The 72,089-nt window shown below is 39.4% G+C and overlaps 3 protein-coding genes across 4 annotated transcripts in view; 2 read left to right on the top strand and 1 right to left on the bottom strand.

Annotated features, from left to right (window-relative positions):
* Positions 1-9,278, top strand: part of LOC109920602 (serine/threonine kinase receptor associated protein) — a 17,237-nt gene extending 7,959 nt beyond the window's left edge. For both annotated transcript variants that reach the window (XM_020520642.2, XM_048610248.1), the window contains 5 exons: positions 766-865; positions 3,184-3,321; positions 5,752-5,888; positions 7,782-7,931; positions 8,154-9,278. In XM_020520642.2, the coding sequence (XP_020376231.1) occupies positions 766-865; positions 3,184-3,321; positions 5,752-5,888; positions 7,782-7,931; positions 8,154-8,215 (587 nt within the window). In that variant the 3' untranslated portion in view covers positions 8,216-9,278. The remainder of the gene's footprint in view (positions 1-765; positions 866-3,183; positions 3,322-5,751; positions 5,889-7,781; positions 7,932-8,153) is intronic.
* Positions 9,279-12,096: 2,818 nt separating this feature from the next.
* dera (deoxyribose-phosphate aldolase (putative)) lies at positions 12,097-50,132 on the top strand. The gene is made up of 9 exons (XM_048610247.1): positions 12,097-12,553; positions 17,118-17,215; positions 20,931-21,078; positions 23,219-23,314; positions 24,187-24,321; positions 25,642-25,770; positions 45,973-46,085; positions 49,011-49,160; positions 49,315-50,132. Exons 1-9 carry the CDS (start codon positions 12,523-12,525, stop codon positions 49,369-49,371), a joined length of 957 nt encoding a protein of 318 aa, XP_048466204.1. The 5' UTR covers positions 12,097-12,522; the 3' UTR covers positions 49,372-50,132.
* An 11,508-nt stretch (positions 50,133-61,640) lies between these two features.
* The window catches only part of slc15a5 (solute carrier family 15 member 5), a 15,713-nt gene continuing 5,264 nt past the window's right edge, over positions 61,641-72,089 (bottom strand). Inside the window, exons 3-7 of the mRNA XM_048610567.1 lie at positions 69,620-69,789; positions 66,601-66,789; positions 65,220-65,351; positions 61,909-62,017; positions 61,641-61,829 (exon numbers count right to left, since the gene is read on the bottom strand). Of these exons, the coding sequence (XP_048466524.1) occupies positions 61,685-61,829; positions 61,909-62,017; positions 65,220-65,351; positions 66,601-66,789; positions 69,620-69,789 (745 nt within the window). The 3' untranslated portion in view covers positions 61,641-61,684. The remainder of the gene's footprint in view (positions 61,830-61,908; positions 62,018-65,219; positions 65,352-66,600; positions 66,790-69,619; positions 69,790-72,089) is intronic.

Below are 72,089 nucleotides of genomic sequence, written 5' to 3'. Positions count from 1 at the left end.
GAGCTCTTGTTCTGGACTCTCTAGGCAACAAGGGAACAACATCCTTACTTCCAGCTGTCCGTCCCTATCAGAATTTGTTTCAATGCGATCCCATTTTATTCTTCTAAACTCCACTGAATGCAAACTTAGTTGACCCAATCTCCTTGTGACAAGGTTGCTATCCCAGGAATCGACCTGGTGAACCTTGGCTGCCCTCTTCTATAGCAAGTAGATACTTTAATTAGCCCCAGATGCAGTCTCGCCAAGGCCCTGTTGCTTTTTCAAACAGGGTGGCAGTGGCATCTTTTGCACCCACATGGGAGGATCAGTCGAGCCTTGATTTAATGTCTCAATTCAAAGATGGCACTGCATTTAGCATTGCCAATTTTCCAGTGGATAAGCTATGGTAACAGTTTTTTTCCCTAAATTATTACTTTAAGATCTTTGAGGAGAGATTGAACATAAACTGCAAGAATCTGTTGTACTTGATAAAGCATTGAGAATCTGTCTGACTCCGTGTACACTTAGATTCAAATATTATTGAAGTATTAAGGCCAATGATGAAAAATAAGTGTCAAAGCAAAACTAGAAAGCCTGAAGTCTATTTAAAGGTGAACCTGGGAGAACCAATAAATTGAAAAGCCCCAGTATTTGTATAGGTTATGAGTTTATACACTGACTTGAGGTGTCAGACTATTCACAGGTCATTCTTAGCATGAGAATTGTTTACTTGTCTTTGTTAAATACGGTGGTGGCATGCAAGTTCTGATGTTCTTTCTTTGTCAGAGCCTCTCGAGATCAGTGGTCATAGTTCTGGTATTAAGAAAGCGCTGTGGTGTAATGGAGACAGGCAGATAATTTCAGCAGCTGATGACAAGACTGTAAGGTATGGGGTTTTGCTGAAGAATTCAAGTTTAAAATGAGCAATGTTTATGTGGAATTTACTTATTGTAAAATATTTGATCTTTTTTAAGGAAAGTAGTTATGCTATCAAGCTTGACTGGGGTATTTGAGGGGTAGGGGGCAGACCCCAATATAGATGACACTCAAACTGACTGCCAAACCTAAGTACTTCAAAAGTTCTTTTTATATTTTAGATTTCTAGCATCCATACTATCGTACTATCTAAATTTTGTAAGCAGAAATATGTTGGTATATCTTCTACCCCACCCCGAACACCTTCCCAACATAATCCTCTCTGAATCTTTGATTTTCTTGGGCTGTTCTTTAAGGTTCTGTCCAGTGACCTGCTTAAACTTATATGCACGAGTAACAATTGATCTTGAACAAAAGTCAACCCCAGTGGTTTGCATTCATCGTACTAGGTGTCAAGACTGGGCATCCATGAGGCGCTGTGGACCATCAACAGCAGCAGAATTGCATGGCCCGGCGTATGCCCCACTCAATCATTGCCATCAAGCTAGGGGATCAACCTTGATTCAATGGCAAATGCAGGAGGGCATGCTAGGAGCAGCACCAGGCATATCTAAAAGTGAGATGTCAATCTGGTGAGACTACATGCATGGAAAACAGCTTAAGCAACAAGTGATGGAACTGAGCAACCAATGGATCAGATCTAAGGTCTGCAGTCTTGCCACATTCAGTCGTAAATGGTAGTTAACAATTAAACAACTCACTGAAGGAGGGGGAGGGTCTACAAATAAATATCCCCATCCTCCATGATGAAGAGCCCAACACATTAGTGTAAAGAATAAGGCTGAAGCACTCGCAGCAATGTCCAGACAAGTGGATGATCAATGTCAGCATCCTCCAGCGGTTCCAGCATAACAGATGCCAATCTTCAGCCAATTCACTTCACTCCACGTGATATCAAGAAACAGTTGGAGGCTCTGGATACTACCAAGGCTATGGGCCCTGACAGTGTTCTGGCTACAGAACTGAAGACCTTGCTCGAGAACTTGCTGCTCCCCTAGCCAGCTGTACCAGTACAGTTACACCATAGGCATCTATCCAACAATGTGGAAAATTGCCCAGCTGTGTACACAAAATCAGGACAATTATAACTCCGCCACTCTACTCTTGATTATCAGTAAAGTGATGGGGGTTGTCATCAACAGTACTATCAAGCAGCACATGCTGAATGATGCCCAGTTTGGGTTCCGCCAGGGCCACCTGGCTCTTAACCTCCTTATAGCCTTGGTTCAAACATGGACAAAAGAGCTGAATTCCAGAGGTGATGTGAAGGTGACAGCCCTTGACATCAAGGCTGCATTTGACTGAGTGTTACATCTGAGACCTTTGGCAAACTGTAATCAAAGGATATTGGGGGCCAGCTCTCTGCTGGTTGGAGTCAAACTCAAAACCATTTCCGTCCAGAAGGACAAGAGCAGCAGATAAATGGGAACATCAACACCTGCAAATTTCCCTCCAAGCCACTCACCAACCTGACTTGGAAATATTGGCATTGTTTCTTCACTGTCACTGGGTCAAAATCCCAGAATCCCCCCTCTAATGGCATTGTGGGTCAACCTATAGCTTATGGACTGCAGCAGTTCAAGAAGGCAGATCATCACCACCACCTTCTCAAGGGCAGCTAGTGATGGACAATAGATGCTGGCCAGCAAGCAAGACTCATGTCCCATGAGTGAATAAATTTAATAAAAAAGTCTTGTGTATAGGTCAACCCTGACCGTTAACTAAAAGACCCAAACGCTTTATGACTTCATCAGCGAATGGGTAATATGCACAGAGTCTTACGATTCTACAACTCTGTGCATATTACCTATTTGCTGATGAAGTCATATTTGCCCTGATACAAACCTACTTGACAGAATCATTGAACACAGTGCTATTGAATGCAGTGGTTCAGCTCCTTGTATAGATACCCATAATTTTGACTCCATTTGTACTGGTTTTGGCAGCAAGGATTACAGTTTCTGATCTGGCAGTTGTGATTGCTAGACAATGGATGATAATGCATTTCAACCTCCAGTGTTATACATGTAAAAGCCAACACCGTATTCTGGCATAAGAATTAGTCTTAAAATCTTGTACTTGTGTAAAGGTAATATTGTAATTAAAATCAGACTGTACATCTGACTTTAGGCTGTGGTTGAAAGTCAGCTCTGGTAGAGTTAGAGTTTATATTTAATGTAATATGAATGAAGGGAAAGTATTCTGCAAACCTCTTTAAACTTTGGCTGAAGTTTTATTGAAGTATTTTAATACTTGGTATTTTAACAGGCTCTGGGACAGGTCTAGTATGATTGAAGTGCAAACGATTCATGTTGGATCATCTGTAAGCAGTGTTGAGTATATACCTGATGGAGAGATTCTGGTTTTAACTTATGGAAAAACTATTGCTTTTTATAATGCACTAAGGTAAGTTGAATCATTTCAGGTTTATTTTCTTTTAGCTTAGTGTGAGAAATATGTTTTCTTTATTAGAACTTAAATAGTTATGATTCAGGCACTTTGCAGTGAATTCTCTGAATTTGTCAGTTTAATTTTTACCTGCAAAAAAGATTTAATGAAAATCTTTAATACCCACAAGCTATTAGAGAATGTTTCATTCTTTTTTATAGTGCCGATTAAAGGACAAATAGTCCACAAAGATGTTGATGTTGAATACAGGTACCTTCCATCAGTATTCATTGGAGGATACAAGAAACATCTTGGATATAGCTGTAAATCAGGAATTAAGAGAGGCAAAAACTCAAGAAATTTACAATTAACAGTAGTACTGAGTAAATTGTTGGAACTGCAAATTGACAAGTCTCTAGGACTGGGTGGATTTCATCCTAGGGTTGTAAAAGAAATAGCTCAAGAAATAGTTGATGCACTGGTTTTAATTTACCAAAACACATTAGATTCAGAGAAGGATGCTTTAGGTTGGCAAATAACGAAGGTAATTTTTCCGTTCAAAAAGGAACAGAGGCAGGAAACTTTATAACATTTGAGTTGAATATCTTTGGAATTCCCTTCCTCAAAAAGCAGTGTATGTAGGATCTTCAAATATTTTTACAGCAGAGCTAAATAGATTCTTGATTACCAGGGAATCAAAGATTATAAGGGGTATGCAGGAATGTAGAATTGAAGTTAAAATCAGATCATGAATTGGGCACGGTAACAAAGGAGATCTGTACTACAGTATCAATTGAAGGCTGAATGAAGTTTAGTCAAAGTAGGCCTTCAAATGAGAAGAGATGTTTGAGTATTTTAGGAAGGGATATCCTTTGTTAATAGCTGAAGGTGGTGTATATGAAGATGAATAATGGGCAGCTGGGGGAGAAGTGTGATAGCATTGGACTGGATGGGATTGGAGATTGGGAAGAGAAGGCCCAGGTTTGGTTGCAGGTTTGGTTTTAACAGTTAGAGAATTAATTATACAATAGAAATGAAGACAAAATAGAACATACTAAGCTATTTACATATAGCACAAACATTTTCTACAAACTGCCCCAAAAGCGCTCCAATCTGTGGGTTTATCCTTGGCAAAATTCAGTTCATCATTCTTCTAAACACAAAAGCAATCTAATATATTTTAATGTTTGTACTTTCTGATTGTAATACCCTTGCAATACAAAAAAAAATCACGTGATTTCCTTTAGGGGTGTCCCAGTCAAGTGCTGTCTGACTCATTCCAGCATTTTGTTTACCTACAATAAATTGACTGCAGTGTTTCAAGAAGACGGCTTACTACCACCTTTTCAAGGGTGATTAGGGATAAGGTAATAAATGTTGACCCAGCCAGTGATGCCCACATTCCTTGAATTAATAATTTAAAAATCGTGAATCCAGAAATGTTGAAATTAATTATTATCCCTTCATAGGTACAGACCAAAACCCTTGAGATTAGAGATTACTCTCTAGTGAACTGTGCTGAAAACTGTAGCTATTGTTGTTGGTTGAGAATAGGGTTAAGTTTTTTTTTGTGTTGATGCAAGTAGTCAAGTTTCTCACATTAAATGTAGCTGCTGAAATGAGGCACATGATTTTGTGTGGAATCAATGCCCAGTAGTGGTGTTTTGATTCAAAGTTGAGTTTAAATCATCTTGTTGACTGCTATTTGAAGTTTCCCAGGCCACGAGGGATGTGGGGGAAGAAGTTTACAATCAATATTTCTTCTGTTCCTTCATTGAAAACCAGTATTGCTTTTTTCTTATCATCCTCTTAAGTAGGACCTAGCAATTTGTAGATAGTACTGAAAGTAAGCAAAAATCATTTAAGATTGTATACAATGCAGATAATATAAGCCTAGTAGTTTAGTTTCTAGTTAGTTTCTTCCATTGTATCATCACTGAAGCGTAGCAGAAAAATGTCAAGACTGTGAATTGCATATTCAAAGTTATATAGTCTATAGCAGTGGTTCACAGACACTGTAATCCTATTCAGATTTACTGGGTTTTTTGTGTACCCTTCTGTCTGACGCCATGTCATATGAACATGAGAGACTGTGCATGTAATTTTTTTCTGTATTTGCTGTATTCTCATTGAAATGTTTGAAAGAATTGAAGTCCTCATTTAATTTTACCTTGCTTTCCTCCTCTCATCCCTCCCCCAATCTTTTCTGCTTTTTTTAAAACACATTATTTCTTTGCCTCCGTTCCACATGAAGTTTGTGGATTCCTGAGTAGAGTGCATCATTATACCTTATTACAGTCATGTTTAAGAATTGTTTTTCATACCACAGTACCAGAATAATTTTCATGCATGCAAAGTACATACTTTGTATATAAAAGTATTTCCATTTGCAGAAAATAATTAAGATTTGGGTGCATTCTGAGAAGTTTTGTGCTTGTGTTTTTACAGTCTTGAATTGATCAAATCTTTTGACGCACCAGCATCAATCAACTCTGCTTCTCTTCACCCTGAGAAAGACGTTTTTGTTGCAGGAGGTGATGATTTCAAACTGTACAAGTTTGATTACAATACAGGCGAGGATTTAGGTAAGTAGTTTATTTTTTTCATGTGGGTTAGTTCTTTTCTTTTGTGAAAATTATATTTCAAATCACAGTTCTTTGCACATAGGATTACTCCTGTTCGCTTAATTCCGCTATATAGAATGATCTTATAACAAATGTATTAGCTTTTAGGAGTACTATATGCTTATACAAATCAATAATCATGTTAATTTTTATTAAATGTTGAATTAGTACAATATTCAGTTGTGCATTTGCTTTCTATTTTTGGTTAAGAGAGATCCAAGATGTTTTATAATCAGCTGGTGTGTGTTTGGATACCTTCTGGATCATTATAAAGTTTCGAGATGATCAGTGAAAAGCTTCATGGCATTTTGCAGTTTTGTGAATGTAGTTGCCCCAGATTTGATTTCAATTACTCCATTTAAGTGGTTGCATCAATTTTTCAAAGTGAAGGTATTGACATTTGAGGAGAGAGCACCAGCAGGAGTTCAATGTGAGCAAGCCAAGTAGAATTCATGAAAGCACAATAAATATCATGTGGCCTTTTGTGACCAGTCTGGCTTTTATCTTGGAATTTGGGTACATCAAGACCCTTACATGTTTTAGTGAATTAACTATAGTTGCTTGTCAGTCAGTGCAGTATGAACTTTGAAATTAGGGGAGGTGAACCCATACTACTCTTAAACATTGGTAGGTGCAGGTTGAATATCACTTCTAGATAACATTGCCTCTTCTACTAAGGCTAACATCAATACTGTAGGAAAAGCATTGGTTTTCGGTTGGATTTGTAGCTACAGTAATTTGAGAAATCTTTGTAGTTTTACAAATTAAATCTCAAATGTCCCATCAGTAATGAGATTTTATTTAATCTGATTACACAATCAAGAATAAAACATAGTAGAATTTTAACTCCTACTGAAAATAACTTATTTAAGTCTGTGTGTATTTGGTATGCAAACTTTTCGTGAGCATCTGCCTTGTAATTCTTTGAGTTAATTTTCCTGGATTAAACAACTGGGCTGTGTGCAATTATTTCAAGGATTGTAGCCTTGGATATATTTGACTTCTTCCAACTTGAGTCAGTAAACAAAGGCTGTTGGAAAAAGGCAGGTTAGTGATGAGAACGTTGTGATTCCTGACTGTTCACATGTAAAAACCTGCAGTGTTGCTTGCAGTTAGTTGGAGAAAATGGGAATGTTGGTTGAAGTTTGTTGAGATTGGAAGCAAATAAAAAATAAGATGCTCTAGTAACATGTTTGTAAACTTTGCAAAGTCATGTCTGGAGAAAGCAAGAGCAGGTGTTAGCCTTGTTTATGACAGTGTCATCAACTCAAAAGTTTAAAAATTACAGATGTACTTTTAATCTGCTTGCCTAATTTATTTTGTTCAAAAATGTTGGGTTTAGATAACTTCCATGATCACAGGCTGTCACAAAGTGCTTTACAGCAGTCAGTTCAAACACTGCAAGATCCTACAGTAACAGTGTGATAATGACCAGATAATGTTATTCTGATGATGAGGCCTTGGTTTAATATCTGATTTGAAACACTGCATCTCTGAAATTAGAGCATGCACTGACTACTGTGTTGGAGATTTTTGTGTTTTACATCTTTTGGATGAGACTTGAACATACCATCCTCTGCTTTTGCTGGAAGTGCTACGAGGCTGTACTTGGCTGCACATTTCTGCAATTTTGAATTAGCAAACACAGCAAGAATTTAATGTGTTTAAAATTTGAATATAACACCTAGAAAAAGGGCCTTGACCCGAAATGTAAGCTTTCCTGCTCCTCTGCTACCTGGCCTGCCGTGTTCCTCCAGCTCCACACTGTGTTATCTATTTATAAGAGAAATTAGTCTTAATTTTTAATATCTGTTGCTTTTGTTCTGTTCTGAGTCAAATTAAATCTTTTTGTAGAGTCATACAAAGGTCACTTTGGTCCAGTCCATTGTGTAAGATTTAGCCCTGATGGAGAATTATATGCGAGTGGTTCTGAAGATGGAACTCTTCGTCTCTGGCAGACAACAGTTGGCAAAACATATGGGTTGTGGAAATGCGTGCTTCCTGGTAAGTACATTTTCACTTATTCTATTTAACCAATATGAGTCTTATTTCAGACTTTAAATCTTTAGCACTGTGCCTTTGTTCTATAGAATCTCTTAATTTTTTTGAGGGAACAGTTTAACTCGTGCTGAATGTGCAGGTCAGTCATCCTTGGGTGAAATACTTGCAATTAAACTGTCATTGTGGGGAACTGTCTGTATTTACACTTGTTTATTTGAATTACAGAGGAGCTCGCATCTGAAAACTCTGATTCAATCTATGGCACCCCTCCAGAGGTAAAAGCCTGAGATGTCAACTTGAGAAAAACAAACGAGCAACAATATGTGATGAACTGAATAAAAAGGAAGCTTCCAGTTTTATATGGTTACGGAAAATGCAGACCTGATAAATGAAACCATATCATTCATTTAAAAAGTTTCTAATTGTTTATAAGACAAGCACCTGGTGTCCTCAAGGAAGGAAAGTAGTAGACCTATGTATGTTCATTGCAGCTGCCTCCCATCTTGTAATGGTTTAATTGGGCCTGACTTGTAACATCTGTATATATTGTATCTTGACAGAAGTTTCTCATTGAGGAAGTGTGGTCGAGTTACAGCTATACTATAATAGATTCAAGTCTGTTTCCCTTAGAAAATAATCCATTTTTTCTTTTCCACTCCTAAGTTCAGTGATACTTCTATGGTTTAACAATAAAACCTTATTCAATATGTGTTGTCATTCTTTTCATTTTAAATGGTTTTCAATATGTCACAATTTCTTGGTGATTTATTTGTGCAAATGGCCCCTTGAGCAGTATTAAGCTGTCCCCCACACACACGTGTAAACATTAACAAACAGAAAATGCTTTACATTGTATTTATTACTCTTCAAATTTTGCATGTTTACAGCCTTTTTTTGCTGCTTTGTAACTCGATGCATGTTTGTTCAGAATTACATTGATCTGGATATGAGTGCTTATTGAAATAGATCTATTAATTATTTTTGCCATCAGTGGAAGAAATAGGCTGTGGTTGCAGCAATTATGTTAGGACTTTTATCTGCTCAGGAGCTATGTTATATTTTATGTATTAAACTGAACGTTGGCAATGTGGAATGATTCACTTTTGCAGCCAACTGTTTTGATTATATACAGCATTATAGGATCAATGAGTGTTTTATTAAGCTCTGGATATGTTTAATGCTGTAGCCCAATCGTGGGCTCACTGGAAACCTTTTTAAGTTACTGCCTGATCCTGATATACCTATTTCTTTCTTTTCCCAATTACAGCATTGGGTTATTATGCTCTTTTGAAAAATGTCTTGTGACACTTGTCTCCTGATTTAAAAAAAAATAAAAAATGGGTCAGGCTATGATGTATGCTTTTGTTTTGATCGAGCATATTGAAAAAATACACTTTAACGCAGACTTACAAGAAGCTGGTTTCTTAATTTAATAGCACGAGTACAAGTTGTTTAATTGTTTGAATTGCTAATCTTGGTGCAAATTCCTTGCTCACAGTCACATTGGCAGTCCTGAAAACTGTGACTTTAAGTGAATCATTGATTCCCATGAGAATCAATTTTAAAGTCAAGTTGGGGGTCCTTTTAACATTTATCACTCTAAAAACACTTACAAACTTATCATCTGCACAGCTTTGCATTCCCAACTGAAGTAACTTACAAGATAAAATACACCACAGATAAGATGAAAATGGTGTATAATGGATGGAAACTGTTTTTAAAAAAACTTTGTGGAGCAGTAGTTTTAGATTGGCTAGTCTCCACCTAGTGGCAAAGGTTAGTTGGTGCATGGAGAGCTGATGTTCCATGTGACAATACTATGTCTTTGAGGTGTATTTTGTCCTCCTGTTTTTTATGGAGAGGTTAAGACAGAGGTGAAAAGTGGTCTGTTAAAGCCAATAAAGTAAACAGCTTGTGAGGCCTTGGATTTTTTTTTTTCAAGTTGGAGCAATAGAAGCAGCCTGAATGAGTGAGGTCAAACTCCCACGGAACCAGGATTTTTAGTTCAGCTCTCAGTCGCAGTTGCTGAGATCTTCAAGTTGGACGTGGAAGTCGGTATTCCTCTTTCTATTACGGCTAAAAGCTGGGGTTCTCTTCCTCCTATTAGAATTGCATGTGAGACAATTATTTTACTGACTTTGCCTTTGTCAAGGGTGTGTTTATGGGATATTACTATATTGGAACAGTTCATTAATATTTTAAGGATTTTGATAGTTATAGTTAATCCAATTTTATGTTGTCTGTATTTTAACTATAATGTATGAATAAAGCATGTTTTGCTTCAAGCCTGATAGTTTGACCAATCAAATTGCACCTGGAATGCAATGACTGGTACTTGCCTTTAAAGTAAGATAAAGTTAAGATCTGGGCTCGCTCCTTGATCTGTTTCGAGGGGGTTTGGTCTGGTCCATAACATCCAAAACCACCTTTACTCTTACCATCTTCTAATAGATGGAGCCCAGGATTTCAGTATGAGTTTAGAAAAGGGAACAGACCCAAAGGACTAAAGTAAGAAATTGGGCTGGGATGCAAGGGTGTGGGGATTAGGAAGAAGAACCAGAGAAAATAGGACCAGGAGTAGGCCGTTTGGCTCATCAAGCCTGCTCCACCATTTGGTATGATCATGGCTGAACATTCAACTCCCTATTCCCACTGTCCCCGTACCCTTTGATCCCTTAGGGGTGCCTCTGGTCAGGACTGCTGTCTTTCAGCACCAGGGACCCAGGTTTAATTCCAGCCTCCGGTGACTGCGTGGGTTTGCTCAGGGTGCTCCAGTTTCCCCTCAAAATGTGCAGGTTAGGTGGATTGGCTGTGCTAAATTGCCGATAGTGTCGATAAGGATATATAGGATTACAGGGATTGCGGGGGTGGTGGGGCTGGGGTGTGAGTCTTGAGTCTGGGTGGGATGCTTTTCGGAGAGTCAATGTGGGCTTGTTGGGCCAAATGACCTGTTTCCACACTAGGAATTCTATTTATCAATGATCTACACTACTGCGCTTGAGGGTGCAGGTGGTGGGGGAAAGATGTATGTATGTAGGCCGCTGAAGAGGAAGTTTGTTCAATAATAGTGAAGCTGATTAAATGGATATATTGCCATACTTTGTTTCATTTTTACTCAGTAACATTAGGGGTGTTAATATAATGTGTTAACTGATTTATAAGTTCATTAGAAATCAGTATTTTGGCATGCCAGTAAGGGGGAGGGGTGTCCTCATATTGCTGACTTATTGATGCAACAGTTTCCAATTTCCCCTTCTCCTGTTTCCAAATCTCATTCGTGCAGGGAGATTGAGTGAAGCCTTGATTATCTACGTGAAAAAAAAATCTGTATCTCTAACTCTATTTAAAAAGAAAGTCTAATCCTGTTCCTTTTTACAAAGTTATCTTCGTTTTGGCCTTACCATAAACTAGAGAGAAAAAAAAATTGAGGGGAGAGATGACTAGCTTTGTGTCTGGAAATTCAAGATAACGTAACCCTCAAAAGATAGATTTCTTACAGCTTTGATGGTGCATGAGAGGAGATCATATGGCTGACTTTATTCTGTATTATATACAATTTAGTTTCAAGCTATTTGAGTGTTTTTAGTGCCAGAGCCTCGATCGGATGTGGGTTAATGAGCCGCTGCAGATGAAAATGAGTTCACTACATGACTGATTCCAGATAAGGCAATTAAATGGTCTGACACAAGAATAGTAACGTTTCAATACAGCTAAAATTTCCTATGGATAACTGACATCAATTGAGCATTAATTCCAAGGGTTTCATCTTTTGACACAAATGGTAGTTGAATTGCTTTTAAAAATTAGCCATCTGTAGATAGGGCAACAATATGGAGCGTTAGAGATTTGATGAGTAGTTTTGATAGGTTTTAAGATGTGATAAATAATACGTGGCTATATTGTTCCCAAACTAAGGAATTGAGCATGGATTATGTAACTCTTGAATTAAAATGGACTCAAATTTTTACAACTTTCTTTGAAACAAGGCAAGGTCATTATAGACTTATTGTCTTGCATACGTTGTTAGCAAACTGCTAGAATTGATTACTTTGATGTTTGAAACTATGTGTAAGTTGTCATATCTTGTTAAGTTGAACATTAGAATCTGCTCATTTTTTTGCCACTTATAAAAAAGTTTGGGAAGTGATGCAAAGAAAGACTGCATGAACACTTGCTGGTGTTAACTATGTGGAAGGACTGATTTAACTTTTCTATGTATCCAGACCCTGGTTTGTATGATGTGTCATTGCACCTGGTGAGTGAGTTCTAAAGTATGCACTCTATCCACACTGGATGTGATGGGCTCTACTCTAGTCCTGTTTGATGTGGGCACTTCCACAAAGGGAATCATCCAGACTGATTTTTCTGAAGGACAGAGCTAATTAGATGGCCTCTATTGTAATGGATAATCTGCCTGTAGCTAATAAGATGGGTTCAGGACTGAACAAATGAATAATGGATGTTGACCCATTGCTACTGAGGCTCCCAATGAGGAATAGTCCACTTGTGATTGGCTGGGCTGAGCACCTGAAGTTGATTGGCTGCATTCTGCCGGAAGTGACGACCAGACCGGAAGCTTTGTGTGTTGGACGGTATGGCGGCCCGGAATTGCGGTTGTTCCCTGGGTAAGGAATGGCCGTTGGTGGGAGCTGGGAAAGGGAGAGAGTGGAATGGTGAAGTGAAAGGGGGTGAGTTAGGGTCGTGTGTGTGTGACAGTGAACATGAAGCGGTGATGGTGAGCTCTCACTGATCCAGTAGCTGGTCTATTCCCAGGAAACTGAGCTCTGGATTTCGCCCTCACCTTGGGGTCAGAGTCTCTATTCGATCAGATTGGGGGCATAAGTGCAGCTCGGTCCAGAAATGGTCACCAGGGCCAAAGAGTAACGTTCGTCAAACTGTCAGATGCACAAACAAGAGATACTCAGCAAGTCTGGCAGCATCAGTGGGGAAACCATTACCTGTATTGGGCTGACCTTTTGAACGTTATGCCTTTTTTTTTCTCACCGCACATGTTGCCAAAGCTGCTGAGTGTTGCCGGCACCTCCTCATTTTATTTAAGTCGTCCAGTTTGTCTCTCACTTTGCCTTTTGTATTCTTGAAGCTGAAAAGGGGTATATAGCAAACCCGTGTCTTAAATAATATAAAAAAAACTTCTGCACAGTGTTTTGAGCTTTCATCTACAAATGGTTCAAATAGCGTGAATGGAAATCAATTGACTCCATTTGCAGCTCTTGGGCTTTGTTGATATTACTTCTTTATTGGTATTGGTTTAAAACAAACACTGTTATGACCAAATAATGTTTGCATATTGGCTGCTTTAATTCCTGTGTAACACTAGTGATTATAATTAGCTGTGTTCACGAAACATGCTGTGTAAATGCAAGTTTTTCTATCTTGCTTTCTGTTAATTATGTAAAATGGTGTGTGTGTAGTACTGTTGCACTGTAAATACACATTTGATCAAATCTCTGTTTAGAAGCTTAATAATGGGGAAGTAGCACAGCCATTTCATCATGAGCAGTGAGGTAATTCTGATCCGTTAAAAACTGATACATAATGTCCGAATAGAATGGGAAATCCTTTGCTGTGTGCAAATTATTAATTATAAATTGTGCTCTTTTCAAAGAGTCAAACTGAACATATGATCTATAGAACATGTAAATGTTACCATGAGATATAGAAGTAGGCCATTTGGTCAATTGAGTCTGTTCTGTCATTTGATGAGATCATGGCTGATTTGATAAATTTTCATTTTCAATTTCAATTTCCTGCTTTATGCTCAAAGCCCTGGATTTCCTTACTAGTTAACAATCTTTCTCTGAGGTTGTAATAAGATGATTCCATTTTGGGGCAGGGCCTTTAGGATAAAATGAAAGGAATCATGCTCTTAAAACTACCTAACACAATGTGGGTGATTTGATTGCTATAGATTAAAGGGGGTGCAGAATGTATTACTGCTAAGATGTAGAAAAGTGCTTACACTTGGAGATAGTGGCAGCAGTCTGTGCAAACCACGAATAGACTGTGGGAGTCCGCTCACTCTGTTCAGAATTTTGGATTGTAAAACAGTTGGACTTTTAAATTGTCTGTTTACTTCCAAATAAAAGAAAGTTGAAGATATGAGGATTGTGCAGTATTTTTTTACCAAAATACCTAAAGACCCAGGATGATCCGAATACACAAAACTGAACATACGAATTAGGAACAACACTAGACATTTGGCTCCTTGTGATTGCTGTCCAACTGGTTGATCTGATTGTTCCATATTCCATGAACCCTGATACCAGTTGTCAAGAATCTATCCAACTCTGCCTTTAAAATATTTAAGGACTGTGCTTCCACTGCCTTTTGAGACAGAGAATCCCAAAGCAACATGGTCTTTTGCAAGAAAACATTTCTCATTATCTCTTTCTTAAATGGACAGCTCCTTATTTATCAAACAGTAGTACCTAGTTGTAGATTTTCTCACGAGGAAACATCCTTTCCACGTGCATCTTGTTGAAAATGATCTTGTATGTTTCAATTAAGGTGCCCCAATTTCTTCTAAACTCCAGTGGGGTCAAGCCTACCCTGTCTAATCTTTCTTTACAAGACATTTGCCCATTCTAGTCATTTGTTTTATAAACCTTCTCTGAAATGCTTCAAATGCATTTACATAATTTGTTAAATAAGAATCCAAATGCTGTAACAGTACTCCCCAGGTGTTTTACATTTGCAATAGCAATGGGCAATAAGAGGTGAAGGGTCCAAGATATGTGAAAATTCTCAGACAAAAGTCATCTAGCTTGTGCTAGAACCTGAAGGACAATCCTCGCTGAAAGACTGTTCTGAGATTAAAAGGTCGCCAGGCTGAGAGAATAAGAGAAGTGAACCCTCATAAATTACGAGTAACCTAGGTCTGGTTCTAGGTGTTGTAAAGTTGGGTAGAGTACTTGTGAATTAGAAGGCAGGATGTAAAAACGATAAGGGGCAAGAGTTTTAAGAGGTGATGTGCTTTTCTAAGCTTGGAGATTCAAAAAAATGTCTGCAGGCAGCTGTGGATGCACAGTCAGTTCTGAAATTGAACCATATGTATCAGTTGGCTATGTGATTGGCAACCTAGGCTTGTTTTGATGTTAAGGCAACCAGCTTGAATACGAGCCATTAATTTAAACCAGGCCCTAGATACCAATTAAATTTAAATCTGCTCGTGTTGACAACCTCGGACCAATCCTACCATAAGAACATTGACAGGTCATCAAGGGTATACAAGAATAGGGTTTTCAGTGGGACAGCAAACTGCCATTGGAAGAATAACTGAATTCTTTCCATAGATGCTACTAGACCTGAGTTTTTCCAACAACTTCTGTTTTTGAGCCTGTTGTTTTAATTTGTTAGTTGTGCTGTTTTGTGTGAAGAGGGCAAGGGCAACATGTTTCATAGGAATCTTCCTAAACTGCTGTGAAGCCTCTTTCATCAAGTTGTTCTGATGATGCAATGGAATGCCGTCTAGTGTACATAAACAGCACTTCATAATTTCACTGTTCTCCAGTCTGAAAAGACAAAAAAGTGCCATTGAAAAATAAATTGTATAATACCTTGGGCGGTGGTTGGTGAGGGAACGGAGAATTCTTGGTTAATATTCAGCAGACATCATCTATGCACTGTTAAGTGTGCCTTATGATGGGGTTACAAAGTACCAGGTCTAAGCTAGATTCATAATGGATTTCATATGATCTCTGAAAATTTAAACCTTTAAGAAAATTTATTTTCTAACATTTGTAATTTTTGGTTTGTTTTAAATGTGGTTGCTCTGGCATGAAATGCATGAAAGAACAAATACATGTTTGCAAATCCTATTTCAAAATGACATTTCTGAGGATATTAAGTGGAAAGAAGGATAATAAAGAAGCAGATTGTGCAGGCATGGTCTGTAGCTTATACTACGATGTTCTTTTCATAAGCTGAACGGTAGAGGGTCAGTCAGTGACAAGGATTTTATGCAAAGTACATCCTATTTCACAAGGTGGTCTATTGCATTGCAGCCTGTGTGTCGACCATGTCCAATGTCCCCACGATGTTATGATTTATCTTAACTTTGATGTCAGCAGCATATATCCAAGTGTTACAGTCCTGAAATAATGCACATGAATTGAGTTAATTTTGAGAACAGAATTGTTGTAGGAACTGGTTAACACACAGTGAATCTTATTATGTTACACATATACAGAATTATCAATAGTACAAAAATGTTCAACCTTGAAGGGTGCTATTGGGAATTTGAGCTCGGCTTCCAGAATCTGAAGAAGTGTGAGAAAACATTGTATCTACGAAGGAATGTTAACGTTTTTGGAGAGGCGAGGAATTTTAGAGAAGCATAGTTATTGTACAGTTGCCAAAATAGTACAGTGTTTTTATGACATTTGTAAGCTGACACTACACATTGGTAATTTGGATATCCATTGACAACGGACATTTGGGCACAAACTAGGACTGTCATCAGCAGTGCAGTCTTGTAATGTACGTTCAACCTGTTAGGTTGAGGTGCAATTGCTTTCTTTCTTTTCAGATTTTTTTCTTCCAGATTCCAGACAGATTTTAGATTTTAGGTCAGTTCTGTGGTAACTGACAATAAAGCCCGTCCTCAAAATCTCATGATAGGTAGAGATGAGCGGGTTCATTTGGCCCACTTTAGCTTATCTATATAGAATACTCGCAGAATCTGAGTTCACTGAGATGCAAATAATGTATTGACACCCCTTATATTGAGAACACCCAGATTTGTTTCTCAAGCCTTTTCTGGGTCAGTTATTTACTCTTCTAATTTCAGAATTAGCAATTATTTTGTTTTGAAAGGCTGTAGATGCAACTTTCTTGCAAACTTGACAATCTGTTGTTTTAATAAAAACTGAATGTTGTAAATCAGAAACATAAACAAAACTTGCTGGAAAAGCTCAGCAGGTCTAGAAACATCTGTGGAGAGCAATCAGAATTAATGTTTCGGGTCGAGTGACCCTTCCTCAGAACTCTGGAGGGAAGGGTCACTCGACCCGAAACATTAACTCTGATTTCTCTTCACAGATGCTGCTAGACCTCCTGAGCTTTTCCAGCAATTTTTGTTTTTGAGCCTGTTGTTTTAATTTGTTAGTTGTGCCGTTTTGTGTGAAGAGGGCAAGGGCAACATGTTTCATGATTTGATTCTCCATTCAGATTTGGGCTGGGTATCCAGAGTCCATGTAAATCAACCTGCTGTTGTGAGACGTGCAGAGCAGCTACAGACAAGGCGGAATTTGTCCAAGGAATGGCAAGTAAGTAATTAACTTGACATACTTTTCTCACCAATTTTGTTAGTGAAATTGAAGCCCATGGTTTCAAAGGAGCATTGGTTGTGTGGATATGAAAATAGTTAAAAGGCAGAAAGAAGAGAGTAGCGTTGAAAGGTTTAGGACTGGACAGAAGTTTACTGTTGTATTTCCCTTGGTGGTTGCTTTCTGGACACTGCACTTAATGATATCCATCATTAACCTAGATTAGGCTAGAGAGCAGGGCTTTCTACATGGGGCCAGGACTCCAAGTTGGGCTGTGAGCTGAAATTTTGGTGTTGTAAGCTCCAAGGAGCAATGAACACTGTGGGACTCTCTGAGTTGGATCAATTACATTCCTAGTGTACTGACAAGTCCAACTTTGGCAGGACTGTCAACAGGTCTCACGCCATTTGCAGAGAGAGAAACAGTGTTAATGTTTTGATATAGCTGTTCGAAGTCATATTGGACTTGAAACAGAAACTCTGTTTCTGTCTCCAGAGATGCTACTGGATCTGCTGAGCTTCTTCAGAATTTTTTGTTTTTTTTTTCATATTTCTAACATCTGTAGTCCTTTGCTTTTAGAACAGGAGATCCTGTTTGAGATGCAAGTGGGGTATTTTTTAAATTTTCTCAGAGAATGCTAACATTGCTGGTCATGCCAGAATTTATTGCCCTTGAGAAGGTGATGCTAAGCCTCCGCCTTGAATCACTGCAGTCCATGTGGTGTGGGTACATCCACAGCGCTATTAGGAAGGGAGTTCTAGGATTTTGACCCAGTGTCAGTGAAGGAATCGTGATACAGTTGTAAGGCAAGATAGTGTATGGCTTGAAGAGGAACTGGAAAGTGATGGTTTTCCCATGCATCTGTTGCCCTTGTCCTTCTATGAGACAGGACTTGTGGATTTGGAAGGTGCTGTTAAAGCAGCGTTGGTGAGTTGTTACATATACTTTGTATACAGTACACACTGTTGCTACTTTACGTCAGTGATCGAAGGAGTGAAGGTGTATGTGGATGCCAATCAAGTGGGCTGCATTGACTTGGATCGAGTCAAACAACTCGAGTTTTGTTGGAACAGCACTCATCTAAGAGGAAGGTATTTCATCACATTACTGATTTATGGACAGGCTTTGGGAAGCTGGGAGTTGAGTCACTCACCACAGAGTTCCCAGCTTCTGACTTCCTTTTGTAGCTACAGTATTCACATGACTGGTCCAGTTCAATTTCTCGTCAGTGGTAACCCCCAGGATGTTAGGGGGTGATTCAAGAATGACATTGCCATTGAAAGTCAAGAGGAGATGGTTAAATTCTCTTGTAGATGGAGGTGGTCATTTCCTAGCAATTGTGTTACATGAATGTTACCTGCCACTTATCAACCCAAGCCTGAATGTTGCCCAGGTCTTGCTGCATATGAACATAAGCTGCTTCAGTATCTGAGTCATGAATGATGCTGAACATTATAGAAGCATCAGTGAACATCCCCATGTGTGACATTATGATGGAGGAAAAGCCACTGATGAAGTAGATGAAGATGGCTGGGGCAAGGAGCTACCTTGAGCAACTGCTGCAGCAATGTTTTAGGACAGAGATGACTGACCTTCAACAACCATAACCATCTTTCTTTGTGCTAGGTATGATTCCAACCAAGGGTGACTCTCATTCTTTTAGGACTCCTTGATGCCTCACTTGAACAAATGCAGTCTTGATGTCAAGGGCAGGCAGTCACTGTAACTTTGTTCCTCAAACATAGCTCTATTGTCCATTTTTGGACCAAGGCCAGAAGGAACAGAGGGGCCCTGATGGAACCCGAACTTACCATCAGTGAGCAAGTGCCACGTTATAGCACTGTTGACAAACGTGCTAGTGCTCACAAGATGATGCTGCAGCCTGTGGTCTATCATGTCAACTCTGTAAATTTATATATTTTAAATAACCCCTAAACATAATTTGACTCCAAAATATTTATGTCAGAAAAAAAATGGAAAGGCTCAAGAATGTCGTAGCAATGTGATAATTGCTATATCAATTCAGTTTCTTTCTTGAAGTGTAAATAATTAGCTTGCCATTAGACAGCAAGAAACAACAATTTATTCTGAGCTATAAGCAGGAGAGTTTTCCACCAGGCTGCACACTGTTTACCTTGAGTGCCGTTGCTGTAAATTACAACAATCATTTTCGTAAAATTCTCCCTCTTCCATGCAGAAAGTTTTGACTGAGTCAGCAAATCGAGTTTGACCCAGCATCGCATTTGACATAGGAGGCAATGAAATTTGGTGGAGCATTTTCAGAATAACTAGTTTAATAATGCTGTTCCGAAGGAGAGCTGTGCAGTTGAAAAATGTATACGCTGGTTCAACACCCTATAAACATGATGCACAGTAATTGAGCAGAAGTGCATCAGTATTTGATGAAGCACATTTGCAACAAATTCATTGAGAGTTTGAGGCTAAAGATTACCTGCTGGTTATTACTGATCATCCACCATCAACACCATTGAGAAGTATACAGGCTTTGGTTTCTTCCTTGCTTCTGCGAGGAAGAGTTTACTTGATTTTTACTTAAATTTTTTTTCAATTAAAACAGATATTTCAAATGTTTTGTTTTTTACAGTTAGTTTTAACTATATGTGTCAGCAAATTGCCAGTTATTTAGAAAGCCTAAGAATTTAGACAAATGAAGCAATCCCAGCTAAAGCAGAAAAAGTCTCAATAGTAGACTATTTAATAAATGCACTTTCTCCTTGCAAGTGAAACTCAGGTAAATTAACAATGGACTATGTAGTGTCTGTATGACATTGATAAATAGCAGGTGCCCTTCAAAATATAGCTGTTAACCACTGAAAGCTATGACATTTTAGGTGAAATTGACAAGTATATAGGGTTAGAACTGGTATCTTTGACCGAAAAACAAACACCAGAGCAGTCAAAATGGGTGAAATGGCCACCTCTGTTGTAATTTCTAAGTTTCTATCATAGTCTGCCTCTTTACCAAATATCCTTTGTGTTTGAAGGACCAGCTGATTCAGTTTCTTACATTCACATGCTCCCTCAGCTAGACTTTGTGATGGTAATTCCTTCTATAAACAGGCTTTTGCAAATAATTTGTTTGGCTTATTTCTGATTTACATTAATAAACTTGTGTTATTTTGGTACACTCTCAGTTATATTCAACGTCACTTTCGTCTGTCTTGTAAACAGATGGGTCAGAATTGATCTTTGAGAACCATGCCAGTCAAAAGGCCAAAGTTCAGTCCAATGGGTAGTTTTTATAATGCTTTATCACCAACTGCACCATGTTTGGAAGATTGGAATGCAATGGTTCACTGTTACAAAAACTTGTTTTAACTGTAGCTGTGACACCATCTTTAACATACTATGTTCACATTTAATAGTATAAATTGGAGACTGAGACAGAAAAGCATTAAAATGTTCTCTACATGTCATTCTCACCACATGGATGTTTCAGAAATGTGATACCTATATTTGTCAGAGAGAGGAATAGAGGCACTGATTACAGATAACTTCTGCCAGGATTCAGATCTGGAATGTAGCTGTCATCTCTGTTGTATTCCTGCCAGTTAAATCTTTTGGTGACAGTTGCGAATGTAGAATGTCTGTCTTAAGACAGAAAATGAATATTACAGTGCTGTTTCTTCTGGCAAATCATGGCAGCCTGATTTTTTGTTATTTCTACTGAATGTACTCCCCTTTACTTTCATAGGCTGCATGGTTGCTGAAAGCTGTCACCTGTATTGACCTCACCACGTTGTCTGGTGATGACACAACATCAAATGTTCAAAGACTCTGCTACAAAGCCAAGCACCCCATCAGAGAAGACCTGCTCAAGAATCTCAACATGGACAATAAAGGTAGCAGAACTCGTAATGGGGCTAATTTATATGTCTAACTGTACATCTATACATCATTAAGCAGCCATTTTCTCTTAAGAGTTTGCTTGCCTTTGGACACTAAGAGAGGTTTTATTTCCTGAAACTGGCCTTGGACTTGCATTGCTTTTCTCCAGGACTCAGTCTTACTAATGAATGAGCTCATCACTTCTCATCAGCATTCATTCTACCCTTTCCATTTCCCTGTTAACAAGTGATAGTTATTTGACACATATTAATGCTGAATAGTTGCCTGACATTTCATTTTAAAGTTTGTGATGTTGCAAATTTTTGTTGAAAAATACAGCTGCCTAGCAATTAATCATTGTTGTGTTTGCTTCAGTTGCAAAGGCCTTTACTGTAAACTCCCTTTAATATAAAGTATAATGAGGCATGGAGTGAAGATAAGCCATGAAGGAGCTTGAACTTTTTCCTTTCACACCATACAAACTACGCAATCTTGGACTCTGCTCACCTTGAGGGAAAGTTGTATAAAGTGATTCGTAATCCTCTTAAGTAATCAACTTCGTCTCCAGGCAATCGTGTGTTTAACTAAATCAGCCTACCTTTTCAACAGTGGCCTCACAAGAGAAAGATGTGGAAAATGATTGAAACTGAAATTCTTATCACAAGGAAGATATAGCTTTTTGCCTTCATAAATCACACATAAATTTGAATTTGCAGAGTGAGAGATACAAATAGATCTCAGTGTTCTAATCTTAGGATTTATCCAATAAATGGGGCAGCAAAACTAAGAACAGCCTTTAGAATTTTACAGTACTGTGAAATTCAAACATTGTCATTATCATCAGCTCTCCCTTGATTTGAGAATGACATCTACTCAAGATTATAAATTTTTGCTGTAATCCAAACAGTACACACTAAGGAAAGAGAAATACAAGTACAAATAGGATTGAGTTACTTGGACATTGAGGGCTTGCATAGGGTCGTAGAGACCAGATATCCTAAATTAATCTAGTCCCATTTGTTGCATTTGGCCTATATCCCTCTAAACCCTTCATGTTCATGTACCCATCCAGATGCCTTTTAAATGTTGTAATTCTACCCTCACCCGCCTCCACCATCTCCTCTGGCAGCTCATTCCACAAACACACCACCCTCTGCATGAAAATGTTGCCCCTCGGATCTCTCTTAAGTCTTTCACCCACCACCTTAAATCTATGCTGTCTCATTTTGGACTCCCCTACTCTGGGGGAAAAAGACCTTGGCTATTCATCCTATCCATGCCCCTCATGATTTTATAAACCTCTGTAAGGCCACCCCTCAGCCTCCGCCACTTCGGGGAAAATAGCCCCAGTCTATTCAGCCGTTCCCTATAGCTCGAATCTCCAACCCTGGAGACATCCTCGTGAATCTTTTCTGAACCCTTTCAAGTTTAACAGCATCTTTCCTATAACAGGGAGACCAGAATTAAATGTGGTACAGGTAGCTCTGCTATAATGCATGTTTCATTAACACGAATTGACTGTAACGTGCTTGATGAATAGTGGATGCTGTTTGGATAACACGAGCTTTCTGCTGTGCAGGTACAACAACTTTCTATAGCGATTTCCCTGTAGCACGATTTTCTGTAATGCAAGGTCACACAAGAATGCAGCTATCGTGTTATAGGAGAACTACCTGTATTCCAAAAGTGACCTAACCAATGTCTTGTACAACTGCAACATGACATCCCAACTCCTATACTCAATGCATTGGCCAATAAAGGCAAGTGTACCAAATGCCTTCTTCACTACCCTGTCAACCTGTGACTCTACTTTCAAGGGACTATGAACCTGTGCCCCAAGGTCTCTTTGCTTGGCAACACTCTCCAGGACCTTACCATTAAGTGTATAAGCCCAGCCCTGATTTGCCTTTCCAAAATACAGTTACTGTCAGAGTCTGTAGTCCAAATACTGTAGTCTGTATATCTGTGGCAAAATTGTTTTGATTAAAGTAGTTTGTAGAATTCAAAGAACCCTTCTCTTTTGACAGAAAATATTAATGTCATAGCTGTGGTGAATAGGATGTTGTTGGCGTTATTCTCATGGTATATATAGTATACACATTTAATCCTGTTCAAAGTATTCAAGAGTAAATAGCGATCTATGTTGTTTTGTAGGTATTACTACTGCTGCAGTGTGTGTTTACCCATCTCGGGTGTCTGATGCAGTACAAACATTGAAGAGTATAGAGTGTAATATCCCTGTTGCCTCAGGTATGAAAGTTTAAAACCTTTTTTGTTTGCAATGATAGTAAATTATGTTGAATTTTTAAAATAAATGCATTCAACAGATTTTTTGGCAGTGATTCTAATGAAAATTCTGATCTAGATTTTCTGATCGGTGTCATTTTAACTATGTCATGTTAATTGTTAAAATAATGACAAGTGGAAAATAAGAGCTTGTAGCTTTTGATATTAACAGTGAATCATAGTGTTCTGCTCAGCTTCCCACATCCACATTACTAAAACACTTTTTATCCTCTTGTGCAGCTGTTCACCTGCACCTGTATCTCTCACCTTCTGCCATTGAAATTCTCAATTCACTCTTCATTAGTTCATCTCGATTTATTCATTGCTTTCTTGTTTGGCCTCCTTGCATCAACTCTTCAAATGTTAATTTATCCAAATGTACTTCAGTGGAGGGCAAGAGCTGCATATGCTCCACATTTACATTAATCCACCCTTGTCCTCTTCCTGTTCCTCTAGATTTATTTGCCTAGCATGTTAATTTCAGTTTGGTTCTGTACAGAACATAGTAATCTCCTGCTACCATGTATGCTTGCATGTGTCCATAACACCGGACCTTTCCGGTCTTCTGCTCCACAGCCACTCAACTGTATTCCTGCCTTCTGCAACTCTGTACCTAGTTCTCCATTATTTTTGGAGCACTTAGATTCTTTGATTGTGACTTCAATTTCACGTTGGTCTCTTTGTGCCCTGATCTTTCTCCCATGGTTACATTTCATGGATGCCTTTTGTCTTTATATCACATCATGCTGCAAAACTTGTACATGAACACAGTAGAAATTCACTTTACTTCTTTGTCTCAATTCAGCTCAAATTATAACTTTGTTTTAATGTTTCAGTGGCAACTGGTTTTCCTGCTGGACAGACACCACTGGTGATACGTTTGCAAGAGATAAAAATGGCTGTTGCAGAAGGTGCTAGAGAAATTGACATTGTAATTAACAGAACCTTGGTGCTGAAAGGCCAGTGGGAAGGTAAGGGCTGTTTAACTGTCTGCAAGCAAGAATTATTTGGATGTTGTTTATATTTTGTTCAAAAATAAATTGTAGTGTGTACTGCTGTGACTACCTGCCTGCATTCTCTTTTGAACAGACTTCTCTCAAAATTACTGGTTCTTTTGCTTCTGTTATATAATATGTTTGTCATCACTGAGGCAAACTCCTTTGTTAAACTGAAAGAGTCTCCCCCTTTGGCGCAAAGCTTGTTACCAATCACTATGCATCAGACAATTGTGATTATTATACTTGTTCTAATAAGCACTGTGTAATTTCTTCATCCTAATCTAACTGGGGACTTTGATTAGAGTGCTTGCTCAGAAGCAGAAAAGGAAAGATTAGAAGTTAATTGTGTTACATTAGTTTATGTATTTGCGGAATTTGTCAATATTCTGTTGGACGCTTCAATGTGTCTCATACTTGGGTTAATTTTCATTTCTGCTGCAAAGTCTTTCCTACTTGATATTTACCATTCAACTTGGGAATGCACGTTCTTGGTTATGATCGTGAAACAGCCATTACAGTATGAGATTTTTGTTTTCTGTTTGAACAGAAGAAACTGTCATTTTAAAAAAAAAACTCAACTGGTTCGTTTCAGAGAAGGAAACCTGGGAAACGTAGTCAGTATGTGACTGCAGTCTCCCACCAACTTGTTTGACTCCTAACTATCCTGCTGTATTGCTCCAGCAAGCCGATTGGCTGAATGGGGAGGTGATGGCCTAGTGGTATTATCACTAGACTATTGATTTAGAGACCCTGGTAATTTTCTGGGGACCTGGGTTCAAATCCTGCCATCACAGATGATGAAATCTGAATTCAATAAATACGTGGAATTAGGAATCCAATGATGAGTATAAAATCATTATCAATTGTTGGAAAAATTCTCGTTCACCAATGTCCTTTAGGGAAGGCAACTGGTGGTCCTTACCTGATCTGACTGAGCTGTACCTCCACACCCACAGCAATATGGTTGGCACTTAACTGCCCTCTGGGTAATAGATGCTGGCCTGGCCAGAGATGCCCACATGCCATGAAGAAAAAAAAAACTCAAATTGAGTGTGTCAGTGTACCTTCACCGTAGGAACACAGCCAAGAGAGATGATGAGGGCAAATATCAGGGAGGGCAGAATGGGAAATTGCAAGCAGCTTACAGAGAGAGAATAGGGGAGTATATTTGACGTAGCATTTTGGGGAAAGTCGCGCTGATGTATCAAGGATAGGGCATTGAGAAAAATGGAAAAGCACATTCGCATATTGCAATTTTCTGTTTAAAGCTCTCAACATTTATTGTGTTTCTAGAGTTGTATAACGAGATTCAACAATGTCATGACGCTTGTGGGGAAGCCCATATGAAGACCATACTCGGAACAGGAGAATTGGGATCATTAACAAACGTCTACAAGGCTAGTCTTGTAGCTATGATGGCAGGTAACTTTTAACCTCTGTCTAGTGGAATCTCAAAGGTTTATATAAAACTCAATTGGTAGCACACTTGCTCTTGTGTGAAAATAGTGAGTTCAAGTCTGCTATTTAATGTAGTCACTCCAGTACAGTAAAGAGGGAGGGCCACGTTGGCAGAGATGTGAACTTCTTTATGGGGATTCAGTTAGGAGCAGTCTGGCTCTTCTCGTAAACAAGTATGGTGTTAAAAGTCTTGCACGTTCAATGAGAAACGAAAAAAAAACTGTCCATTTTACTGGCCAACAACTTGTTCTAGAATCAGATAATTCTGTTTCTGTGATCCTGCTGTGCACTAATTGGCTATACTGGACCTGACCATTTGTGTAGATCATTGAGACCTTTCTGTTTTTGGATATGCAGCTCCTTATTTCAATTGTTTTCATTTCACTGTTTTAGCCAAATTGCTCCAAGAATATGCACTCTTCTTCTCAAGAAGTACGTCATATTGAATTGAAGGAAGTACTGTCATATGATAGCAAATCATATGATCATGATTCTGATGTTCCCCTTTTACTAAATCTTAGTTTTAGCTGAACTTCTCAGTGTAACAAAGAGCTCTGCCATACAGAGTGAGAAAGAATAATCAAGCTGGTCTCGTATCTCTTAGCAACTTGCTAAATCCGCAGTGCCAGAGGCTCAGAGGATTTCTCATGTGTCTGACATTTTGCACAAAGAAAGGTGTGATTTAAATTTTTTTTAAAAAGGGTGATGAAGAATGTAGAGAAATTTACATGAGTAGTTTTGTCTAACGTTAGCATTAACGTGATTGCCTGATTAGGCAGGTTTGCGGAGTTCCAAGGTATCTTTTGTACATGGCCATTCAGCACATTGTGTCTGTGCTGGCTCTTTGAAAGCGATCCAGTGAGCCACACCTCCTTGCTCCTCTTGAAGCCTGCAAATTTTTTCTGTTCAACATTCTTATGAAAGCTATCATTGAATCTACTTCTACCACCATTTCAGGCTGCTCGTAGATCTTAACAAATATCTGCAGGAAACAAATCCCCTGTGGTTCATTTGTTGATTATCTTAAACCTGTGTCCTCTGCCTACTGACCCTCCACCCAGTAGAACCAGTTTATCCTTGCATGCTTTTTCAAAACCATACATAATTTTCAGCACCTCTACTAAGTCTAAAAAGAATTTAGAAAGTTTCCTTGTGAAATGTGTAACTTTAGTTGTGGAGAAATGTCCAAAATAGACAGATTGCGCTGCTCATAAAGGAAGACTGTAAACTGAAAGACAGTTAGCCAGTGCTGCACTTGTACGTCTTCAGTTAGGCTGGTCAGCTAAGAACTGTGTAAATTCATGAGTAAACGTAAAGAAAACAAATGGCTGTTTAAAAATATCTCCGTACCCACCGCTACTACAGCTTACGATGATTAGAGATCATAGAAATATAGAATACAAGAAGCAACCGTTCTGCACATCATGACTGTGCCAGCTTTCTAAAAGAAAAAGTGGGTTAGTCTCGATTCCTTGCCCCTCTGCATCCTATTTCCTTGTCTTCTTTTAAATAACTGTGTATGGAATAAACTCCAAAGAAAGTGGTGGATGCGAGTACCATTACAGCATTTAAAAGTCATTTGGATAAGTACGTGAATAAGAAATGTTTGGAGGGATATGGGCCAAGTGCAGGCAGGTGGGGTTAGTTTAGTCTGGGATTATGGTCAGCATGGACTGGTTGGACCGAAGGCTCTGCTTCTGTGCTGTGTGACTATGACTCATCCAATTCCTTATTTAAAAGCTATTTTGCATTCACTTTCCACTATTTCTTTTTGTAGGGTAATATTGAAATTTCTTTAACAGTACAGATTATCTAAACTGCTGGCAATCTTGGCATTCCATCTGAATCTGAAATGAGCATTAGACATCTTGTACCATCCATCAATAATATTCAATACATCATTGCAGTATCATCTATCTCTGCTCCTGAATCAGTCTATCCATTGCTGAAATTCCTATCTTTGGCAAAATCAGACTAGACTGTTCATAAACTAATCCCTATCTTGAAGAATCTCTTGGGGGTTTTCAATTGTGTCTTTCATCCTGTCCACCTTCTTTGCTTTCTCAATCTCCTGCAGCCCCTCACTGTTCCCTTCTGTCCTGCTTACATAAAATCCATCACACTTTGACCTTTCTTCAGTTCCAAAGGAAAGTCACATTGGACTGTGTTTAACTCTTTGTCATTACAGATACTGCCAGACCTGTTGAGTTTCTGTAGCACTTTCAGTTTTTATTTGTTCAAACATGAGGTTAATCAACCTATAGTCCTTCATAAACATCATCCTGTCCAATATCCTGCAGCTCCACAAGATGCCTCAGCTTTGCTGATTGACACTGACTCATTGTTTAAAGAGTAATGCAGGTCAAGGGCAGCAAATAGGTGGGAACACCATCAGTTCTAGGTTTTCCTCCAAGTCACACCATCCTGTCTTGGAAGCATATCACTGTTCTTTCACTGTTGTTGGGTGAAAATCCTGGAACTCCCTTCCTAACAACACTGTGGGTGGCCCTACACATTAAGGACTGCAGTAGTTTAAGGGGACAGCTCATTACGCATCTTCTTTGCGGGAATTAGGCCTGGGCAGTAAATTCTGGCCTAACCAGCAGCACCCAAATCCCATGAGTGAGTTTTTAAAAAGTACTGTGAATGCTAAAAATCTGAAATAAAATAGAAACTCTCATCTGTGAAAAGTGAAGCAGTTAATTTTTCAAGTCAGTCAGTTGTCTTTCATGTAAACTGGCAAAATTTAGAGATATAACAGTTTATGTTCAAGTACAAAGTGATTGATGAGCATGGGGATGTGGTGTGAGAAAGAAGAAAGGTTTGTAATATTTTGGAGTGCAGGAGTGATTTTAAAATCCACATGTTCTGCTGAACACTGAGATTCTCTGGTTCCAGTCTCTTGCTGTCCCCTCTCTCCCTTTGCCTTGCCATTGACAACCGATACTTCACTTGGTTCAGTCTTTTTCTTTAGCATCAATTTGTATTTGAAATGTGGCTATTACTAGCTAGGTCCCCACATCGGTCTTTTAAAAACTCTCATTCAGTATTTTTAGCAAACCTCTTGTCGCCTTTCTTAGTTAATTTCTGTCTCAGCATCTGTTTTCCCTATGCTGATCAGCAAAGCACATTGGTAGGTTTAAGGATGATGTTAAAATACAAATTCTTACTGAGATCCATGTACCAACAGCCTTAAGCATTGTAAACTCTCCTAAACTCATGCTTTGTTCTTCGTCTCATTTAATTTTACCTTCCGATTACTGACTATCCCACAATTGGAAATCGTTTTCAGCTTGTGCAAACCTCATAAAATTTCAAGAGTTTAGATCATAGACCATAGAGGTACGAACAGGAGAAGGCTGTCGAGCTTCTCAAGCCTGCTCCATCAAGTGAATAGGATCATAGCTGATCCAACATTCCTCATCCATTTTTCTGCATTTTCCACATAACCCTTGATTTCCCTTACTGATCAAGAATCTATCTGTCTCAGCCTTAAATATACACAAGAACTCTGCCCCCATAACTCTGTTGCAGGGAGCTCCAAAGACTGTCAATGCTCTGAAAGAAGAAGTTCTTCCTCATTTCAGTCTTTAACTGGTGCCCCTTAATTCTGAGACTGTGCTGTCTGGCCTTAAACACTGCATAAGGGAAAACATCCTCTCAGCTTTACTCAAGTCCCTTAAGAATTCTATATGTTTCAATGAGATCACCTCTAATTCTTCTAAACTTAAGTGAGTAGAGTCCCAACCTGTTTAGACTTTGCTGCATACCAGGGATCATCTTCGCAAACTTTTTTGGAACTGCCTCCAATGTAATAATCAGTAATAGGGTGGCTCAGTGGTTAATGTTACTGCCTCACAGCGCCAAGGACTCGGGTTTGATTTCAGCCTCGGGCAACTGTCTGTGTAGAGTTTGCACATTTTTCACATGTCTGCATGGGTTTCCTCCCACAGTTCAGAGTTGTTTAGGTTAGGTGGATTGGATATGTTAAATTGTCCACAGTGTCCAGGGAGGTGCGAGTTACGTGGATTAGCCATGGGAAAGGCAGGGTGCCACGGATAGGGCAGGGATTGGGATGGATCTGGGTAGGATGCTCTTCATAGTGTTGGCGGACTTGATGGACCAATTGGCCTGCTTCCACATTGTCGGGATTCTGTGATACCTTTCCTTAAATACGGGAACCAAAGCTGTTCACAGTACTTCAGATGAGGTCTCACCCTTATTCTCATTTGCTGTTTCTTGCCCATGAGCCAATTCTACATTTCCCAGCTGTCTTCATATCCAATATTCCAGTGAAAAAGACTCTGATATTCTAGTTTCCTCTTCATCTCTGATATTAATAAATCTCTCCTGTCGCCCAGTTCTGGCATTCATGCTAAAGTGCAGCACCCAAAATTCTGTATAGTTTTATTTTTAGCTGTGGCTTGACCAATTATTTATATAGGTTTAGAATTTGCCCTTTACTTCACACTGTGTAAGTTGTATTTTCACTTTGTAATTTAGAAGATCGATTGTTCCTTTTTAGCCGAAATGCCTTTTTCTTTTAAGTACGCTAGAATTTCAGTTGATTTGGATAATTGGAAGTCATTTTAATGCAACCCTTCATTTTTATTGGAGACAATAAGGACTGTGGATGCTGGAAGCTAGAGTCTATAGATGAGAAGCTGGAAAAGCACAGCAGGTCAGCCAGCATCAGAGGAGCAGGAAAGTCAATGTTTCAGACCAAAACTCTTCGTCCTTCATTTTCATGTTTGGATGAGTATTCCAGTTGTTCCTAGAGTGGAGGTGAAAGAGGAAATGTGTTCAAAATTGAGTGGTTTTGACAAGCTAAATAAAAATAGTGAATATTGGTCGGTGAGTTAGTAACTAGAGAACACTTTAACCACAAAGCTATTTCTGCCTACTTTATAGTGTGGCAATGCAGACCTGATTTTATACCTGAATGCCATGTAACTTTTCAGCAGATGCTAAGTGTTCATTCCCTCACACTTCTACTCGATGGTGGGAAAAAGTGTCTGTCTTGTGATTCTTTCGATCAGCACTGCTTTAATCTGCAGGTGTGTTCTTGTCTCTTTCCCAAATTTGAGTTTTAGTTGTGTCAACATTGAAGTTGCGGTACAGTACGTTTTAAATGAAAAGTGTGAAACTTCATTCTCATGGCTATTTTTTATACTGTATGAACAGACAAGACCCTTCATTGATGATGTTTTTACTATAAATTACTGACTGCTGTTTGAAGCCTGTAGAAAATTGTATGTGTGCGTCTGTATATGAGCAGGGAGAGAAATGTTCAGGGCCTGACTAGGAGCTGATAATGACTTAAGCCCAGCCGTGAGGCTGAAAATTTAAACGATACTTGGAAATTAATTCAGTGCATTTGTGAGCAGCAAATAGTTAGCAACGTATTGTATTCGGAGTAAAGGAAGGAAGGAAATGGTTTTGAAATTTTTTTCCTGTAGTATAGGAGAAATATGAGAGGCAGCGGTTGTGCAACAGTGATGTCCACCTGACAAGTGATCCAGACACACAGATTAATGCTCTGGGAATGTAGGGTTAAATTCCATCTCTGTATCCGGTGGAGTTTATTATTTAATTAATAAATCTGCGATATGAAGCAAGTCTCAGTGATAGTGACCATGCCAACTCTCATCGATTGTCATTAAAATCCATCTGGTTCATTCATTCATTTAGGGAAGGAAATCTTCCATCTTTTCCCAGGCTGGCCTACATGTGACTCCAGACCCATAGCAATGTTGTTGACTCTTAACTACCCCCTGTAATGACCTAGCAAAATACTCAGTTGAAGGGCAGTCAGGGATAGAAGCAAAATGTTGGCCTTGGCAGCAATAGCCATGTCCCATGAAAGAATAGCAAGCACTCAGGATGCAAGAACAAGAATTTTCCAGTCATCTGTTGGAATTTACCACCTTTGTAGTCTGCATTTTCATATGGGGATGAGAAAGGCAAGATAAGCGATATTTCAGTCTCTATATAAAACTATATTCATATGATATAAAGATAAGTGTGAATTTTCTGTAGCATCAAATATTATTTTAAATGTGATCAATGGTACGTATGCAGATATGAAATTGTTTTGGTAATCCCTTCTGTGTCCCCATCCCTGCTCATCTTTCCCAGAATTTTGTGTTTGAACCCCTCGGGTTTCCATCCCTGTCACAATACCAAACTGCTCTTATAAAGTCGCAAAGAACATCCTATGTGAGTCTGACAAAGCTAATCTATCGCTGCACTTCCTTCTTGACTGACTGCTGCTTTTGACATAGTTCATAACACCATCCTGTCTCCACTGTCATCCAGCTGGATGGAACTGCACTTGCCTTGTCGAGAGAAACCAGAGAGCTGGCATCAACTGTTGCTCTTCCTTCTCCTGCATGGTTACCTCTGGTGCTTCCTAAGGATCTATCTTTGGCCTGCTCCTATTTTTCATCAATGTTCTGCCCTGCAACAGCATCACCCAAAAACACACTATCAGGTTTCACATGTCCATGGATGATAGTTATCTCCACACTTCGACCACCTCTGAATTCCTCCAGTGATTTCAAATGGCCAGATTTCATGTCCAGATTCCAGAACTGGATGAGCAGAAATTTCCTGGATCTAAATACTAGGAGGCTGAAGCTGTTGTCTTTGGTACCTGTCATAAACTCTATCCTCCAGCCCCTGACTTCATTTGTTTCATTGGACACTTGGATGTTGATGGAGATTGCTGACAACCTCGGTGTTGCTCTTAACCCCACGATGAGCTTCTGACTGCACAGTGGTACCGTCTTTATGACCACGAATTTCTATCTCCATTGCAGGGCCTGACTCCATCCTTACCTCTGTTCACCAGCTGAAACCCTCATTCATCCAACCCTGTGTTAAGTCTAGGCTTGATTATGATCAGGCTTTCTTCTTACACCCTCCTTAAGTTGAACTTTGCTGCCAATATCCCAAATCTCACCAAGTAGCCTTTACCCGTCGCACCCCGTGCTCACCTTACCAAATGGAGCCATGCTTTGATTTTTAGGTGTTGGCCCTCGTTTTCAGAGCCCTCAATGGTGTTATTCTTCCCAATCTTTGTAACCACCTACAACCCTCAGAAGTATCTCACTTATCCAATTTTGCTGATTCTTGGCAGCCATGCCTCCAGTTGCCAAGGACCCAAACTCAAGCATTTTCTCTCCAATCATCTCTTTCCCTCTGCCTCCCCATCCTTATGGACAGTGGTTCCCAACCTTTTCGGTTTGAAGGCACACTCCAATTAGACAATAAATTTCAAGGCATATCCACTTTTTTCAGCTGAATTGATTTTTTCATAAATGTCACATTTACTTGCATTTACTGTGGTTACAGCCTTACTGGAGGGGTTTGCAACGTAATGCATACAACAAGCTAAAGATGATTCGAAAGCATTAATGATTCAAATCCACCATCTTCAACTTCAAAATCTGATGAACTCAACTGTTTCTAGTTATTCGTGAACAGTTAATCAGAATAAAATGCAAAGTTGAGTAAATCACAGTTTACTGGGTTAGTGGGAAACCTGGGCCTGGTAGTTTGTACAGAGCCTTTTGATCCAAGGAGAAATTAATGAGAGGGCCATTTTTCAAACCTTGCTCAACTGATAAGCACGCCCTCCTGTATGCCAGAGTTGAAAATGCTAGCTTGCAGAGGTAAATTTTCACAAATGGCAAGAGTGCAACAATAGCGTGGTCAGAGATCGTTGGATATTCATGTACCACAGTCAGCCAAAACACATACAAAAAAAAAACACCCACTCTGCAAACTTCAGCTTCATTGTGCAATCCTCCATAACTCTGCGTATTCCTAGATTTTCTTTTAACATCAGCTTTTGTGATGAATCAGAGGACTGAATGAATCACGCATCTGGTTGTAGTCTTCCACATTTGTTGAAGAAGCAGAATTTAAACTTCTCTTGCACTGAGATGTTTGAATATAAGGCTGTGCATCTTGACAGCTGCGAATGCAGTTGATGATGCTAGTGGAAACAACTTCAGTGAACCCACTACCACTGTCTCTTTCCAAAGGTCCAGTTTTGAGCTGAAAGCTTGAAGTTTGTCAGTGATGGTCAGAATCGTCTCATTCCTCCCTTGCATTTTAGTATTCAGCTCATTGGGACGGCTGGAAAAGTCTGCAGGATGTTCCAGCTTAGCCCAGCAGTTACCATCAGATAGTAACTTTTTGTTAAGCAGTTCATACATTGTTGAAAACTCCATCATTTCTCTCCAGAGCTCGTGAACATGGGAGAGAACATTCGCCAGCAGTAACCATTGCATCTCTGCATGTAACTGTAAACTCTCGGCTCCCATCTCTACACACAAAATAATGAAAAGAAAAAAGTCATTACAATGGCCACAATTTTATGTAATTGATGATTTTCACAGTGGGAGTGCAATGGTTGATGTGAATGTCAGGATTTTGCTCTTTCACGTTGCTGACAATCCTTTGACTTCCTCCATCATGGAGACTGCTCCATCAGTGAAAATGCTCGATACATGGACCAAATAAGTTTATTTTTTCTTCAAGTAAGTAGCCGTTACCCAAAATATTTTCTCAATAGACACCTGACTCAGTCGCTCCTGAGAGGGGGACGAAAATCTCCTTAATGGGATTCTTATCAGCATACTGAATGTTGGCCAGTAGCTGGCAGTGTCTGCTTGTATTGGTGGACTCGTCAACTTAAGCAAACTTCCCATTTGTAGCTAATGTCTCTTTCTGCACCTCTTTGATGTCAGCTGATATGTCATCAATTTGCCAGTTAATCATTATGAGAGAGTGGAACTTTGCAAATTTCTTTTGCAGTATCAGCTCCTGGTATCACATCCAAGATCTTGGTTTTACGTAAAGGCATGATTAAAATTTTGGAAATCATATGGGGCGCATCTTTGATTTTTCTGCAAGCACAGGCACCTATTAACTGGCCTCTTGAGATTTATCTGATACCTGCACACACTCCATCAGGTTTTGGGTCTGCTTGATGTTTTGTTCCCTTAAGCTCCTTAAGTACTGAATGGGTTTGTTCGCCAGAGATGGATGTTTCATCTGTAAATGGCATCTTAAGTTATTTGGTACCAACGCAGTGTTTGCCAGCTTCTCCCTGCAGGTGAGACATTCAGGTAAGCAGCAAGTGGCATTGCTTGTCCATGAAAATCCAAAGGCCAGATAGTGCTCATTGTACATCTCCAGCAGTTCTTGCCTTATTTTCTTTGAGTTCAGATGTTTCATCGAATCGCCTCTTTTAACAAGAAACTTATCCATTTCTTCTTCAAGGTCAGAAATCACACGACTCCAGGTTATAGCCCAACAGGTTTATTTGAAAACACAAGCTTTCAGAGCCTTGCTGCCCCTCCAGGTGTTCGTGAGAGGTGGAATCAGACGCAGAATTTATGAGTAAAAGATCAAAGGGTCACTCCACTGATGAAGACCTATTAAACAAACACTCCAGTCCAACACTGGCACCTCCACACCATTTCTTCCTAGAATCTAAGGCTTAGATCAGTGGCATAGCTAAAGAAAATTCCAAAAATAATCACTTTAAAATGTGCTAATGTGGAAATGTGTCCAGTCAGGCAGACCAGTTTAACAGTCATTCAATAATTGTGTGCCGCTTTACTGCACATGTGTAGTTTCTTCTCAGATTAGAAATATGATATGCAATCATTGCGCATGCTCATACTAAATGTTTAGCCCTCCACATGTGCAAGCAGGCCTCATAACTGAGCGGTTTTTGCTTCTCCTGCGCAAGTAGAGTGACAAAGGTCAGCAGATACAGCCTTCAACAATAGACACCAAAAGGAGAAGATCTTTTGAAGCACGAACACAGCTCCGGTACGCAAGTAAAGCAGTGCTGTTTCTTGAAGATTTTGCAGCACACTTCTCACCTTGACATGAAACACCAGTGTGCCACAGCATAACAATCGAAAGCCACCGCTTTAAGCTACTCCACCACCAATGTTGCATGTCCATGATCATTGGTCATCTTCCTAAATACCTGTGGCTTGATTGATAAATGTTGGTATGGAGTTCATTTTACTGTGCACAAGGTATTATATGAATAGAGGTTATCTTAATATTTTGCTATTTGGTGCCTCTCGGAACTTCATGAACAATACTGGATTCAAATATATTGAGAGTTTGACATGAGGTGAATTAAAAAAGATATTGTTTTCAATTTGAGAGCATCGTGCATCAGCCGTTGTTTAAATGTTTCACATAAGTTATCATAAATTAGCTTTGCAGTTTTTTAAATTTTGCAGTAGGTGGTGCTGTTACTTGTGGTCTCTGTGCCTTGTAAGTCAGAAATGGATATTATTAAAGACCTGTATGCCAGAGTGAACACAATATAGAGAAATGCATTTTTATAACCCCTGTTTATGTTTTGTTAGCATTTTTTCACTAGCCCATGCCCACCTGCTGCCTGCCTTGTATCCTGGTCTATTATGGATTTTTAAACCAAAAGGGCAGGAAGGTGGTCTCACTCCAGGCTTCTCCATTACATCTCTTAATCAGGCTACTGTAGCCATTCAGCAAAGTGCAATTGCTACAGTCCAAAATAAAGCTGTGAATATCAGTGAAGGCCAGCTACCAGGATAGGCATTTTTAGTGGGCATGCTAGGCAGGAGACTGTATAAGGTCTGTGTTTCATATACCCAATAGCATTAATATAACAAAAGCAAGGGTGGTCACTAAGACTGGCTTTTTGAGAGAGAGCGAGACGTTGGCCACCTATTCAAGCACACATCCAAGATTGTAACACAACTTGTAAAAGTGCAGGTAAGTTCATTCAATTTCTAAGCTAACATTTATTGTTTAGCAGCCAAGAACAGACTATCTGCTTATTTGTATTTTGTGACATTTGTGAAGATGATGTCCCGACAAAAAGTTTATTTTGTCCTGGGTTTTTTTGTTTTGAAGAGAGGTTGTAAAGGAAGAGGTACCAAAGTGTGTACTGAGCTGGCCTCAGTCAATAGTTTAAGAGGACTTTAAATTTTGTTAAAGCAGTTGTAATAATAGAAAGGGAGTGGTCAGTTCTCCCAGATCAGGCTTTCTCATTTTTTTAAAAAAGTTGTAGCAGTTAGAAACTGTTTGAGACCTAGAAGGGTTACAAGCTTCAGTGATTCCTAACTGTGACTTTCCGTGAAACCTCTCTCTGTTGTTTCCTCCTGGATTGGGAAACTGCATGTATGAATCTGTGTCCAAATTTATCTTTTTGCCAGGGGCCATGTTTAGAGGATATTGCTATATTGGAACAGTTAATTAGTAATAGGTACTGTATCTATTTTTCGGTTAAGTTTTCAACTAGTAAGTTATTCTAAATTCCTCCTCCTTTTGTTTGTATTTTAACTATAGTGTTTAAATAAATTGTATTTTGCTTAATGTTGATTTGACCAGTTGCATCACATCTGGAAGAAGCACTTCACATCTACCTTTAAAATAAGAAAACGTTAGGGTCTAGACTACCTTTAAACTATTGTGAGGAGGTCTGGTCTGGTCCATAACACATTGCTGCGCTCAGGTTTTTGCTGCATTTGATCCTTAATACTCGCTGTACATCAACAATTCATTGCTGTAAAGTCATAGAGTCATACGGCATGGAAACAGACCCTTCAGTCCAATCAGTCCACGTCAACCACATTCCCAAACTAAACTAGTCCCACCTGCCTGCGCATGGCCCGTATCCGTCCAAACCTTTCCTATTCATGAACTTATCCAAATGTCTTTTAAATGTTGTAGCTGTAGCTGTACCTGCAACCACCACTTTCTCTGGCAGTTCATCCCACACTCGAACCACTCTGGAAAAAAGCAAAAGTTGCCCCCATGTTATTTTTAAATTTTTATCCTCTCATCATAAAAATATGACCCCTAGTTTTGAACTCCCCCCAACCTAGAGAAAAGGCCCTTGTCATTTGCCTCATCTATGCCCGTAATGATTTTATAAACCTCGATAAGGTCACCCCTCATTCTCCTACACTCCAGTGAAAAATGGCACAGCCTTTCCAGTTTATTTTTATATCTCAAACCTCCCATTCCAGGCAACATCGGTAAATCTTTTCTGAACCTTTTCCAGTTCAATAATAATCTTCCTATAAGAGGATGACCAGAACTGCATACAGTACTCCAGAATAGGTCCTGCTACCCCTCAACAATGTCACAATTCCTAAACTTAAAGGCCAAGCAATGAAAGCAAGCGTGCTAAATGCCTTCTTAACTACCCTGTCTACCTGTGACACAAATTTCAAAGAAATATGTCTCTCTGTTCTACAACACTACCCAGAATCCTACTATTAATTATGCAAGTCCTGTCCTTGTTTGTATTACCAAAATGCAATACCTCGTGTTTATCTAAATTAAACTTCATCTGCTACCTCCTCAGCCAATTGATCAAGATCTCTTTGTAATCTTAGATAATCTTCTTCACTGTTCACTATACCACCAATTTTGGTGTCATCTGCAAACTTACTAAACATGCCTCCTATATTCTTATCCAAATCATTTATATTACTGACAAAGTGTACTCCGTAAAGATCCCTGTGGAACACTGCTGGTCACAGTGTTTTGGGACTTGCTGAGGAAAATAAAAGCAAGGTCCTTATTTCTTTGCTACAGGAGAGACACCTAACCAGTGCTGAACATGGCATTTCTGAGATAAAGCTGGGAGCCAGGATCTCTTCTCTTACTCTCCAAACTGTAATCCTAATCCTCAAAGCTCACTGGCTGTTTTTCTATCCCATTGCATGCTTTATGTCTGCGTTGTTTTAGTATAAGGCTCAGTCTGTAGTTTGTTCAGTGCTAAAACTTATGCCTTTAAATGCTTTTCAAAATTCTGGTCTCGTATTTAATATCACTTTATTGCACTCTTTCATGTTTGCCTGAAGTTTTATTTTGACCATTTTACGTGTCCTGAGCAGCTGAACAAGTGGCATGTTTTGTGAAGGGAAAACCAATTGAGATGAAAATGATAAAACTGTTGTCAAGGAAAAATCACACTGTAATTGCCTTGGAAAATAAGTTCTTGATTTCACTTACTCAAAGAAAAATGTTGAAATTATGACTTATAAATTGATCTGAAGAGTATATCACAATTCTATGAAAAATTACTTTTGCTTTAGATCTGTTTTACTCACAAGTTCACCAAGGCTCCTTAGACAGCACTTCCCAAACCAATACCACTACCATCTAGAAGGGCAGCAGATACATGTGAACACCATCACTTGCAAGCTCCCCTCCAACCCATGCATCATCCTGACTTGGACATATATCGTCGTTCCTTCAGTGTCACAGGGGCAGAATCCTGGAACTCTCTCCCTGATGACATTGTGGATCTAACTATAAAACATGGATTACAGGAGCCCAAGAAGGCAGCTCACTACCACCTTCTCAAGGGCAACTAGGGATGGGCAATAAATGTTAACCCAATCAGTGACACCCACATCCCACAATGAATAGAAAAAATTGTGACTTAGTTGTAGACCACATAAAGAGTTAAAGTTAATTCGATGTTAATGTGGATAAGCTGGAGTGAAATCTTCATGCTTCCACATTCATATATTTTCCATAGACCAAGTGCTGCCATCAGAATAGCAAGGGAAGGGCTCATGGATTCCTGCCCACTATAAGGTTTTCCTTCCAAAAGCCTTGTGATGTACTCATGTTTCCTGCTGCACTGTAAGGATGATTATATTTAACACTTAATGCACTAATGTTCCAGGCTTTTAGCAAGATAGCTTGCAGTATCTTATTTTAATTTGCACAAACGTTGCTGTGTTTTCTGTCAGTAACATACTTATTCAAATCTCATGTCAAACCTATGTTAGGTCCTCCAATTTAGAAACATAGAACATAGGAGGAGGAGTGGGTCATTCAGCTAATCAAGATAATTCTGCCATTCAACATGATCGTGGATGATCCTCTGTCTCAACAACACAGATCTGTAATGTTCTGTAGTTCTTGACACTTTCAGCTTTTGGAAATCTCTCCATCCCTTTCATGCATCCATACTGACTTTGTGTAATTTGATTGGTATTTTTAAAGATCCTGTTATCATCTCCTTTGTTGAAGACTGCAGCATTTAGCTCATTTTACTGATTTCAGGCTGACTGATCTGTAATTCCTAGTCTCACTGCCCCCCTCAATTTTTTAAACCAATGAGGTTACATTTGCCCCTGTCCAATTTACCAGGTCTGCTCCAGAATCTGCAGTATTTTGGTATATAACAAATCAATGCGTCCACTATTTCCTTAGCCATCCCTCCTATTTTACCGTGGGATGTAAATGATCAGATCCTGGGGATTTATCTGTTTTTAGCTACTTTAATTTCTCTGGCTATTTTTTAAAAATAATATGAACTTTCTTCAATTTTTCCTTCCCCAGCACTTCTGGGATGTGTTTTGTGTCTTCATCTGTGATGACAGAACAAAAGTAATTCTTCAGTTGCTCTGCCATATTTTTGTTCTCCATTATCAATTGTCCTTTTTTGGACTTTGAGGCCTTCATTTCTCTTGACTAATCTTTTTCTTTTTGCCTATTTATTGAAGTCCTAACAGTCTGATTTAATGCTTGAAAGTTTTTTTCTTGTAACCTATTTATCCTCCGTTCCTGGTCCTCATATGAATTCTAAACTGCTCCCAGGCCTCGGGCTTGCTGCTTTTTCTACCAACTTTTTGGATCTAATGCTATCCTCAATTTATTTTGTTAACCATGGTTGGCCACTTTTTCTGTTCTGCTTTTTCACCCAAAAGGAATGTATAACTGCTGCAATGCATGTATTTGTTCCTAAAGTATTAGCTATTGCGTGTGCACTTCATCTGTTTCATTTTTAAATGAAGCTATCCAGTCATTCACAGCGGACTCGCTCCTCGTACCTTTTGTTTGGAGTTAAAACCCTAGTTTTGGACTGAATTGTTTCACTTTCTATGAAGATGTTCAACTCAATAGCAGTTTTATGTTTCCTTAATTATGTCTTCTCTGCCCAGGATGCATCATTCTAGTTAAAGGGAGTACACTGCAGGTCAGTCAGTATCTGCGAATAGAAATATAGGTTAATCCTTTGTGTGCAAACCTTCTCCAGCAAAGTCAGTGAGCATTTTGGTCAGACTGAGAAACTACAAGTAAAGGATGCACTCCTCAGAAATTGAACCATGTCTTGTCCTTTATGATACTAGACTGACCTAGATATTTTCAGCATTTTCTGTGTTTATTTTGGATTTCCATCACTTCATGTAATTCCTTTTTTTGAATTCCTGTTCCTGCAAACTTCTTTGGAGGCCAAGACTCTATCCTACGCTTTCCAGAATTGCTCTTCGTCTGGGTTTTTGACTATTTCTATTCCACATCTTTTGTGAAATTTCATTAACTTGACATTTGGGAAATGAGAATGATCTAGTTTCAATCCCTGTTTCATGTCATTCATTCCTGTGGGGTAACTGTTCAGTTGAGTTGCGAATGGGGTGGAGGACTTATTTTCGAGACATAGCCCAAAAAGGGGATGTGTGTTGTGTGTGTTTGCAGTGTGACTCAGATTTAGCAACAAACTACGCATTTTGTACGGACCATAAACCAACAATAATTGTCAAGTCTGATATAACAGAGGCAGGCTGTCATTAGATGTGTAGCATAATGTAATAATTTTCATTTTTACTTTCTAATATGCTGGCCCACAGTTGAATTTAATTGCCTCTTGCATTATCTTGTATCTTTTTTATTAATTGCGCAAGTCATTAAAACCTTATGACATTGAACTTGTGCTCTTTTGAATATTTTCCACCCCAAGCACCAATGTCACTATTACTTTCCCAGTATGGTTAAACAGGACATTTCTCATTGGGAACACTTATTCTTTCCAACAATGTAAGAACAGAACCACGTGTTTTGGTCATCAGTTATGAAACAGAAAGCAAGTCCTCAAAGAAAAACCAAAATATAATTTCAGTCTTTTTATCATAATTGAAGATAAAGCTGATTATTACTAATTGCATACTGATCTACTTTGAAAATTGCTTTAATGCTTTTTTCCAAATAATATATTCTTTTGCTCTAGTCTTTTCTCATTAAATAATCTGTGATTTAGAATTTTAAAGTTGGAGTAATAATTTGATACATTAATCTTTGGAGTCAGTAATTTTATATAACACTTCACAGTCTTTTGGTTTGCAAATGAATAGTTCTTTAATTCTGGAAAATGTATTTAAAAAGCGTTAGCCATTAAGTGATAATTAAGAAAGATGAGTACAAAGGAAATAACACATAGAACATTTCTTTAATGAACTGAAAAATGTTAATCTTGTCCTGTTTAGTGATGAGGTGCAGAATTGCAGCTAAAATCCTTGGAGAATTGAAGCAAATGAATTCAGTAGTGGATGTAATTAAGACACATTGTGAAGCATCGAGAATAAGAATGTTATCTATCTTTTTCATCAAAAGCTGATTATTAAAAGTCATAAGGAAAATCTGATTATAGACTGTATAGAAGATGAATTTGCCTGTGTTAAAATGATGAACAAAGTCTACTGAGACAGCATAAAAAGTAATCCCATATTTTTGAAGTAAAATCCCTGACAAAAGAATCTTTTTTAAACAGAAATATTAATTTGTATGTTGAAATGTTACATTTGGATTTCAGAGAGGCAGAAACGATGTTCAAGTGGCTTGCTGTATTACTTGTAATGGAGGGTGTGTAATTGCAATTTCAGAATTGTACCACCTTCAGTGAATTCTGAAAGGATTCTTCCTCCATTGTCATGTCTCTCCCCCATCTGAAATGGAGGTGGGGTCTTTTTTGTGGGAGGATGGAACTTAACTCCTAGGCTTGCTGCCATTGCTCTACTTTGCACATTTTGTTGAGAAGAGGTCAAGAGGCATGGGGTTTTAAAAAAAAAAGTCGAGGTCTGTTGATCGCTGCATTGCGCACCATGTAAGAGTGCAGTGAAGACATGGACACACCACATTTTTAACGTGTACTTTAAGCTCAAATTTCCTAAACGTTTGGCCACTGGTGTGCTTCTAAAAAATAATTTCATTCACCTTTAAAGCAGAGTTATACAAATGATCGACCTCCATCAGACAGTGTGGAAGCAGGCCATTCGCCCCATCAAGACCACACCGACCCTCTGAAGAGCATCCCACCCAGACCTGACCCACCCCATCCCTGAAGCCCTACATTTCCCATGGTTAATCCAGCTCGCTTGCCCATCCCTGGATACTATGGTCAATTTAGCATGACCAATCCACCTAACCTGCTCATCTTTGGACTGTGGGAGGAAACTGGAGTACCTGGAGGAAATCCACGCAGACACCAGGAGAATGTGCAAACTCCACACAGCCAGTCGCCCAAGGGTGGAATCGATCCTGGGTCCCTGGCACTGTGAGGCAGCAGTGCTAACCCGCTGAGCCACCAAGCCATGTGTGCTGGAAGTATTGTAATTTATTTCCTTCTGTTAAGAGTCTTGAACCTTAAAAAAATGAAGAAGTTCTGTAATCTATTAGTAATGTACACGTTTAAAATGGCATTACTAATCTTTTGTGTACGGAAAGTGTTCAATATTTAACAACTGTAACAAGAGAGCAACTCTTATGCTTTAGTTGCAAAATCCCAGAAATCATTTATTCATCCTGCTTGTTTACAAAGATTTGGGCTGCAATCAAAATGGCGATGGTCACATGATCTTGCTTCTTTCACAATGTGTACTTGCAGTACCTATCATCCACAATGTGATCTACCTTCTTGATTCCTTCCTCACTTCAGCTGCTCATATTGTCCACACTGGTGTACCTGCTGCTAGTAAAAAGCTCTTCATAGTATTTCTTCAGAATTTCATTCCAGTCAATTTGTGGCCAAATTCGAATCATTTCAGTCCGACAGCATCACTCTCCAGTGATCACACCCAAATCTTTAAGGCTTCACTTGGCAGCCATAGTAAGCTTCCACCTTCCTACAGAGGGCAAGTCTGGTGGACAGCATCCAGCGGGATGGTGTTTTATGAAAGCTGCTTGGGAGCACAAGACCTCAACACCACTGAAATCTGCCTTCCACAGACTGACATGTGCTCCCTTTTGAACAGATGGCTTCTCGTGACCTCTCATTTCTTGCATTAAAATCTGTCACTTTATGCTCATTTCTGCATGATGAGTAAATGAGTTTCACTCCCTGCAAGGGGATCCAGTAGCACATTGCATTTGGAATTTGGATAGTGCTGTTTTAGGACCTTCTCCAAGATGCTTGCCCAAAAGTAAAGTTTTTCAAAATATGATGTTTCCAGAAATGGCACGTGGAATTTCCCTACACCACATTTTGTTCAGATTGGAATGCTTCTATAGTGACGGTAATCTCAAATTCGATGGGGATTAAGTCAAGGATGTGTACCATCTCGGGCAAGCACGTGCTTACTTTTCAAGTAAATCTTTGGTTGCCTCCATGTCGTTGACTACATTACGCTGAAAGTAGTACTTGTTATTAGTTCATTATGGGTTGCCTCTGAAGATAATTCTGCTTAGGACTGATTTGTACGCATGTGATTTAAAGCTGGGCAAAATAACATTTTAAGAGGCACTTGTGGTGTAGTGGTAATATCCCTGACTCTGAGCTAAGAGGCCTGTGTTCAAGTCCGATTTGCTCTAGAGGTGTGTAATAACATCTCTAAACAGGTTGATTAGAAAATGAACTCCATTGCCATGGAATGTATTGCTTCACATCCGGTTAATTATTGCAAGTGTAGCTAGCAGTATAGATGCATATGGTGCTGAATGTACACAGCAAGATCCCACAACATAGCCGTTAAGTTTGCTTCTGGTGGGATTGGTTGAAGGACAAGTATTGGCCCAGGACAAAGAGGGCTTCCTGCTGTTCTTCACCAACAACCAAATAAATATCTTTCCAAGTCAGAAATTGCTGGAAAAGCTCAGCAGATCTTTGGAGAGACAGCAGAGTTAACGTTTCAGCTCCAGTGACCATTCTTCAGAATTGGACGCAAGACATTAACTCTGCTTTCTCTCCACAGATCTGCTGAGCTTTTCCAGCAATTTATGAATTTGATTTGATTCCCAGCACATTATTCTTTTAAATGTCCTTCCGTTTTGATTACTTTTGTTTTTTATAGTTGAACATCATAGACATGATTAATTCTTGCATCCACTTAAACAGGGCAGTCAGAAACAAGAATTAAAAGGGCTGGAAAACCTCAATAGGTCAGACCACATCTGTGGAGAGAGAGAGGAGTCAATGCCTTGACTTAACTTTTTTCGTCTCAATTATATACCTTAAACAATGTAGCATTCAGAAGCTATTGTACTGAAGTATTACCTAGATTGTTTGTCCTAATCACAATCGGGCTTCAACGCAACCTTTGACTCTGGAAAAGTTGCTACCAACATGAAGATTTGAGTTATAAGGAGAGGCTGATAGGCTGGGACGTTTCTCACTGGAATATAGGAGTTTGAGGGGTGACCTTATTGAGGTTTATAAAATCATGATGGGTATAGATAGGGTGATTGGCGGGTGTCTTTTCCCGAGGGTGGGAGATTTCAAGACTGGGGGCATATTTTTAAGGTGAGATGTGAAAGATCTTAAAAAGACATAAGGGACAACTTTTTTTTTTACACCGAGAGTGGTTCATATGTGGAATGAACTTCCAGAGGAAGTGGTGGATTTTGATACCTTTGCAGCATTTAAAAGACATTTGGATAAGTACATGAATAGGAAAGGTTTGAAGGGAAATGGGCCAAGTGCAGGCAGGGTGGACTGGTTTAATTTGGGAACATGGTCGGAATGGACTGGTTGAACCGAAGGGTCTGTTTCCATGCTGTAAGACTCTATGACCGTTTGTTTGTTTTCTCTATATTATAGTTTGGTTTTCTGTTTTTGTTCTCTTCAGGATTATTTTGTAATATCACCAGTCTCTTGTAGAATTCCTATTAAAAAAAAATTAACGCTGTTTCAGCATTTAATTTTATCAAAGTATTTTTAGCAGTACTTTTGTCGCTGCTGTTAGAAAGCATTTTCTGTAGCCAAATTTTTTGAATATTTAAGCAGAGAATTGCACCCAAAAATCCTGCTGTTTTTGTTTAAAGGTTCATCTCCAAATGGTAAGATGGCTGTTTTCGATTAAGTAATGTCATTGCTTTAAATATTTTTTAATATTTATTTATTAGGTTCTGACTTTATTAAAACGTCTACAGGAAAAGAAGGGGTAAATGCAACATTCCCAGTTGCCCTAGTGATGGTGCGGGCCATCAGAGACTTTTATTCAAAGACTGGTTACAAGGTATACTAGCAATTTGAAAATATTTTGGAGTAGAATTTCTAATATTCATCCTTGTTCAGCATGATTCCATTTTTTATAAAAATAATCTGTTGACTAACAATGTAAACACAGTGTAATGAACAATAACAGTGAATATCTGCAATTTCCTAAAATGACAGTTGCCAATGATTTGTTGGATTGAAAGAATTAATTGAAATCTTCGAATGAGAGTACTCAGACTTGAGTGAAAGATACAGGAAAATCAAGTTTTTCTATTCTGGTTTAATTGAAAGATCAAGGATCCCGTTTAGATGGGCTTTTAAGTAAATTGGACAGAAACAACATGTAAAGCTACAGAATGAAAGTGCAGTTGTAGCAAAAATTCAATTATATTACTAGAGCTGTAGAATAGCCCTCGAGTCAAATCTGTATGCAATTAATAATATAATTGCTTGCTTGGAATGTGAATGCTTAGCAAGGATTCCTAGTGTGCACACTGTATGCTTAATCCTATTTTTTGCCAGGAAATATCAAATTTGTAGCCCCATGTTATGGCTTAATTCACCCTGAAGGAAGAAACAAATTGTTTTCTAAACAAATAGGTGACCACTAGCCCTCAACATTGTGTTATTTCAAAAGGATTGCAAGCCTTACTATGTCGTTTTGCTTTCATGTCATTTCTCTAAAGATTGAATTGGAAAGAGTTAGAATTTCCATAACCTTGCATTCATTTTGCCATTGTAGCTCATTCAAAAGATTGCTGAACTTTAAGTACAAATTACTTCATTGGAAAATGAGGTTCTGTGATGATTTGTACTAATTATAAAACAAAATTGTGCTCCTGTGCATAAAACTGACTATGCCAGCATAATTAATTAACCATTGGGAAATTTTATGAATATACTTGTTTATGTGCCTATGGGAAAACCTTTTTTTAAAAAAAACCTGCTGGTTCATTTGGGTGCAAGCACATTAACATATGTATTTTGACAGCTTTTGGATTTTTTTAAACAAAGAAACTGATTATTGTTCCTTAATAAAATTTGCAAATGGTTCTGTATTTTTTAAATATCATTTTTGGTAGTACTCGAAGGTGGTAGGTTGACTGAATAAAAGTGCTTATTTTTTATGACAAATTTGTTTTCAGTTGTATAAACCTAATAGTGCCTTTTTGGCACCTCATCTATCAAAGAATATTTCAAAACAATTTTTTTTAAAAACGAAAGTTGCATTCATGAAATACTGCCCAATCTTACAGATATGAAAGTATGTTTTGAGTGGAAATGTGTAGAGGAATGAAATATGCTTGAAAACTTGTGCAAATTTCTACTTGAATTCCCATTTGCGTCTCAAGTTGAAAGACTACACCTATGTGTTTATGTGACATTGGCTTGTTAATGTTGCAATATTTTTGAGTCTTGTATTCCTTTCAAAAGAGCATGTTCTTTCTCCAGATGTTGTTCTTTTGTTAAACAAATAGATGAAGAGTTAGCAGAGTAGGCAGGAATATGGATTTGAGGTTACAATCAGGTCAGCCATGATCTTCATAATGCTGCAGCAGGCTCGAAAAGCTGGATGAACTAGCTCTCCCAATTTGTATGTTGTATGCAGCTGCTGCAAGTATATTTAATCATTAAATAAGTACTTTTTCCCCTCTTGAACTTGCTTGGTTTCCTTCAGTTTATATGATTGAATTATTAATATTAATTTAAGAGATTTTAGAATAATAACTAAAAGACCAGCTTGTTTTATTCTGATTACAAAGGAAGGTTGCCAGCATGTACTTCTTAACTGGAACTCCTTGTTCTACACTACTGTTGAGATTTTAGATGTACTGGAGATGTGAAAGTATTTTTTATGTGATCCCAATCAATTGTCAATAATGATTCAAACCTATGCTTTTCTATAAGTCAAATGGTCTGCATACAAGTAATATGTATTTCTCCAACCACATAGTGTTATGTTTAAAATATGACATCATATTTATTTTCCCTGCTAAAAATTGACTAATGTTTTTGGACAATGATAATTCCTTGTTAATAATATTTTGTATATGACCTCAGCACTGCCAGTTTGTCTTACTTCAGCCTGAGGTGCCTGAATTCTGACTGCTTGTTCCCTGACCCAGTTTCCCCAGGGTGATAGTGATACAGCAAGTTCATAGTCATCTGTCTGTCTCAGAGATGAGCTGGTCAACTGGAATAGAGTTTTAATTTTATTAAATCAGCCAGTCATGCATAAATTATTTGACAAAACCTGTTATTTCCTGTGTCCTGGCTTTGGAATGGTTGGATCCTGAAAGTAAGATATATTCAACACATTATAATAATCATTTTGTATAAACAGATGTTGCTGGCAAACTAATTACAGTAAGGACATAAAGGCTAGTTGCAGAACCTGATTATTATGATTCATCCTTCACTACTTGAGTGATTTTTGTTTATTTTAGTATTCACCAGTCGTGATGTTCAAAAAGCAGGGTGTAACCCTTAAACAAGGGAAGCTACTGTTTCACCTCTCTAAGCCTGTAATTAAGTTTAAACAAATTGCATTCTATTTTGCATTGACAGATATTCTTTCCTTAACAACTTCTCATCAGCTGTATTCTGAGTGTTGGAATCAATTCAGCAAAAATGTTTTGTTAATAAAATGTAGATTAGTTCACTGCACTTAAGGGTTGGTATATTGGTGCCAGCTTCATCACAAGTTGCCAGGCAAAGAGTTAGATGAAGTCTAACCTGGCTATTTTGTTAAGAGTCAGTTGCAAGACAGAGTTCTGTGAAAGCTGCCCAATGGATATTGTGTGGAAGGTTACCTCTCGTTATGCTATGATAAGATTAAAAAGCAGAACAGACCTACTCCTGTACCCATGTTCCAAGTAGAAATTGCGTACCTGAGATAAAACTTCTGGTGTGGCTTCATTAACATTTGTATTCTGTTTTGCAGGTCGGGTTTAAACCAGCAGGTGGTATCCGCAGTGCAAAGGATGCATTGACCTGGCTGTCACTAATCAAAGAAGAGCTGGGCAACAGCTGGCTAAAGCCAGAATTGTTCCGACTGGGTGCCAGCACTTTACTTACTGACATTGAAAGACAGGTTAGGATTCCAACAGGAAATTTTTGTACTTTTGCTTTTAAAAAAGGATCTATACTTCTTGGTAATTTCTTCTAACTGCTAATTTTTTTTTCAAAGCATATTTGAGGGAACTTTACATTTCTCAATATATTGAATTCTGTTTAATTTTCTTCAGATCTATCATCATGTGACAGGAAGGTATGCAGCAGCTCATGAATTGCCAATGGCTTAAAGGACTACATGCTACTTTCAGCTGAGGAAACAGGCCTGATTTATGATCCCTATAAGAGTTCTCCACCTCTGTGTATGTTCCTTTCTCTGCAACTTTTGAAAAGAACTTTTTTCTTCCTAACCACAAAGATCAACTTTAACACTTTCTAACTTGACTTTAATGCACTTCAATATTCTTAAAAATATAAATGTTTCAAACACAATTTGGTGAATTTCTAGAAATTCCGCATTATATTAATATGTACTAAATGTATTAAAATAGAATTTTCTTTTGATAAAGTACACACAGTGATGTGTAAGGTTTATTTGTCTGAGTTAAAATGCTTTGTATTGTAAAAAGTTATGTTGAATAAGGTGCATATAGATAGTTTTATTTTGTCTGCCCTATACAGTAAATTCACTAATCCTGTGCTGCTAATGGAGACCCTTCCACATTAAGATAGGCACGCAGGGCTGTGACATTGAAATTTTCACTCTGATCTCAAGCATTTCCATCAAGAGGGCTGTCTACCGGGACTGCATAATCATGGACTTTAACTTGAATATTCTTCTTTCAATTTGATGTGTGCAAAATGGATAAATATATGTGATTGGATTCATTGTATGTTGGCGAAATTTTTAATGCCAGCTAGGCTTTGCAGTCATTTTTCAGTTTCACGAACTTTGCACTGAGTATCAGGTAAACTAGACCACAGACATTGATAAATTTTGATTGGAATTTTATTCGCAGCTTAAAAATGAAAGCTACTAAAATATTTACAATCAGCTTTTTGTTAAAATGTATTCTTTCCTTATTTTAATCTCACAGATAGTAAACAGTAGTATTTCATTACTGTTGGATATTAATTTTATTTAAACAAGGCCTTTCAAACCTCTATCCAGATGAAAGAACTTTTCAAGGATGTATACAGTACATTTTTTATTTTTAAGGGATTTCGGTTAAAAGATGTTTGGATAGTATCAGTTTATTTGCTACCACACACCAATACTAAAATGTTTTATATCCTCCTGGAGACAACTGATGACGAATAACCAACTCTTTGAACCTATCAACCCAGTAGTGCTTGGTTTCCATGGCGATTCTTTCTTCTGTGCTGTCTTGAGATGGTTAAGGAGTCCTTAACTTACCAGCTCCCAGTTTGAAATACAAGGTCAGAACTTCTCTGTTGGTAACCCACTTCATTAGGGAAATCACAAGAGCATGGTGTAAGACCCCCTTGGTTATGGCTATGACACATTCAGTACAAAGGTTGCCTGGAGTTTCTTTGGCACCGCAGGAGTGCTCTTCCCAAGTGCTGATCCACGGCTTCAGTTCACACAAAGTCCTGCTTCTTTGACCTTTCAGGAGATTTGCTCTCACAACATACTTTTGTCACAAGTAGTATTTGGCAAGGTATATGCCAGCAGATGTCTGTGACAGGCAAGGTGCGGAGTCCATTGACTGAGCTCTGAGCTACTGCAAGCTGCTCCTGCAATCTACACAGCTGTGGCTGTTAAGTTCAGCAGAAGTGCAAAAAGATATTTCTTCAGAACAAGAAATTCTGTACTGTGTAGACAAAGAATCCAAATGGTCGAGTGGAGTTGCAACTTCTCACATTCAGAATATGTGCAATGGTAGCCATTTCTAGCCTATTCCAGACTTTAAATATTGTTGAAGGAGATTTGACCAGATTTCCACACAAGTCTGTTACAACTTGAACTTTTTACAGTACATTCTGCTTGTGAACAATTCCAAAAAGAAACCGCTTCCCTTATGAACTGTAAACTGCACCTTTTACTATCTGCTGTACTGAGACAGTGTTACCTGGCTATTAACCCCAATCAGTGTGCAGGAGAATCTGAAGTGTATTTCCTGTCAATTGAAATCATGTATCATTTGACCACTTACTACAGGCTAAACCATGGAATGTATTTCTATTTATAACTATCTAATTCATAGAAGCAACACATATACTATGAGGGACAATATATACTACCTGCAGTCTGTTGACTTTCAAACTGTCCAGAGTTCTTCCTGTCTCTTATGATGTAATGGAATTTAATCCAGACAAGTGTGAGCTGATGCATTTTGGAAGGTCAAATGCAAGAGTTAAATATGCAGTAAATGGCAGGACCCTTGGAAGCATTGATATATAGAGAGATCTTGGGGTGCAAGTCCATAGCTTGCTGAAAGTGGCAACACAAGTTGGTAAAGAATGCATATGGCATGCTTACCTTCATTAGTCGAAGCATTGAGTATATAAGTTGACAAGTCCAGTTACAGCTGCATAAAAATTTAGGCCACATTTGGAATATTGTGATCAGTTCTGGTAGGGCATGTGGGGCTTTGGAGAAGATGCAAGAAACCAGGATGTTGCCTCACTTGGAGTATCTTAGCTATTAGACTAACTTGGATTCTGTTTGCTGAAGCGTGGGAGGCTGGTTGGCAGTCTAACAGATGTATTTAAAATTATGAGGGGCATGGATAGGGTGGATAGTTAATCTTTTTTCCCCAGGGTGGAAATATCAAATACTTGGGGACATAGTTTTAAGGTGTTGGGGGGAGGGGACTTTAAAGATGTGCGAGGCAAGTTTTTTCTTTATCCAGAGGATGGTCGATGTCTAGAATGCACTGCCAGAGGAGGTGGTACAAGTAGATACAATAGTATCATTTAAAGGGCATTTAAAGACATGAACAGGCAGGGAATAGAGGGATATGGGCTATTTGCAAGCTGATGGGATTAGTTTAAAATGGTAATATGGTCGGCATAAACATAGTGGCCCAAAGGGCCTGTTGCTGTGCTATACTGTTCTATGTTCATGACACTCTCTCAAAGACGCAGAGGGCGATTCTCAATTTGCAGTCTGAGAGGTAAGCCCGCTTTCTAGATTGGCTACCCATTATAGAAACCATCAAACTTCCTTACTAGTGAAATTAATATCTCTGGTATAAAGTGGTTCCTTGTATAGCTCAACCATCTTTGTTACCAGAGGCACAGTTCACAGAAATGATCAAATGCTGCAAGATGTCTTCTCTTTGAATTTGAAGCCATTTGTTAGGAGTCAGGCAAGCAAAATGTAAATACATATGACCAGCAATGCTTGCATTTCTTGTAATCCCTGCTTATTTTAACTTCCCGTGACCTGAAGTCACATTTTTCACCTGGTGTGTCGTACCAGGAGGCATCTGAAAGAGATGTTTTTGTACAAACTGCATTCTATAGCTGCGAACTACGCAAGATACCTTGAGGAGGCCATTTTAGTTTCCAATAAAGCATCTCTGAGCCATTTCAGAATTGTTACCAACACTTTTAAAGCAACTTGCAAAATGTTCACAATTGATAAAATGGATGTTTCATTTTTGTTACAAAGATATCTTGCCCAATTAGGCCCGCTGGCAGACTGCAGACAAAGGCTGCCTGTGATAGAAAATGGCTTTTAGTGGTTATGCTCTGTGTGAATTAACAATAAAACCTCCAGGTTCTTCATGAAATAGATGCAAGGAGTGGGCCTAGCCTTCATAGTTCATGAAGACCCATTATATAGATTACTGGCTTCTATAGAGCTGAAGTCTATTTAATGTCTTATCTAAAGGCTTCTACAATGATGCAGCGTTTTCCTGCTATTGAACTGGAAAATTGTCCAAGTCTTTATGCACAAATGTAACTTGAACTTCCTCCGTTTTAAGCAGCTTGAGAGCATTAGCAACTTTGCCAAATTGACATCAACAGTTTAGAAGGAACTTTATTTTAAGGTGTTGAAATTCTTCTGCTTTCAACCCATTCAAAGTGTTTGATTTAATTAACAGAAAAAGTAGTGATACAAGATCAAATGTCTTTATTTACCTGTTGTATTACCTACTAACAAGACTTATTGGAATCCTGTGAATGGCTTTTATTAAAAACTTTGATCATGACTTCAGGCATCTTGATTGCAGATTTGGATTGGTCAACGTCAATTTAATCAAAACCTCTCAGTTTGCTAATTCTGGTAGGAGGTGAGATCAAAACTATGACAATGGCAACTTCTCACATTCACAAGTTTGTCACAGACTCTCTTGGCTGTGAGGTGAAGATGTGAATTTAATTTTCGAGGTCAAAGTAGTGGTTGTTTTGAGAAGGAGATGATGTAGTGCTGGTATAAGCTCCACTTCCAATCCCTACAAAAAGAATTCAAGACAATGATTATCTGGTCAAATCAGAAGTACAGGTACTAAACTAATGAATTGTTAACGACTCCAGTGTTTTGACGTGCTGCTGGGTTTTCTGGAGAGATCAAATATTGTGCTCCGATTTGCTTCCAAACTTTTTCGAGCAAGCGGGTCTGGAATTATTGCAAATGTGAGCTGGGGTTGTGTATTATCCCTGAATCTATCATTGAAAGGTTTGTCAAAATGTTGCAGGCAGTAGTTTATTCTGGGGTGGGTGTGTTTGTGTGGGTTGGAAGATAGTTGAGCAGGCATTTCATTAACCAGTTTATCTGAAATGGCCTCTTGATAGTACAGTGTACTGGATCACAGCATGGAAGCAGCCGCCCCATTTAAGAGTCTTGAAGTAAGTTCTTGCTGTGTTTATGTTGCTGGTGTGAATAAAGCCATCTGCTACTGAATTTCCACAACACATGCTGGTGACAGGTAGGCTGATCCTCCAACCTCATTTCGAACCTAACTCTTGTGAACCCAGTGATCTGGGAGACTTCCATATCATAATGTGAGAAAATAGGCGTGAAATTGAAACACCCCTACTGTAGAAGTCACCAGGCCGTTGTTAGAAGCAGGAAAGGGAACAATTTGGGCAATGCCTTTGATTACTGCTGTCTGAATATAAAATGGTAATCACTGGGGTTAGGGTAGACCTGGGGAAGGGGAGTTGAGCAAAAGCAATTAACTGCCATACATGACTGGGGCTTCCTCTTGAACAATAATGTAAAGAGGCTGTATCAATTCATAGCCCTTTTAATATTCAAAGTTTTCCAGCAGAGCTCTTTTGTCTCCTGCTATTTCTGATTGTGTCATTTCTGGTTCAAAGGTTCAATCGTAGTCTTCTACTTGCAGAATTTACAACTCCATGCAAGGCTACCATGAAGTGCCAGAATAATTTGCAAAACATCTATGATGCAGATAGTGACATTTGAATTCAGTATGAAGAAAATGGGCGGCACAGCGGTTCAGTGGTTAGCACTGCTGCCTCATACCCAGGGACTTAGGTTCGATTCCACCCTCTAGCAACTGTCAGTGAGGAGTTTGCACATTCTCCCCATGTCTGCGTAGGTTTCCGCCCACTGTCCAAAGATGTGCAGGCTAGGTGGATCAGCCATGCTAAATTGCCCGTAGTGTTCAGGGTTGTGTAGATTAGGTGGGTTATGGGGATGGGTCTGGGTGGGATGCTCTGAGTGTCAGTGTGGACTTGTTGGGCCGAAGGGCCTGTTTTCACACTGTAGGATTCTATGATTCTAAAAGCCTTGAATAAGGAGCTTGCCCAATTGTGAACAAGTAACCATTGTTGTTGTGAAAAGTAATCTGGTTCACTGTTGTTCTTTAGGGGAGGAAATCTTTCATCTATATCTGGTTTGACCTAAATGTGACTCCAAACCCACAGCAGTGTGGTGAATTTTTAACTGCCCTCTGGGCAATTAGGGACGGACAATACATGCAGACCTAGCCAGCGACACCCACATCCTATGAACAAAGGGTGTTCTATAACATGCATTTTATTTGTTAGTAAATTTTTACGAAGTCCTAGAAATTACAAAATTGAAGGAAGAGGCAATTCAGCCCATTGTGCTTGTGATAAAGCTGCTTATTCCAGAATTCATTCATCTCAAAATAGAGGATAGAACACAGCACAACTCTAGTTTTACACGTGAATACTATTTTAAACATTTCTGTGCAGAGGCAATGAGTTATACAATGTGTTAGGACACTGTGTTCATCTCTCAAAGTTGAACTTCAGTCAAGCGCAACTTCATTGGAATGGAGGTCTCTCTGTTGATTTTTAACATACCTGCACGAAGGCACGTTCTCTTTCTGACATGCGTGCCGCAATTTGACACTTGATCCATAAATATGGCTACCTTAAGAAGTGGAAGACAATAGATTGCAGTCGGTTCTGCTATAATGCATGTTCCAGCAAAGTGGATTGGCTTATGAATCGGGGAGCAGTATTTCTAAAACACAAACTTGTGTTGGCTATAACGTGATTCCATTGGTGCTATGCTTTTCACAAATGTAAACTTATGTGGTGAAGCTGCCAATGCAGACGAGGAGCATGTGATGGCATTGCCTCCCATAGTGAAAAAAAATTGATGAAGGAGGCTACAACTTAGATCAAATTTTCAATTTGCATGAGACAGGTTTATACCAGAAATGAATGCCATCAAGAACCTACATTTTTATGAATGAAACACATGCTCCAGGCTTTAAGGTGGCAAAGGCTCGTGTGACTGCGTTGCTGGGTGCCAATACCAGAAGAGACGTAAGGCTTAAGCCTGTGGTGGTGTACCACTCTGCCAACTCACAAGCCTTGAAACGTTATTTTTAAGTCTACTCTTGGTGTCTACATTAAGTCAACCAAATGAGGTTGGATGATGGGGCAAATTTTTTCTGACTTTATTGTTGATGTTTTGGAAAATGATTTTAGAAAGTATTGCAGGGGAGAATAAATTGGATTTCAAGATTTTCCTCATCCTGGATATAGTGCCAATCCAGCTTCCCACCATTGGTGAGCTTTATGACAACATCAAAGTGCTATTTCTACCCCCAATCACAACCTTTCTCCTTCAATGGATTGGACAGGATGTAATAGCAACTTTTAAAGCTTATTATTTAAAGCGCACATTTAAGAGGCTGAGTGCAGCCACTGAGGGGGATAATAAGGACAGTGTTTTTCCATTTTGGAAGAGCTTTAACATCGAGAATGCAATTGTCATTATCATGGAGGTGTGGGGTGATGTTTATAAGGACAGCTTGCATGCAGTTTGGCAGAGGTTTCTCCCAGATTTTTTTTCAAGATTTTAAATGCTTTGATCCATCAGAGGAGCTCCCAAGAATCAAGGAACATTGTGTTGATCTTGCAAAACAAGAAATGAAGAGTGAGGATGTTGAAGAGCTGCTGGAGTCCCACTGTGAAGACCTCTCTACAGTTGATCTACAACAACTTGTCGCTGACGGGGAAGTGGAAACTGGAGACGAAGAAGTAATAGTCCAGGATGCAGCACCACAAGAGCTTTCCACTTCTGTTTTGACTTCTATCCTGAGGGAAATTGAGAAGTAGTTGCAGCACTTGGAGGACAACAGTTACAATGCAGAACCCAGCAGGGTAGCAGTTTGTGGAATAAGATCTTATTTGGCACCCTATGAACAGCTTCTTCATGAAAGAAGAAAAAGGGCAAAGCAGCAAAAACTGGCTTTTTTTAAGCCAACCCCCAAGAAACAGTCAGAAGACAATGAACCACAGCTGCACCTGAAGGTGATGATGACAACAACCCTCAGCCCCTGCATTAACAACAGAGTAACCTCAAAACCACCTCCCCATCAAGTCATCTTGACATTTTTTTCAAGGTTGAGGTGTTAAATTTACTGTTATTTCATTATTACGTGAATTAAACATTTGTTCAAGCTGTGCTATCCTTTGTGTTAGGCTTTTGAGTGATTTTTGAGCAATTTCAAGTGATATTGCATTCCGATTTAAGGCAGGTTAAAGGGAGCTTTAGATTGCACATAACTTTAGCATGAGACAGGGTGGTATGGTGAGTCACTGCTGCCTCTCAGCCTCGGGGAGTCAGGTTTGATTCCACTCTCGGGCAACTGTCTGTGTGGAGTTTGCACGTTTCACTGTGTCCGTGTGGGTTTCCTCCCACAGCCCCAAGATGTGCAGGTTAGGTGGATTGGCCATGCTAAATTGCCCACGGTGTCCAGGAATGTGCAGGCTATAAGAAATGAAGGGTTACAGGGATAGAGCGGGTCTGGAGAATAGCCTGCTCCCAACTGTATGGATTCAATGATTCTGTGAGAGTGTTGACCTTAAGACTGAATTTTAAACATGCAAGTGTGTTTTAATTCCAGTGTTAATATTCCTGACCTGTATAAACATTCAATTAAAATAATGCTTTAAATGGGTGCTTGGTGTCTTCTTGACCAAAGACACTTTAAATGATGCAGTGTAGCACCAAATGAAAATTTCAATTGGCTAAGTTTATATAGGCACATTTACCATGTTCCTGTGAGTAGTGGGTTACTGATAAGTTTATGTTAAATTCAGTGTTACAGTGACAACCCCATCACCAACCACTGCGAATGCATTACTCATCTTTATGTGAATTTTGCTAAGAATAACCTCTACCTCCTGTGCTCTCTGCTCTTAGAGAAACAAAAATCTTTTCGTATTTCACATTGCACTGCAGTAGAGACTTGTTATTTCTGTTATCACGTTGGGAAAGAATAGTTTATGTATTTGACAGCTCTGAGTCTCCAAATTAAGAATAATTAGAGGAGGGAAACAGTAAAACTCTGACTGTTGAAAGGACAGAGATACTTCCACCATCGTCTGGAGCAAAGTTATCAACCAGCTCTGTAAATTGTCAATGGGATCAGGAGCAAGTGCGGAAATAATTTAAATGCCGTGGTCCAGGAGGGTGCTCTCTGGATCCCAGCACCTCCCTCCAGGACATACCCCGTTTTTCAAAGGGGAGGGCAAAAACAAACGGGCATCGACTAATGATAGGTTTTGAAGCTCTGTAAGAAGTTTGTTAATAGCCTGATAGGGCAGAAATGTGATTTACAAACATAAATTTGGCGAACAGTTTGGGTGTGTGTTAATGGACGTTTTTGGGCACAAAGTGGACGGGACGGAAACGTCTCTTCCCTCAGTGTTGGGATCTGGGAAGAATTTGGACCGAATCCTTTGCATTATCTCATACTCGGACATTTGCGTGCCCAGTTAGCACCTCAGAGCCTGCAGACTGCTTTGTATGGAAACATACTCTTTTTCATGACACCTCACTGAACCTTTCCCCAAAGTATATTGTGTCACCAAATGGTTAATTCTAAGGTACCAGTTATATAGAGTTAATTTACAGGAGGTGACATTACATTCCTACACCATTGACGGAATTCAAGAGATGTGCCTATTGATTTGCAGCTGATTTCTATCCTACATGTACACCTCTTCCATTACAATGAACTGAAAGAGTAGAGTTTTATGAAACAGTCGATCGGAACCTGCAAGTGTTGAACTGGTGAAATTTATACACAAATAGTTGAGCTTAGACAACAGTGCTGTGTGGAGGAACAATTTGTTCAGCTACTGTGCATTCCCCACATTGAATGTGGGTTGATTTATCATGGATATTTGAATAGTGTGATTTGTTTTACTTATTGTGAGAGAAATTTCAAATCTCTGTACACTTAGCCTGATCCACAACTCCCTTGCTAATGTCCTGAATCCTGTTAATCCATCCCCTTTGTGTTTGCTTACTCCTATGTCCTACAGTCTGGTAATGTCTTCAATTTAAAACCTCATTCTTTATGTTCAAATCCCTCATGGCCTCATCCTTTCCTATCTTGTAACATCTATCCAGGCAAAATCTTAGAATCCCTACTTTGTGGAAACAGGCCCTTCAGCCCAACAAATCCATACTGACCCTCAGAGAGTCCCACCCAGACCCATCCCCCTATAACTCACCTAATCTACACATCTCTGAATACTATGGGCAATTTTGCATGGCCAATCCACCTAGCCTGCACATCTTTGGACTGGGAGGAAATCCACGCAGACACGGGGAGAATGTGTGAAGTTTGCACAGACAATCGCCCGAGAGTGGAATCGAACCTGGGCCCCTGGTGTTGTGAGGCAGCAGTGCTAAACACTGAGCCACATATGTGTTTATTCATTCTAGCGCCACTCTCATCCTGATTTACATCCCTATGCCATTAGCAATTTGATCAACTCCTTGGGCACTTGGCTTTGGAATTTCCTCCCTGTGCGTCTCTGAAACACCCCTGACAACATACCTCCTGACCAAGCTTTAGGCCAACTGATGCTTCCTTATGTGGTTTGATTCCAAATTTTGTGTGAACAAAGTCCCTTGGGATGCCTTGAAACATTTGACTAAGCTCAATGCAAGATGTCATAGTATTCAGTTTGATATAATAGATCCTGTGGTTCTGTTATTTAAAAAGAAGTGTTCTCCCAGTGTACTGTCTTCCCTCAACCTGCATTACGAGATTAAAATAAAATGTTAAGAAAAGACTATAGACCTTCTATGTTATTTGTGGTACTTTGTGTGCTGTACAATTGTTTAGTGTGTGCACAGAACCTTTTCAATACTAAATCCCTAGTTGTGCATCATTTTGCCATTTTGTTCATAGATTAATGTTGACCTTGTTGCCTCTATAGGGCGTCAATGGATATGGTGGATAAGGAGGCAGTCAACCTTATGTCCAGCACAACTTGGTCTTTATTAGTACTCAAGTTGTTCAGTTAGTTTAATTAATATCTTTGCATTTAACTCACTATTCTAGCTTGATACACATTATACTATATCACAAGACTCATGGCTTGGTCTTAGATATCCGTGCGAGATGAACTGGCCAGGTTCATTCCGATGGATCATAGTCTTTGCTAACTTACAAACTCGGAAGTCTTCCTTCCATGATGGTTGTTCCCAGGTTGTTAGTACCGATGTCCCTAATGCTCCTTTTATATATTTCTTCCAATCTTCCAGAATGTTTAATGAACGTTCCCTGCCCAAGATCCTCATGACCCTGAAATCATGGAGTCAGATAAGCAGGAAATATCTGTGCCCTTGACTTCGTAACCTTTGCAACCACAAAGGTCAAGTGCCCGTTAGCCACAAGCATTTGCTCAGTCAGCAGTTTTGTTCTACTTCATTTTTCCTAGACTGATGTGTATATGAGGTTGTCTTCTTTTTACACCATGCTTTGTACAGGTTCAACTGTTAGCAATTCAGTTGCATCAGTAAAATCTGTTTAATTGTAATATATAAGCCTCGACTAATGTAGACACTCTGATGACTTGACCAATAATGTAGTGCAGAAGCAACTCTGCAAGCTGAAGAACAAACTCTATTTGTGTCTTGAGCTGAAGGAGGAACAGTGATATATCAGTGTTTAGTGACGTGAAGCCTTTCTGAACAGATGCCTCACCTTAGATACATCTTAGATGTACCTATTAGTAATTGAAAGGGGCCTTGTTCTGATTTATTTCACAGTTTGTGATGCTGTAAATTAATCATGCAATTTTTGGTTTCTTCTGATGTGGTTAGCAATGAACACATATTTCTAGTCATGCACCATTTCTTAGGATGCCTAACACACAAAAATGCAGAAGACACTTCCAAGTCACGATTTCATCATTATTAATGCAAGAAAGCATGACCACTGTAGCTTCCTCTTGAAAGTTGATAACCCACTGAGAGAATATTATTTTAAAGAATCCTGATGGACTCACTGCAAACAGGTCCTTGCCACAAGAAACACATGCCATCAAAAGTTTTCTGCATAGCCATATTGATACATTTCAGGGAAAAAAAAACAGGTGTCTAATGGTCACAGTGCCCAGACATAAACAGAAGCTGACTGTAATGGTAATTGATCTGACTGTTCACTCAGGACTGTAATTAACATTGAGCTTTAAGTGGAGTGTCTTTTGTGTTCAGAGTATTCTGTCTTCGCTCCAGTCATTGCAAAATAACTAATAGTAATGCACATGAATGTCACAATTAATAAAGACTTGACCTTTGAAACTGAATAAGTTCAAGAACGCCAGACCCTTTCTATAAATTCCACATGCCAACAATGCATCAGCACTAAGTTTTGAAGTCGAGTACATTTATTGTTAATTTTCTCCATCATTTTCAAATGTAAGCAATTTCTAAATTAAACATTTCAACATTAAGGAATATGCTACTTTACATTAGGAAAATGTCAGATGCAAATGAAATATTTTTGTATTAAACTTTATAGATCTACACGATACAAAAATATTCTTTTACTTACCCAAATATTTCATTTGTGTAACTCCAACACAAGTTTGCATTAGTATGTAAGTTTGCCAAGTCAAAAATAAACTAAATAGGAAATCACAATAGCGCATTCTCATCTAAAATGATGCTAGTTTCCCCTGGGGAAAAGAAGTGGTACTCTAAAGCAAGGTGACAAGTTGCAAGTGATAACAAAATTTTAACAAGCATAGTTCTACAGAAAATTAGTAAGTCAGACATCCGTTTCCTAACACATTTTATTGCAGCGCAAGTTTAAGAGAATCAGGCTGTTTGTTTGCAGGTAATGCCAGCACTACCCCCCTTTGAATTTGTTCTCATAGTATGATCTCCCTGGGATAGGAGAAGGTGGGCCAATCCACAACACTGTCATAGAATTTCAGAGACTTTTCGTGCTCCATTAGCTTTTCCAGAAGAACTCCTTTAACATATTGGTCATTTTCCTGTTGAAGGTCTCTGTATCTGTGTGACGAGGGAAAAGATATCACTTATTTGTGGTAAACCAAATGGAAACATAGATTTTCCTCTCAATATAAAATACCTGTGAGAAATTCGCCATAATCCCAGAATATTCAGAAGCATGAACGCAGCCAGGAGAAAAAAGAATGTGTCCAAATTCCCAACATTCAGATTATTTGGAAACCAATTACCTGTTGGGAAACAGTAGCCAGTGAAAAGGGAAACAGTAAAAGTAATGAACTGACATAATGGATCTAGCCCCAGTCAGAATGATTCACACATTCCAGGAACAACATCACTATGGCTGTGCTTGATAAAACCTGCTTGAGTCTAGTTATTTTTCTGCATAATTTTGATTCAGAAGACATCTTCAGCCAAGAGCAGTTGAAACAATTAACGAAGAAAATGTATGATCTAGTAGAAAGCTTTTAATAATGAAAATACCATGAGCAAAACAGTTCCTTTAGCCAATTACTCATATTAAGCAAACTGCACAGAATGTGGGGAATGAATCAATGCCTGATCAAATGTTCTTTTTAATGAATGTACCCATTAACAAATGCCCATTAACTCAATGCACGGTCCTTCAACTGACATTGCTTTGGAAAAATGGAACTGCCCATTTAAAAAAAAATAGAATGTTTTAAAAGTATATATGCATATTCATCTTTTGACTAAGTATTTTGGCCGATTTGAATAGCTTTTCTTGTTAAAACTGTTGCATTAATAATGATATTTCTTTAAACGCAGCTGTTGGGGTGAGGCATGATGAAATATTTGAATGAATGATTTTATTGTCACATGTATTTCACAGTGAGAAATACAATAAAGTATAGTGAAAAGCTTTCATAAGTCGCCACAATACAGTGCATTTTGGTAGTTTAAGAAAAAGTGAAAAATTAAAAGATATAGCTTAAAGAGCCACCACTGCCTTGTCACTGTCTACACCAGACCCAACAAACATCAAAGTTGCTGATCCACAGACGCCATGTCTCACCACTGGACCAATGCGCCTGCCTGACCCAGACCCACAATGTCGGAGTCTCTTGCTGCGGCCGACTTTGTTGGTGTTACCGTGACACCCTTACACCCTTGGGCCTTGACCTTGGCCACGTTGACCTAAATTATATAGCATCATACTTAGGATCACGTGGCACAGAGTTCGTATCCCTACCTCTGGGCTGGAAGGTTTGGATGCAAGTCCTATGTCTTGTAGCATACCCAAACAGAGTAACTAAAATAAACTTAAAAACTTAAGATGGGGGCGGAATAGGGCTCCTGAGCTCAGGGCTCATCCACTCCATCTGCTTTGCTTTTTTTTTGTGTCTTTTACTTACCTTTCACTTTACTTATTTACTGTGAAGAATTTGGACAGCATCGGCAGCAGTGAGTTATCCTGTTGCAGAGTTGTGATAAGGAGACTGAGCCTAGTGCAGGGGGAGAGACCAGCATCGGGACAGACAGCCCAATGCAGGGGAGAGGAGAGATGGCTCAGTGCAGGGTTTGGGGGGGGGGGGGAGGAGGAGGGGGACCTGGAAGGAAGGGGGGAGAGGGAGAAGAGTGGGGAAGGTGTGGGGTGGGTGTTGGAGAGAGAGCATGCAGTCCTGGAGCAAAAGCCGGTGAGGGGGGAGCAGTCCCGGAATGGGGCCGGGGTAGGGGAAGCGGTCCTGGAATGGGGCCAGGGGAGTGTTCCCGGAGCGGAGGCCGGTGAGGGGGGAGCGGTCCAGGAGCGGGGTCGGGGCTGGGGGAGCGGTCCTGGAGCGGGGCCGGGTCGGGGGGAGTGGTCCCGGAGAAAACTTCCTTTGGAACAGCTGAGAGCTGGTGTGGAGTGGACTGGAGGCATGGAGTGGAGCGGAGACGGTTGTTGGACTGGGGTCTGGCACAGGTGGTTAGACCATGTGTGGAAGCCCTTATGCTGAGTTACTGCAATGTAATGTTTATCTGCAATCTGACTATAATGGCTATCCTCTTAATGGTCATTTTTTAAAAAAAAGACTTATTCTAAAAATCACTGTAAAGTAATGCAACTACTTCTTTTTCTTCATCTTTTTGTATCTAACATTTGTACCTCGGTACTTGTACCTAAGATGGCACCATAAGAGGTGACATTGTAAAACGTTTCACTGTACTCCTGTACTTCCTTACTTGAATACACGTGACAATAAAGGATATTCTCATTTTGCTGAACAAGAAGATCCAAAGGCTCTTGATTGAGGTGGTGCCTTTAATTGGCCAATTGTGACCAGGAAAGTTCTCCTGGGATTATACCTGCTGCCTCCATTAGGCACAGAAAACTTACAACTGATCCTGAATAAAGTATTCAAATTCAATCAAAAGTTTCCATTTGTAGATTATGTCAAATAGTGTAGAAAGCAACAGATGGTTTGGTGATAAAATGAGCTGATTTCTCTCTGACGTGATAGATAGGCTCAGTGGCAGCAACCTGTCTCAGAGTTTGGAGGCTGTGCTTTTAAGTTGAATTAAGGATTTGAGCATATCATTCAGATTGATAGTTTAGTGCTGTAATAACAAAGTGCTGTCTATTGTTGGTGATTTCATCTGACTGTCTTGGAAGGCCCAATCGCATTTTCTTTCCAAAAAGCAGAGAATGCCCCTCAGCAATGTTCATCTGCTAACCACTAAAACCGCTTTATTAATCACTGTCTGTGAAACCTTATCAGTCGGGTGGAAACTGACTGCCATATTTGCTACATAACCACAACTACAGTTTGATGAAACTTATTCACTGGCCATGAAGCTTATTGGGCTGACCTCAGAATGTGAAAGATGCTGCATTAACGCAAATTGTTTCTTACTCTTTCTTCATTTTTTTCTTAACCTTTAACTTTTGCAAGTGAAATGCTAAAATTGATGACTCTGGACTCCTGCAGAGGGTATCCTAATCTATGTAACTTAGAAATAAACGGTTCTATTATAAAAAAGTGCTCACTACTCATCTATTCAATAACCATCTAAGAAGCAACTCAGTTTATTTTTCACAGAAAAGACTACAATTTTCCTATCGGAGTATTCTCATAATATATATTCCTGGGATACGCGGTCAGTGAAGCCTGTTTGTGAAGTTTCATCATCTGTCTGAAAGTGAGCAAAACATGTCCTTCAGAAGTCCCTATCGACAAAAGGAAGTATTTAAGAACCATTAACAATGAACTGAAACCTCTGACTTCAGAGAAAGGCCTCTGAGGTTCTTCAATATGAGCTTTATAGCTGAGCACAGCTGACCAACTGCACCTCTATGTTAATAATAAAACCATACTCCTGCTCATGTTCATGTTATATGATAAGCAAAACTTACTTGTGCTAAATTCTGTTTTATTTAACAACAGTCGGCAATTTTTGTTTAAACACAGCTTTTAAGCAAACTGCTCTCACCTCCAGATACTTGGTGGGTAGTTTGAATAATCATCGCTCCCACAAAGCAGCCTGCACTATTGAAGAGTGTCATGAACTGCATTGCAATGCCTCGAATGCTCTTTGGAGACAGTCTGAATGTAATCAGCTTACCTGTAAACAAAGGTAGGCATAAAAATCAACTACTTAAAGTAGCTAACTTTCAAAATGCTTTCAATGCTTGCTATGCTGATTCCTTGGCTTGCTTGAATTAAGCAATAGCTTTTATGTTTCAAACAATTCATTTATACATATATAAGCAATAACCAAACTGAAAAAATGACATCTCTATTCAAATTACAATTATGAATGGGATTTGTGCATGGTATAATTTTTAAGACATTTACCTAAAGATAAATTTTAGTGAATTCTATTTTATAAATGGTTTACCTGCCACATTAAAATTTATTGGGGAGCAGACTCTGTTATGGGGATATTGCTTTAATTACACCCATTGAGATCTGTAACAAGTATATTATGGAGAGGCCAACATAGCTGGAATGTAATGTACTGTATATATACATCTATACACACCAATATGAATAAAATACATGTATTCTTTATACATTTAACAGTGATTTGTTCTGACCTCTGCCAGCAGCAGGGAACCTTACCATAATGGGATGGTAAAGTTAATACATTAAAAATTGTGGGAACCAACCCCATGTCTTGTCAATGTACATCATGGTTCCTCTACAGAAATACAAATTTAGAAGCTCAGTCCCAATATTTTACAGGAAATTGGCTACGTGCAGTGTCATCAACACTGACCACAATTGCCTGTGCCTTACAATGATTTCATTCACCAGGAATCAAATTTACACAGGAAGAAAAGCACAAATATTGGGATGTAATTGTCACAGGAAAGGTCAGTTTTATCCTGCCCATCCTTGAAAAGGTGATAATGTACCTTCTTCTTTAGCTCAACATATCTGTTGCTGGTGGTACAATGTAGCTAATTCTAGGATTTAATCTAAAATGAATGGGTGTAACTTTAAATGATAATTGTCCAATCCAGAACTTGGAGGTGATGGTGTTTCTTATGTTGATTTTCCCTGTGGCAGGATGAGAGGCTGGGTGAGTTCTGCCACAGTGCTTACTGAGTGCAGTGCACTTTTCTCTCCAGCAACGTTCCACTCTTAGAGTGGGTGATTACAGCTTTTGTCCACTAGAGTGAGCATTCTAGTCCATTATTTGGAAAATTATTAAGCAGACAACATTTGTCTTATGTAACATTTGCACTTAGATTTCAGCACAATCTCTTCCTACGGTGCTAAAACATAAAATCTATGCTGTGAGTCAAAATGAAAAGTAAAGCCTTTTCCAATATGAATCACCGATCACCTAAGAGACTTGCACGTACAAGCAGGTGTGACCAATGCCTCAGAGATTCCGAGCAAGAGGTACTGAGGAGCAAGATGAAAGCAAGGCATTGAAGACACAAGGAGCACCTTTCCAGACAGAGTCTGTTCCACCTGCAGAAAGTTTCTCCTGCTCATCTCTGATATCCCAGCGACCACTACAGACAAGACTGCACACAGGTGACCTATAACTGGAAAAAGTTAGAAATCATTTGTGAGTTAATGGTTAGAAGAAGAGCCCATTTCTTGCAGGTCATTCTCTCTTGCAGGGTCATTAAAAGCAACATCAACAAATGCCCATCTATCCAGCATCATAGGAGCAGAGAGGCTGACGTTTCGGGCCTAGACCCTTCATCAGAAAAGGGGGAGGGGAAGGGGGTTTTGAAATAAATAGGGAGAGAGTGGGAGGCGGATAGAAGAGGGATAGAGGAGAGGATAGGTGGAGAGGAAACAAAAAGGTCGAAGAGGCGGGGATGGAGCCAGTAAAGGTGAGTGTAGGTGGGGAGTTAGGAAGGGGATAGGTCAGTCCAGGGAGGACGGACAGGTCAAGGGGGCGGGATGAGGTTGGTTGGTAGGAGATGGAGGTGCGGCTTGAGGTGGGAGGAGGGTATAGGTGGGAGGAAGAACAGGTTAGGGAGGCAGGGACGAACTGGACTGGTTTTGGGATGCGGTAGGGGGAGGGGAGATTTTGAAACTTGTGAAATCCACATTGATACCATTGGGCTGCAGGGTTCCCAAGCGGAATATGAGTTGCTGTTCCTGCAATCTTCGGGTGGCATCGTTGTGGCACTGCAGGAGGCCCAGGATGGACATGTCGTCTGAGGAATGGGAGGGGGAGTTGAAATGGTTCGCGACTGGGAGGTGCAGTTGTTTATTGCGAACCAAGCGTAGGTGTTCTGCAAAGCGGTCCCCGAGTCTCCGCTTGGTTTCCCCGATGTAGAGGAAGCCACACCGGGTACAGCGGATGCAGTATACCACATTGGCAGATGTGCAGGTGAACATCTGCTTGATGTGGAAAGTCTTCTTGGCGCTTGGGAACCCTGCAGCCCAATGTTATCAATGTGGATTTCACAAGTTTCAAAATCTCCCCTCCCCCTACCGCATCCCAAAACCAGTCCAGCTCGTCCCTGCCTCCCTAACCTGTTCTTCCTCCCACCTATCCCCTCCTCCCACCTCAAGCTGCACGTCCATCTCCTACCGACCAACCTCATCCCGCCCCCTTGACCTGTCCGTCCTCCCTGGACTGACCTATCCCCTTCCTAACTCCCTACCTACACTCACCTTTACTGGCTCCATCCCCGCCTCTTCGACCTGTTTGTTTCCTCTCCACCTATCCTCTCCTCTATCCCTCTTCTATCCACCTCCCACTCTCTCCCTATTTATTTCAAAACCCCCTTCCCCTCCCCCTTTTCTGATGAAGGGTCTAGGCCCGAAACGTCAGCCTCTCTGCTCCTATGATGCTGCTTGGCCTGCTGTGTTCATCCAGCCCTGCACCTTGTTGTCTCGGATTCTCCAGCATCTGCAGTTCCTACTATCTCAGGTTTAAGGAGAAATCTCTTTATGCAGCAAGCTATGACCTTGAATGCTCTGCCTGAAATAATGTTGAAAGCTGAATTGGTAATACAATCCAACAAGGAATTATATAATGATTGACATTCAATGGTGTTACCATCACTGAACTTCCAACTATCAACATCCTGGGGGGTTATCATTGACCAGAAACTCAACTGGACTCACCACATTAACACAGTGGCTACAAGAGCAGGCCAGAAGCTAGGAATACTGCAGCGAGTAATTCACCTCCTGACTCCTCAAAGCCTGTCCATCATCTACAAGGCACAAGTCAGGAGTGTGATCGAATACTCCCCAATTGCCTGGATGAGTGCAGCCCCAACAACATTCAAGAATCTTGACACCATCCAGGACAAAGCAGCCTGCTTGATTGGCACAACATCCACAGGCATCCACTCCCTCCATCACTGTAGCAGCAGTGTGTACTATCTACAAGATGCACTGCAGAAATTCACCAAAGATCCTCAGACAGCACCTTTCAAAGCTATGACCACTTCCATCTAGAAGGACAAGGACAGCAGACATATGAGAATACTACCACCTTTAAGTTTCCCTCCAAGCCACTCGCCATCCTGACTTGGAAATATATCGCCGTTCCTTCATGTTGCTGGGTCAAAATCCTGGAATACCCTCCCTAATAGCATTGTGGGTCAGCCTACAGCAGGTGGACTGCAGCGGTTCAGGAAGGTAGCTCACCACCACCTTTTCAAGGGCAATTTGGGATGGGCAAGAAATGCTGGCCAGCCAGCGACGCCCACATCCCACAAATAAATAGAATAGAAGAATGATTTAAAAAGGGAACATTTTTGGAGTGATGGAGAGCGGCACTGATTGGATATCTCTTTCAATGAGCCAGCACATGCAGAATTAGTTAAATGGCCTCCATTTGTGCTCTGTGATTGTAGGGTCTATGCATGAGCTCTCAGAGCAAGAAATGACTCAGTTTACACATGCACTTAACTGCCTTGCCTCTTTCTCTTTCCATGCAGCAAGTTTAAAGACTATGACAATCATTAGTTTCTGTTGGACTGGAGGTGGTTGCTGTAGTTAAATGACCCTTGGGTTGGAAACAAGGACACGATAGCAAACGTCTCCAAGTATGTCGAAGCCTGTCCCATTGAAGATGTCTACCCAGTATGTCTTTTAGTTGTGTTTGTAACAGGCTGGGAAAGATTGCAGCACAATCTGGAACAGGCAGCCTGTAATGTGTGTATTTAGAGCTGGTTACAGTGTCAACCTGTGGATGAGGTACAAACAGCGAGTGCTGCCATATTGCAACAAGAAATAGAATAAACCTCGTGTTCATCCAGTACTACTGGCATTGGAAATAAATTAAATTAAATTAAATATTCCCAGAATTATTTCAGTCTGCAAACAATCTTGGGAAAATTTAATTGCAACATAAGTCTTGCCAAAGTGGCTAGTAATTGAAATACTGGTTCCTCTTACCTGACTTGGGTTGATATATAAGTCTGTTCTGCACCATGTGAATAGTAAGAAGGGTCATCAGTATGGATGCAAAAGGAATAAGGAAGCCCAGGTTTTTCGCAATAGATTGTTGAATGTAGGCAATGCCCACAAAGACAACTGCAGAGTTCAAGTTCACAAACCAGTGAAACCTGTGAGAAGATAGATCAGAAGTTCAAGGTGAATATAAAATGGTATATTTTAGTTGATTTGCATGGTAATCTTAAATTTTGAATAATATTAGTTGACCATGAAGCATTGAAGCTTACAGTGCAGAAGGTCATTTGGCCCTATTCGTCTCTGTGCTGTCATGCACAACTAGTAGTGTCCTCCTTTTACACCAATCTTTCGCTTTGTCTTGATCACAGGACTCCCATTCTGCTTCCTCAGTCACCTCCTGCCCAGTCAACATCTTTCTTGTGTTGTAGCACCTTTCTGGTGATCTGCCCCTCCCCCACCTTGTCTAATACAAGAGGAAATAAAAAGCAGTCTAACCGGCACCTCTGGTTTTCCACCCAGAAAATCTTCTAATCACTATCATAAAAGACTCATGTCATATCGGGGGGAGTTTTTTTAATTCATTCATGGGATGTTGACATCACTGGCTAAACCAATATTTATTGTCAAGAGAAGTCAACAGTGTACTGCCTTCTTAAATCACTACAGGCCTTGGGATGTAGGGCCACCCACAGTGCTGTTAGGAAGGGAGTTCCAGGATTTTCACCCAGCAACAGTGAAAGAACATCGATATTGTTCCAAGTCAGGATGGTGCATGGCTTGGAAGGGAACTTGCATGGTGTTCCCATGCATCCGCTGCCCTTGTCCTTCTGAGGTGGGAGAGGCCACTGATTTGGAAGGAATTAACAAATTATCGAAAGAACTTGAATGATGGTAGCAAAACTGTGCTATGATGTCAAACCAAACCATACAGATAAAAATTTCCAGATCTTATACAGAAAAATGGACAGGGACAGCGAGTCTGAATGAAAGCATTGCAGAATGGAAAGAAGCAGAGAAATGTTTATAGAAAGAAAAAGGTAAAGACTTTATCCGTGAGCAACAGTAGACATGAATTATATTATAATATTAGTTATACTCACACTGATATATACACAGACACACTCATACAAACACACTCACTCAAGCTAACAAATATAGTGACTGCTGGGAACATATCCTACAACAGAAACAAAAAAGGTCTTTTCCTGAGAAATTATATTCACTGTGTTACAAATAATTTAACTTTTCACAAATAGTAATGGATTGGATGTGAGTCCCTTAACTTTAGGAATAATCTGTACAACTTGGAGCTATAGTCAATAAAACAAAAAAAATGAAAGAACTGTGGATTCTAGAAATCAGAAACAAAAACAGAAATTGGTGGAAAACCTCAGCAGGTCTGGTAGCATCTGTAGAGAGAAATCAGAGTTAATGTTTCGGGTCTGGTGACCCATCCTCAGAACTGGACTATAGTCTTTGCTTTTGAAAGAGTTGCTTGTTTGAAGGGAAAGGCTATGTTCCATGTTGTACAAAGTAACATATGCATGTGTAACACACCAATACTAAGAGCACAAGTTCCCCTTTGATCACTGAGATTCACTCTGGTGACAGAAGAGGAATGGTTCAGTGAAGACCAGCTTGATTTGAAGAGCAACATACACATGGCATAATGCAGTTCCTTTGGATCGATATCCACATTTGTAAGGGCTATTTCCTTGCATGAAATGTTATTTCTTTTTCCATTAAATATACAATAGCTGTTTTTCTATCCACAGAGACTTAGCTTGTTGGTGCTGCCACTTAATTTTTCTTCAATCTATTTCTTAGCAGGAACCAATCCTTTTTCGTTACCAGTCTGCTAACTGAGTGTAAACATATTGCAATCTGGTTCAACTTATTGCACATGTTATTGTCTGATATCGCTGGAAAAGGATTGCTAAACACTGAGGTAGTACTGAGACAGTATATCAAATTCGACATGAGGCTCCTTCCGAGATCACATGTTAATACAGACAGTGCTGTCGGAATGGAGCTCAGATCAGTGCCAGGAGATTCAAAATGAATATTCAGCAAAGCTTCATTGTGCTTCGAGTTCTGTCGATGTTGTTCATTGTCTAAAGTTGTCAGTCCTTTGGTGTTTATTATGTCTATTGCTCCAAGCCAATTGTAAGGGATTTAACCTTATACTTGACAGTTTGAGAAGCGTTTATCTGATCTTCTGCATCAAATTTGTTACATTAAGGGTAAGTGGCATCTCACCTCTGAGTCCGAAAATTGTGGCTTTAACTGCACTTCATTGAACTGAGTGCAAAACTGAGGCTGACTGTCTAGTACAGTAATGAGGGAGTGTTGCACTGTTGGAGGTGCCATCATTCTGCTCAAACCCTAAAGTGAAGCCCATCTGTCATCTCAAGTAGGTGTAAAACATTCCACAACACTGCTTAAAGAAGAG

The sequence above is a fragment of the Rhincodon typus genome, chromosome 22 (assembly GCF_021869965.1).
Source record: "Rhincodon typus isolate 14 chromosome 22, sRhiTyp1.1, whole genome shotgun sequence".
Classification (NCBI taxonomy): Eukaryota; Metazoa; Chordata; class Chondrichthyes; order Orectolobiformes; family Rhincodontidae; genus Rhincodon; species Rhincodon typus.
This window is presented reverse-complemented; position numbering and strand designations above follow the sequence as displayed.

Bases quoted from the DNA above. Each gene is read 5' to 3' on its own strand.
- dera (XM_048610247.1), top strand. From the start codon at position 12,523: ATGGCGGCCCGGAATTGCGGTTGTTCCCTGG. The intron at 23,315-24,186 runs GTATGAAAGTTT...TTAATGTTTCAG, and splicing joins TAATATCCCTGTTGCCTCAG to TGGCAACTGGTTTTCCTGCT. The intron at 49,161-49,314 runs GTTAGGATTCCA...AATTTTCTTCAG, and splicing joins TTACTGACATTGAAAGACAG to ATCTATCATCATGTGACAGG.